The sequence below is a fragment of the Microtus pennsylvanicus genome, chromosome 4 (genome assembly GCF_037038515.1).
Source record: "Microtus pennsylvanicus isolate mMicPen1 chromosome 4, mMicPen1.hap1, whole genome shotgun sequence".
In the NCBI taxonomy this organism is placed as follows: Eukaryota; Metazoa; Chordata; class Mammalia; order Rodentia; family Cricetidae; genus Microtus; species Microtus pennsylvanicus.
In genome coordinates, this window is record NC_134582.1 from 73,687,646 (window position 1) to 73,759,734 (window position 72,089).

General features: G+C 46.0%; 1 pseudogene; it reads left to right on the forward strand.

The window, feature by feature from the left end:
• Positions 1-24,207: 24,207 nt before the first annotated feature.
• On the forward strand, positions 24,208-26,224 carry LOC142847995 (ornithine decarboxylase pseudogene; annotated as a pseudogene).
• The last annotated feature ends 45,865 nt before the right edge of the window (positions 26,225-72,089 follow it).

The following is a 72,089-nucleotide window of genomic DNA, read 5'->3' on the forward strand; positions in this document are numbered from 1 at the left end:
AAGATAACACCAGGGCCCTGAAATCACTGTGATCACTGAAATCTGGTGCTGTGGCAGAATTCAGGAGGCCAGGGCACTGATTGTCTCGCTCCTCCATTAGTGGAAATAATTCATGTTTAATAAAATACCATGATAAATAAACAAATATAGCAATTTAAAATTGAAAGCAAAAGGAAACATAAACAGCTACCAAAAAAGGGAAGGAAGGGGTTAGAGAGATGGCTCAGGGGTTAAGAGCACCGACTACTCTTGTAGAGGACCTGGGTTCAATTTCCAGGACCCTTATCACGTCTCACAACAATCTTTAACTCCAATTCCAAGGGATTTGATGCTGTCTTTTGATTTTCAAGAGCACCAGACAGAAACATGGTGTATACTCATACATGCAGGCAAAATACACACATAAAATAAATAAGTCTAAATAACAAAGAATCGCTGGTAGAGTGGTAAGAGCAAGGCATTCCTGTTGTGAGTGTGACCTGGTTTACCTACCAGATACCAACAAGTTACATGGATGTTAACCCCAAACAATGGGCTGGATTTGGAGTCGAAAGTTCTATTCAGTCATTAACAAGTGTGTACATGAGTTAGAAGCTCATGCAAGCCCTTAATTAGAGCCTGAAGCCTCTGAACTGAACCAGTCTTATGCTGTTCGACCTAGTCATTATACTTCTGAAAATCCACTGAGACAATCAGAAAGTCTGACTGAAAAAGCCAAGGGAGAGGCCGAGTACACCCTCCAACTTCCCCTGCTGTTAGCTGCTCAGAGTCACCAACTTCAAAGGTCCTACAGTCAAGCGTACACCCCTTTAGCTTTGCTGTGGGCAACACCTCCGTGTGGGTGATGAGGGCAATGGAAAGACACAAACCGGCAGAGGCCTTCACTTGTTAGGAGACCGCTTAGGAGCAGTCCAGAGGGCTGGTAAGCACATGCAGGCCACTATTGCATGCCTTACTCCTGGCTGTACCCTGCTTCTTTATCTCACAAGTGCCCCTGAGTCATCCTTGGGGCAGGTGGTTAGAAGCAGACCCTGGCTACCATAGTTGGCTGCTTGCAAGACAACTCGTCATCTCAGCATTAGGTGTGTTGAGGAAAATAGGCCTGGTGTCGTGGCATACACAAGGATGCTATGTTTTTATAAGGTTTGAAAATGTGTTAGCTAAGTGTGGTGGTGCAGGCCTGCAACCCCACACCAGAGAGACTAAAGCAAGAAAATGGGAACATCTGAGGAAAGCAGGGTTTTGTTGCATAAGAAAATAAGGCCATTCAAATGGTGTTGAATGGTGTGGTATGTACCTGTAATCCCAGCATTTGGTAGGTGGAGGTGAGATCGGGAGTTCAAGACTAACCTGGCACATGAGATCCAGACTCAAGCAAAAATGAAGACACAGTGAGAAACAAAATCAAACTGAAAATTTTTAGGATCCTGAAATTAATAATATATGGAAAAGGAGATTATCTCTGTTATGCCCCAGCTTTATAAAATAATGGTTATCATTAGTAACAGCACTCAGCATGTGCAAAAATAAAAAAATATGTAGCAAGCTATTAAGTGTTAAATATTCAGGTGGCAATTCCAGAGATTTTAATTTTCTTCCCGGCATTTCTCCCAGTTTTCTGCTGCGATCATGAACTGCTTCTACAAGGGAAAGCCGTGATTTTACATAAAGCTTGTCCACAATGGGGTGTTCATTTCCGCAGCTGCTAGGATTCCAGCCTGGGTAGAACATCAGCCTCTCATCTCTAAAATCGCGCGATATGAGAAGGAGGCATGGGACGGTGGCTCCATCAAGTGCTTACACAGGAGAACCTGAGTTCAGTCTCTGAAACCCGTCTAATATCTGGACCAGATAATTCCAGCCCTGAGGAGGATGCCAGCTGGCTAAGTTGCATGATGAGCTCTTGATTCAGGGATGGATCCTGCATCAGAAAATTAGGTGCAGGGAGATTCAAGAAAACAACTGACGTTGGCATCTGACCTCCACATTCAGGTGCACACATCTGTGCACACAAAATACTTAAAATATTCCAGAAATACAGATTTAGATTCCCAAAGTATTTAAACTCTGGTTGGGATCATTTGAAGGAAGGCTAAGACAGTAAGAATGGAGTCCAGTTCACAGATCCCGGAATTTTAGAATCAGTGCGGTGCTCTGGGAAAACACAGGTGGGATTCCCTAGGTCTGACGGGGCTGAGTGCCGTGGATGATGCTCATTGTTAACAATGATTGGCCAGAAGCAGGGCAGAACGAGATTGGGCAAGGCAGCCTGACTCAGGGAGAATGCTGGGAGAGAAGGGCGGAGTCAGGGCAGTCGCGGGAGACGCCAGTCAGTTGCCCAGGAAACAAGGCATGCCAGGGGACAGGTAAAGCCATGAGCCACGAGGCAATACATAGCTTAGTAGAAATGGGTTCATTTAAATGTCAGGGCTAGGGATGAGCCTCAGCTATTGGCAGAGCATTTATAATTTATATTAGCCTCCGAGTGTTTATTGGGACTGGGAGGTCAGGACGGGCAAACTCCGCTTACAGCTGAGGCTTTGCAGTTCTGACGAGCTCCCTGGGGCTTCAGGTGCTGTGTGCAGCCCGTGGACCACACTAGGAGTGGCAGTCAAGCGTTACTCTCTGAGCACCCGGAGAGGCACCCTCCTTTACAAGACCAGAGACTGAAAGCCAGTGGGGCTAGATATACCAGGCCTGTGTGTGGTGTCTGGAATCGCTGGGAGAACACGCTGGGGTGACAGAGTCACTAGGAGGTTAAGTGACGTCATGCAGCACTCACACAAATATGGGTATAAAATATCTATGCTTTTTAAAATGTGTGTATTTTTGATAAACTTTTTTTTTCTTTTTAGAGTTTCACGTTTCTCAGGTTAGTCTTGAACTCTCTACACAGCTGAGGGTGTCCTTGAACTCCTGGCTCTCTTGGCTCTATTTCCTTATTGCTGTGACTACAGGCGTGCACCAGCACACCTAGTCTGTGTGGTCCCAGGGTGAAACCAGGGCTCTGGGGGAGCCAGTCAAGCACTCTGCCAGCGAGGCTGCCTCTCCACTCGGCTGGTGAGTGGCGTCCCGGAAGGTCTTATGCATCATGTGGCCTCTTTCCTGACGGGGTCATATCAGCGACTGAAAAAACAAGCCCCAATTCTTTCTCTTCTTTTTCCTTCTCCCGTTTCACAGAATCTCTGGGCTCTGTGTGCTCAATAATAAGAGAAGCCAGAGCCCCTGTAGGTCCCAGGAAATGCTTTATCGAATCTAAAATTAGACAAGTGCCCATTGTCTCATGCAAAAGCAAATCCCATGCACTAATCCAGCAGAAAGCCTCTAGCTCTTAACAAGATAACAAGGTTCCTTCATTTTTTTTTTAATCCTAGTGCATGGCAGTTTTCATCCTATCCTGTGACAGATAGACTGAATTAAGCAAGAACCAAAAGAGCTTTTTTTCTGTAAGGGTACATAAATCTTGAGATGGGCACTTGTGGATTGCAGGTCGCCTCAAGGACTTTGAAGGACACACATATTTAGCGGGGAGATAGTGGCAGTTTTTATGGACACAGATGTGCCCTGCCCAGCAGGGGTATGCTCTATGTGCTTGGCATTCCTCTCAAAATCCGAGAAGGAGGTCTGTAGAGGCAGAAGTTTCTGTCCCGACCTGCTTAGTAAGTAACCACTCAGAGGCTTAGTATTAATTATAAATGCCCAGCCAATAGCTCAGGCTTGATAATACCTAACTTTTACCTTTAAATTAACCCATATTTCTTATCTATGCTTTGCCACATGACTTGGTATCTTTTCTCAGCGTGGCATGCTCCTCTTGCTTGCTTCTCTCTGCTTCTGTTTGGGACTCCTCAGACTTTGCCCTTCTTCCTCCCGGCATTCTCAGCGTGGTTGTCCCACCTATACTTCCTTTCTGACTGCCAGCCAGTCACTTCTTTATCAATCATGAGAGTAACACACACACCACACACACACACACACACACACACAAGGTACAGAAGTATTTTTCCACAGCAGATCTATGAGGTGGCTCAACAGGTAGAGATGCATTGCAGGCCCTGCGGACCTAGGCTGGATGGATTTCAATGACCCATATAAAGATGAAGGGAAAATGGACTTTGCACGGCTGTGTTCTGACCACATGTGTGCCATGGCATGTACACCTGCCCCTATATCATGTGTACTTTCACACACAATAATGATAAGTAATACTAAAACTGAACAAATGAAAACCAAGAACCATTGTCAGGGGCTGCATGCGACTGTGGGGAATGACTGCTGTTACCTTAGGTTTCCAGAAAGACATGACCTGAAGTTAGAAAGTGGCCATAACTGCCTCGTCTAGGCAGTACACTAAAAGGCTCTGATGGGTACTGTTTAAAGTGGAACACAACGGCCCCCACCTTAGAGACGTCTGCAGTGTCAGCCACTTCCACGGTGCGCATGCTGTCAGTATGGCTGACTGCTGGGACGATAAGAGGAAAATCTACAGAAACAAAATCACAGGAACCTTCAAACCATCAGCCAGCCATCTTTCAGAGAGCAGGGCTTACGTATAACACCAGCTGCTTCCCGGAATATGAACTTTGGTCAACTCTAACCTTTGACTTGAAGACTCTGGAATCATCCAAGAGTGGCTCCAGGCCTGCAGTCATAGGGTGGATGGCTGGATTAGGGGACACTTCTTCTGTTCCTCTTCTCCATGCTGCTCTTTCTTTTTACCCATGATGCCCTGCTCCCTTTCTATTTTCAACAGTTGATACTGATGCCCACTTCTGCCTTTCTTGGAGCACAGAAGCTCCCAGAACCCGCTTCCCAAACTGCCACTCCTCTAGTTTAGAGTTTGAATTGATCGGAATGTCTATGCCCTGGTTCTCGTTATTGCCATGGAGACTGGAAAATCAGAGCAGTGCTAAGGCCTCGCTGTGTGTTAGTCTGGGATGTGCTTTGGGGGTTTCGTTTCACGAAGAGATTATGATCAGTAGAAACATCCAAGAGAAGGACCAGGAGTTCAGCACTTATCTTTGACAACACGGTTAGCATCTTTAAAAAGAAAAGATTTATTTTTATTTATGTATATGTGTGTAAAGAAATTAGGGACTGGAGAAATGGCTGAGTGGGTAAGAGTGCGGACTGCCCTCACAGGTGACTGGAGTCTGGTTCCCATTCAAGGTGGGTCACTTCCCAATCACTCTAGACCTTCTGGGACTGCCACAGGCACCTCCCACACACATGGCATCCACACACACACACACACACACACACACACACGTAAATAGAAATAAATCTTTTTTAAAAAGTCCCTGAACACAAACCAGTGCATCATTGCAGACACTTCATCCAGGCTGCTAATGAACCTGTGTTCTCGCCCCAGCCTCTTACCATCTTCCTCCTCAGCAACACTCTTACCCAGCCTCAGTGCTGGCGCTGTTTTGAGTCAACATGCCTTCCTTGCTGTGATGATTGCTTCCATAGAAGTAGTGTGTCCTTTGTGCAGGGACACCTCCCACAAGAATGAGCAAGTAGCAATGAACCAGGCTTGCTCTAAGTGTGACCTTCAAGTATGGCCTTTGTCTGCTCTCAACTTAAAACCTGTACTTTTCTGCGAATCTCACAAACAAGACGAAATTATTTGATAACAGCAAAAGCATGTCGTAACCCTCTCATGATCTGTGGGTGCAGCCTATGATCTCATTTACCATTCCATCCCAATTTTCTCAGCACCCCACAATCTGACTTCAACAGCACCAGAAATCACACACAAAGCTATTGGAAACGCAAACTTGGCTCTTTCTCGAGAAGTGCACAAACATACCTGAGTTGTTCTCTTAAAAAACGTTTACACATTTTGATTGTGTGTGTTCATGTTTGGTGTGTGTGAGTTCAGGTTTCTACATGCCATGACAAGCACGTGGCAATAAGAGGACAAATGGAGTCAGTGTTCTCCTTCTGCCACGTGGGCACCAATTGAGCCCAGGTGCTTTGTCTTAGCATCAAGTGCCTTTACCTGCTAGGCCATCTTGCTGCCTTTTCTTCCTTTTCCTTTTCTTCTTTCTCTTCCTCTTTCCCTTCCTCCCCTTTTTGAGACACAGTCTCACGTAGCCCAGGCTGATCTTGCTATGTAGCTGTGGATGACCTTGGATGCCCGCTCCTTCCGTCTACCTCTTTCTCTGCAGTCCTGGGATTTGGGGCAGTTTCCACTATGCTTACTGTTACGTTCTGTAAAGGTGCACTATAAAAGGACCAGGAAACTTCCCAGTCTTTGTGGACAGTGTTTGTGAGTTAAAAGTCTTATCTTGATATTAAAAGAGTGTCAATTCAGAAGTTGTTTTTTTAAGGCTAAACTTAACAGGGATAAAGCCATAAAATCCTAATCTTGTATGACGTACAAGTTAATAGTCAGCCATTTCATAAAGGGTCAAAGTTTTGCTACGTTCAGATTTAGCTTCTCATATACGTTTTCAAAAATAAGTCTAAAACAAGTGACTAGAAACAAGCAATGGTCCTCAAACGCTTCAGAGATATGAGAACATAACATTTAAAACCCCTTCCTATAAAAACCCCTTCTTCCGGTCACTCGGGGTCGAACTCCTCCCCTGCGTGGGTTATGAGTCTTGGCCCCAGTGCACTGGTTTCCGTCTTGTTGATTAAACCTCGTGTGATTGCAGCAAGGACAGTCTCTCATGAGTTACTAGGGGGGTCGTGTTATCCAGAGACTTGAGTGAGCGTCTCCCCCACCAGGGGTCTTTCAAAACAGGGCAGGAACCTGGAGGCAGCAGCTGTTGCAGCCATGGACGGGAGCTTCTTACTGACTTGCTCCTCATGGCTTGTTTAGCCTGCTTTCTTTTTTCTTTTTTTTTTTTTTTATTGAGAAAAGGAAGAAAAAAAAAACAAGTTTCCACCTCCTCCCAGCTTCCCATTTCCCTCCCCCTCCTCCCACCCTTCTCCCCTTCCTCCCACTCCTTTCCCCCTCCCTCTCCAGTCCAAAGAGCAATCAGGGTTCCCTGCCCTGTGGTAAGTCCTAGGTCCTCCCCCCTCCGTCCATATCAAGGAAGGTGAACATCCAAACTGGCTAGGCTCCCACAAAGCCAGCACATTGCGTAGGATCAAAACCCCTTGCCATTGTCCTTGGCTTCTCATCAGCCCTCATTGTTCGCCATGTTCAGAGAGTCCAGTTTTATCCCATGCTTTTTCAGTCACAGTCCAGCTGGCCTTGGTGAGCTCCCAATAGATCAGCCCCACTGTCTCAGTGGGTGGGTGCACCCCTCGTAGTCCCGACTTCTTTGCTCATGTTCTCCCTCCTTCTGCTCCTCATTGGGACCTTGGGAGCTCAGTCCAGTGCTCCAGTGTGGGTCTCTGTCTCTGCAATTGGTAATCCTAAAGAAGCTAAGTAAGAAGGTGAACCCAAGGAAAAACATATAGTTGTCCTCTTGGCTATGGGAAGTAGACAAAATTGCCGGGGAGAAAATTGGGATCTTGGGGGTGGGGTGGGATGGGGGTAAGGGGAGATGGGGAGAGGAAAGGGAGAAGGGGAGGATGGGGGGAACTTGGGGAAAAAAGGAGGATTGGGATAAAGGAAGGTTGGATAGGGGAGCACGGAAGCACAATTCTTAGTTAGGGGAGCCACCTTAGGGTTGGCAAGAGACTTGAACCTAGAGTGGCTCCCAGGAGCCCAAGCCGAGGTCCCCAGTTAGTTCCTTGGGCAGCTGAGGATAGGGAACCTGAAATGACCCTAGCCTATAGCAATACTGACGAATATCTTGCATATCATCATAGAACCTTCATCTGGTGATGGATGGAGATAGAGCCTGCTTTCTTATAGGACCCAGGGCCGCCAGCCCAAGGGTGACCCCACCCACAATGGGCTGGGCCCTCCACCGTCAATCATCAATCAGGAAATGTGCTATGGGCTTGCCTACAGCCCAATTTTATTTTAGTTTGTGAATGAAAGTGATGTGCTGAAAGGGTAGAAAATTTAAAAGGAATACAATAAGACTTTATTTTACTGAGGTGACTCAAGATCATGAAGATATGAGAAACCAGGTTTTAATCACCTGTACCTCCAAAGAAACTTTAAGAAAAACTAAAATTCAATTTTTTTTCCCAAATAAACTTTGCTCAGTATCCAGGGTACTCCATCCTTTAGTTTAAAGGATGAAATCTAATGTTTCATCGGAGTGACGCATGCCAATCCCACAGAGACACACCAGGGTCATCTCACAGCTAAGTCTTTTCCTCTCTCCTTTTTATCATAATATTTTTATTAATTGTTTGGGAATTTCACATCAAGCACTCCAATCACACTCACTTCCTTGTCTTTCCAGGTCTGCCTCCCTTACCATTGTGACCCCCTGTCAAAAAAGAACAAATTTGTGTTTCCCATATACCCACTAGAGCACTGTCAAACTCCCAGTGGTCAGTCCCTTAAAGAAAGCTGACTCCTTCCTCACCCACACCCCTGCCGGAAGTCCTCAGTTGTGGAGAACTACATTTCTGTATCCCTGTCACAATTTTTAAAAGTTCCCTTAGATGGCTTTCTGTCTAGGCTGTTATTTCTACTTTTTGAGGGGGTGTGGCATTCATCTGATTGTCACAGAAGCCTTTTATGTCCCTCTTTCTCAACCGTGAGTCTGCAGTCTTAGATACAATGTGAAAATCGCTTCCTTGTTCTTCATAGTCATCAAGAGCATGGTCTTTCACACAGTTTCTGGCAATAGCACAGACCACAGACATCCACATGGTCTCTGCCATGGCCCTCAACATGGTTTCCAGGGCCAGCACAGACAATGGTCATCAACACAGCCCTCTACTGCAGTATGGACCATGAACATCAATAGGGGCCCTGGTGGCAGCCTGGCCCACGGGCATCATTATGGCTTCAGGCAGCCGCACAGATCACAGCTATACAAACAGTCCTTCATGGTAACATGGGCCACCAGCACCAAAACAACCCCATCTGCAGAAAGACCACAGATCCAGACAAGGCCCTTAGTAGCAGTATGGATCACAGGCATCAACATGAACTCAGGTGGCTGCATTGGCCACCCACATCAGCATGGACCCTGATTGCGGTAAGACTCATGGATATCAAAATGGCTTCAGGTAGCAGCATAAACCATTGACATCTGCATGACCTTCGGTGGGAACAAAGGTCATGGAAATCACATAGTCCCAGCTACAACCTGATCTTCTCAATTGAGGTTCTCTTCTCTCAGATGACTTTAGCCTGTGTTGAGTTGACATAAACTAGCCTTGACGATTTGCATATAGAGTTAGGTATTGTTGGAATACATGGCTGGTTGGTAGAGGTTGGTACCTCCCCATGGCCTGGCAGCTTAACTCATTAGCTCAGTGACGTGGAGCTTCCTCCTTCCAGCAAGGCTTCCTGCTTTCTACCTAACCCTGCTGGAGAATGTCCTTATCTGAAAGCTGTCTCTAAACCAGACGCCAGATTCATCTTTAGTTTGACCCTTGACACAGATTCCTGCTAAGAAGTCTTGTGCTAGGAGCTCTGCTATTGGACCCTACTGTCAGATACTAAGCCTTGTGACAGGAGCGTGACACTTAATGCTAATTAGGGTTTGACCCCAGGCTCCCAAATCCTACATATTCCTTATACTCTGCAGTTAAGTTGAGCTGATTCACCAAAATCCGTCTCCCAGAGTGCTGTCTCCATTCTTGCTCATGGGCCATACACAAAGCTTTCTGTTGCCCATTCTGCTTCTTTCCTCTCTCGACCTGGTGACCAACAGGCTGAGAGGGAAAGAGGACAGTGGTCGAGAACTTGTGTGCAATCCCCATCTCCAGCAAGCCAAACGAAAAACAGAAAGAAAATCTTGCATATGTGTACAAACACGAATGTACCCATTTGTTGGTGCCAGCCAAGGTCTATGCACTGCAGTATCAAGTTGTCCTCTTTGTATCTTAAGACCAAGTCTCCTCAACTTGACCTTGAACCCCTGATCTTCCTGCTCAGTTTCTGGAGTGTCTGGGATTCCAGGTCTGCTCCACCTCAGCCAGGTAGCATTAAATGCATTTTAAAAAGAACTAGAATAATTGTCTACTGGGGTTGCCGGCATGCACCACCATGCCACCAAGTGGGTTTCCGTGCTGCTGGGGATGAGACCAGAGCACACAGGAAGCAGGCCTGAAGTTCAGGGTCATACATGACAATGGGAGTTTGAGGCTGGTGGACTACATGAGACCCTCTCTGTTGGTGGGGAAGAAGCTCCTTCACAGGAACCTGAGTTTGTATCCATATGGATACAGTGGAAAGCAACACTATAATAATCATTCTACATATTACCCGAATCATATATTTGATGCCTGTCCCAAGGAGATCAGCAACCACACAACGTGTGGTTTACTTGTTCAGTGTGTGCTTGCTTCCCACATCCTAAGGGAAGAGTATTTTACAGCCATGGGTCAGACACGAGCTTTCTAGTGTAATTCTGACCTTCTACTTTGGAGGGGTAAATGCCCTTTAAGCCATGGTCTCTGGGTTGACCAGCCCATTAATTTTAGGGCTGCAAGGTCACTGCAAAAAAAAACATGTGGTGAATTGCATTTTAATTTGAGCAAATTAGCAAGTTTCAAGGCACCTTTGTGGGGGGAGGGTGGTTTTTTTCTTTTAAGAGTTAATGAATAGAAATTCTGATCTTTGTTTCTAATTAATTTTCTCCACTTTCATTTGCATTTTATTTGTTAAAGTCCCGGCTAGGCTTTGTCTGGGTGAAACAAGAACTCCTCAGGGAAGGGGCCGGTCTCCAGTTTGACAATATACTTGTGATGAAAAGCTTCTTGGGAGCCGGGGCTGGGGTTAATGTGCTGTGTATCTTGCATCCTGTGTCTCAATCAGCTCCTCCAGTGAAAAGCTGTTCTGAATCATTTCTGGTGGCTGACGAGCTGGGAAGCACGGAGTCACTCGGCAGCTTCGGCTACCGTCTACTATCTTCATCTTGTTTCTTTGTTGGCGGCCCAGCTTTGGAATCCTTTCGATAAGTCTGCCATGTTTTCAAAGCTGGGGCAAGAGCAGCCTCTGAGATCAACAGCCCCAGCCTAGGCGATTCCTGGCCTTGCAGCGAAGGACTGTCATTCCCTACCAGTTCCTGAGGCTCTGGCAACAAAAAGGCCTGGGCTCTTCACGTGCCCAGCACTGCTAGAGTCTGGCCTCAGGCTCATCCAGTCACTGGTGCCCACGTTTGTACATTATGTCTTTTCTAGAAAGTTACCATTTATGGCCAGTTTGCTTGGCTGCTTCTTGTGCTTTGAGGTGGATATGAGTTTAAAGGGCTAGCTCTGTCCTTCCCCACCCACACACCAGTTCCCACCCCCCAGTGTTTTCTCTTCACGGTCAGTACAGCACTCCCTTCTTTCAGCTTCTGTTCAGCCCAGACCTCCTCTGCCACCTAAACACATAGATCTGACCTTCCTTCACCTGCCAGCGTTCACAGTGATGGTCTGAGCAAGGCAGCTGCAGCGCCATCACCTGCTCAGGCCCTGGAGGCTGTCCATTGGTCGCTCACTGTGAAACTCAGGTGTGGCAAGTCTGTGTCTTCTTTCAACTACAACTTCTCCTGCCAACAGTCTGTCTCCTCTCTTGTTTGGACACCAGGCAGCTGTGGATCTTTCAGAGGACCACAGGGGTCAAACTGGGTTCACATTAAATTAAGACTTAGGACAGTGTTCAGTCATGCTGACCGTCCTTATGAAGAAAGGCTTCTAGGACCTCTTCCCCATCTCCACTCTCCGCCAGTGATGCTTCCTGGGTCCGTAGATATGAAGGGGCAAACGGGTGTCACTGTGAAGTGAGTGGGCATATTTCTGGTAGCTGCTACCTTAACTCTGAGACGTACCATAGTAAAAAAAAAAAAAAGAATAAAAACAAACAAACAAACAATAAAAAACCAGAGAAGAGTCCAAGAGAAGGCATAAGAAACAGACCCACTCATTCACACACTCATGAGTCCCATAAAAACATGAAACTTAAAACCATTATATAAATGCAAAGGGCAGTCTTCTGATGGTTCCCTGAGCCCTGAGGGGAGGGACTTGATAGAGACGACCAATTTAGGGCTGAGTGTTCCTAGGTCTCTCACTGTCAGCCTAAGTCTAGCTGGGAGTCTCTGTATTTGCTCCCATCTGCTGTAGAAGGAAACTTTTCTGATGATAGCTGAGCAAGGAACTGATCTATACTATTAGCAGAGGGTCATTAGAAGTCACCTATCTGTTTGTCTGTCTGTCTATCTATCATCTATCTATCTATCTATCTATCTATCTATCTATCTATCTATCTATCTATCTATCTATCATCTCCTATTATCTATCTATCTATCTATCTATCTATCTATCTATCTATCTATCTATCTATCTATCTATCTATCATCTATCTATCTATCTATCTATCTATCTATCTATCTATCTATCATATATCTATTATCTATCTATCTACCTACCTATCTATCTATTAGAACTGTAGTATTTGGTTTTACCCTAGGTCCTTGGACTATTTAGTCTCAGGTTCTTGATCACCATGGCAGTGTCAGGTCTGTGTTCCATTCATAGAGTGAGGCTTTCAGTTGAATCAGAGATTGGTTGGTGACTCCCACAAGCTTTGTGCCACTGTCACAGTAGGTTATCCTGCAGGAGGACATCATGGTAGATCAACGGGTTTGTGTCTGGGTTGGTGCTCATGCTTCTCCTGTGGTTGTGACTGTCTTAGTTAGGGTATCTATTGCTGTGAAGAGACACTATGATGATCATGGCAACTCTTTTTTTTTTCTTTTGAGACAGGGTTTCTCTGTGTTGCTCCGACTGTCCTGGAACTCATTCTGTAGACCGGCTGTCCTTGAACTCATAAAGACCCGTCTGTCTCTGCCTCCCAAGTGCTGGGATTAAAGGAGTGCACCACCACTGCCCGGTTCACATAAAGGAGATCATTTAATGAAGGCTCACTTACGGTCAGCGATTTAGTCCATTATCATCATGGCAGGAAGCAAGGCAGCATGCAGGCAGACATAGTGGGAGAGACATGCAGGAGAAGAAGCTGAGAGGTTTACCTGTCAACAGGAGGGAGTTTGAGTGTCATATTGAGTGTAGCTTGAGCAGAGGAGACCTCAAAGCCCGCCTCCACAGTGACACACTTCCTTCAACAAGGCCCTACTTACTCCTTCAAAGCCACACCTCCCAAGAGTGCCACTCCCTATAAGCTTATGGGGGCCATTACACTAAGTACCACAAGTGCCTTCCTATACCCAAACCACTAGACTATAGGAGTGAAGCCTCTATGTAGGCACCAGCTCAACTTGTGTATGTTCAACCTCAAGCCAGGGTACTGGAACCTTAAAGCTGTAAAACTCATGGGAGGGAATTTTCCTACATGTGATCACCATCCAAAACAATTTTTATGGCATTGTACATAAAGGGTGAGAGGCTGACAGAATCTTCTACACAGTCAATTTAAAAATTCCATCAGCCGGGCTAAAGGAAAGGCGTCTGATGGTGTTTTTCTCTACTTCGCACGGCTGACGCTATGGAAGGAAACACTGCTGCCAATTCTCAGACATCAATGCACATCTGTAGTTCATTTGTTTCTACGTTAGTCTCCGTGAAGCTTAGGGTGCTATTAATATTTCTCAGTGTTCGAAGGTTTCTATTTCACTGTGTTTTTATTTCTCTTGTATCTGTACTCAAGTCTTCATCTTTTAAAAAAGATTAATAAAGTGGGATTCTGAGATCATTTAAAGCCTAGATGTTCAGTCGATAGATTTGTCTCTGGTTCTGAGCAACAGGCAACTTGAGGCTACTGTGATGCTTCTGAAAAAAAAAATTTGATTAGCGAAGCTTCTCAATAACGGAGTTTGGTACAGAAGTTAAATGTTCCCCACCAGGCTGTAGAGATGGTTTAGTGGTTAAGAGCACTGGCTGCTCTTTCAGAGGTCTTGAATTCAATTCTCAGCAACTACGTGGTGGCTTCCAAACATCTATAATTGAATCTAACGTCCTCTTCCAGCATGTAGAAATATATACAGATAGAGCATTGATATACCTAAAATATGTAAATAAAAATTAAAAAGAAGTATTTTTTTTAAAAAGTTCTCTCTCAAAGTACCACCCTGTCTCTAAGCCTACGGAGTTTCAGAGCACTGGCTTCTTTTACACAGCAAACTCCTTCCTTCCTTCCTTCCTTCCTTCCTTCCTTCCTTCCTTCCTTCCTTCCTTCTTTTCTGCTTTCCTTCCTACCTTCTTTCCTTCCTTCCTTTCTCCCCACTCTCTTTTTTTGAAACAGGGCCTTATTATGCAGCCCTGGCTGTCCTAGAACTCGCTATGAAGACCATACTGGCTTCAGACTCAAAGATATCTCCCTACCTCTGCCTCCCAAGTGCTGGGACTAAAGAAATATATCACCATGCCTGACTTACATAGCAAATTCAAAACAAGTGCTGGAAATCACCCATTTAAGTTTGAGAAAAGTCCATAAGCACTAGAACTTCTATCATGACTCTGAGTTTAGTTTCTGGTTTCTATAGACTAAGATTCCAAGGGAGGACATGCATTTTCCACCCAGTAGACCAATTACATGAAAATCTCTGAAAAGAAAAAGCAGGCTTCAGTAGGAAGCTGTGCCATAGGGATAATTTGGCTGGTTCATGGGAACAGTTAGTTACTAGGCACAGCCAAAACTGGTGTTTGTCTTCTAACAGATCTCAATACCAGGTGGCACAGAGGGGAGAGGAAAGGAGCCACAGGCAGTGTGTCTCAGAGAGGGCTGCTGTGCTATGCAAAGGCATGGATCTCAGAGCAGGGCTTGTGCCTTCCCTACTGTTCAACTGGGGCTTATCTGGCGCTCGGGAGCAGTAGCTGGGGGGAGTAACAGATTGGTAGAGTCTACTTGTAGGGAAAGAACTTCTGATGCCACTTATGAACACATTCCAAAAGATAAAAATGCCGGTGGGACTCAGAGAAATTCAGACCTGGTCACGTTGTTGAGGGTCTCCAACTGTATCTCTGAAGCCACACTAAAATTGCCCATCAAGGTTCTGGACAGGAACTCCAGGATTTCTGACCCAGCAACTCTGGACTAGAACTTGAGCCTTTTCGTCCAGTAACCTCCCTGGTGATGCTGTTTCCGCCACCCGGGAGCACCAGGCAGCATCTGCTCTTCTCTCTTCACATCTTGCAACAAGGGAGTTGGCCACCATCGCTTGCATTTTGGCAGAGGCAAAAAGGCAGACAGAGAAATCGAAATACAATAAATAGAAAGAAAGAGTTTGCTTCTGGTGTGGTCTTCGCAGCGGCTCCTGCAGGGGGAAATGGGAGGTGGACTGGCCGACATCCTGTCTGAGAGATTTGTGGCACACACTTGGATTTCCTGGGTTTTCAGTTGGAACTGGGAACGAAAACAGAGAAACTGTCAGGTATTATTTGAGTCTGGATATTTGGGGCTAATTATCATGGGGCTGTGAGAGCGTGATCTGCACCCTGTAAATTGATCAACATTTGTTTTTCAGCTTTACTTTGGAGGCAGTAGACCGTTCTGCTGTTGTGAAGGATAGTCTTATGTATGGTTTATCTGCTGGTTCATTTGCACATGGAATTTCTCTAATCTCCCTTCAAGGAAGCTTCTTATCTATAAAAAGGAAAATCAGGTTGGAGAGATGACTCAGCACTGGCTGCTTATCCAGAGGACCTGGGTAGTGATTCACAGCACTCACATGGTGGATCACACTCTCTGGACTGCAATTCTAGGAGATCCAATGCCCCCTTCTGGCCTCCGAGGGCACCAGGCATGCAGGCATGCAGGCAGGCAAAATACTCATCCACATAAAATAAAATAATAAAAGAAACACAAACAACTGAGGAAAAAGCATATTGATAATGACAATGGCTCAAAACCAAGTCCCCTTTTGTTTACGTACTTTCAAACACTGACTCAGCATGTGTTCTATGGGACAAGCATGTGGGCGCTAGTGACATAACTTGAGACAAGGAAAGCTTAGTCCCTAAAGCTCTTTTGAGGCTCACAGACCATGCAGGACCAGGAGCTGTAGCCGAGACATTTTAATGGGATACAGTAAGTGAATACAGTGACATATGAACCCTGCTGTGAACAGGGAGGAATCCTGGAGAGATCCATGCAGAAATCTGAAGAGGAAATGGCAGCGAGGTGGGAGGTGGGCATGAGAAGGAAGGGAGTACAGTGTGGTAGACCTTGGGTCACTGAATACTATGTTGACATATTAAGCAAGCTGTCCCAGGCCTCAGGGATGAGAATAAAGTCCAAGATGGACAAGACAGCTTCTCTGCATAACTCCCTTACAAAAGGTGACTCTAGGACCCATGCAGTCTCAGTTTTGCACTCTGTGACACTTCACTTCTAAACAGAGGGACAGACTATGAAAGCCTCATACTCTGGTGGACCCATATGCCTGGGGCAGAGAAGCAGAGTGAACACAAGGTTAAATATATGAGTACTCTAATTCTCCCATACTTTTATTTTTTTAACTTAATTTTATTTATTTCTTTATTTGAGACAGGATCTCTCTTTGTGTCCCTGCTGTCCCTGAACTCCTTTATGTAACTCAGGTTGTGTTTACAGCAGTTTCTGTTCCACCCGGTTTGGTGGTTCAGTCCCAAAGAAACACACAGAGGCCTCCATTAATTATAAACTGGTTGGCCTGTTAGCTCAGACTTTCTTATTAACTAACTCTTACATCTTACATTAACCCTTGTTAATTCTTGTCTGTGTTAGCCATGTGACTTGGTACCTTTTATTAGTGAGGCGTTCTCATCTTGCTTCTTCTGTATCTGGGTGATGACTGCAGACTGAGCCTTTCCTCTTCTCAGAATTTTCCTGTTCTGGCAGCCTGCCTATACTTCCTGTCTGGCTACTGGCCAATCAGCATTTTCTTAAACCAAGACAACAAACCTTTACAGGGTACAAGACCATAGTTCCATAGCATGGTTGGACTCATAGAGCTCCTCCTGCCTCTGTCTCCTAGAGTGCTAGGATTAAAGCTGTGCTCCACTACCCCTGGCTTATAAAGTTATCTTTTCACATGGAAACAATGCATGGGAATTCTGATTGGGTGAAAAGGATAATTCCTCAGGAAGGATGATAAATGAGCCCAAAGTCTGGGGTTCAATGCAGGAAATCTCCCTGCTGGGAGAAATTCATGTGGAAATGTTGAACACAAACAGTAGGCGTGCCGAGGGCACAAGATGCCCTCTGAGTGGGACAGCAGTGTTCTCTCTGTTTCGAGGTGAATCACCTAGGGCCTGGGAACTTACAGGGCTGTGATGCTGGAAATGTGGCGCGACCCAGCCTAGATTTATTTGTTCTGCAGGCATAAAAAGTGGGAAGGGAGGGAGGGAGGGAAGAAGCAAAGGAAGGAGGGAGGAAGGGAGGGAAGGTCCTGGATGTCACTGGAAGTCAGTGCAACTTCGAAGACGCCATTGCTATAGGATCCAGGAAACATAATCAGATCTGAGCCTGAGAGTTTAAGGTGAAGAAGGCCTGGCTTGTCTGCCTGCCCCTCCCTCCACAGTCTTCGGGTACAGGATTTTGGATTATCCTTCCTGTTTAAGCACAGGGCATCTGGCTGCACCAAAGAGCCTGGTGTTTTGTGACACCCATGAGTTCTGATGGCTTCACCCGCTGTATCTCACTGCCTGTCCATGAGGTTGTTCCGTAGGAACTTGTCTGGGAAATGGTTAGAATGAAGACGGCCAGGAGAAACTGCTGCACCCTCCCTTGCAATCAGCTTTTTGCAGGATGCAAAAACAGAGCTCCCCAGAGTCTGTGTTTTGTCTTTTAAGTTAGGGCAGTCAGAGGAATCCAATCTGTGGAGAAATCAGGCTGAGTCCTGTCGCAGTTGCCTAAGCCATATCGATGCCAGATCTGAGAAGGATCAGATTTCTTCAAAATCCTTTTCCCACATTATTTTAAAGTTTTCACAAAACCCAAACCTACACAGGGATAGATTAGGTCTGGGACATAACTTAGGGGTGGGATACTTGCTTAGCTCACTCAGGGCCTTAGGTTCAATCCTCAGTGCAAGAACCAATAAAACAGACCAAACAGCATCAATGAAACCCTACAAACTCAAGGATCAAAGCTAAGAACAAATCAATAAATATATCAAAATTATTAAATAAATAAACATAAAAATTATTCTTTCTTAGTCCCAGGAGGCAGTTCTCTGAGGATCCTCAGATGGGAACAATGTCTGAGACTAAAGTCCCACAGAAGCAGAGCATAAAGCTGCTCTTCAAAAGCCTCAGAATAAGAGTAGCATAGGTCGCTCTCCATGAGAACAAAATGTAAACACGTAGTTCTGTCTGGAATTAGTTTTCAGACTGTTTCCCCGCAGATTCAGTACCGCCACATCCTTTGTGTCTTAATGTTATCTTCCAAGTATCCTGATACTGGCTCCATAGTATCCTGATTAAATTTCCATAACTTGCCAAACAATTTGTCTCCTGGTTGATGCTAAGGTTGTTCTGAGTTTTTTGCTTTTTTCTCAGTTACTTACAATACTGAAGTACATTTTTTATCTCTTTAATTTCCATAGATTTCATAGATTTTTATACAGTCCATAAAGTCTCAGGAAGAGCCAAAGTCAAAAGACATGAACATTTTCAAGGTCTCTTTTCTGTAATGTTGAGGTGAGAAAGAGCATTTCTTCTTTAAATTGTTGATATAATAAAGTTGAACTTATTTCAAAAATAATGACAGGAAGGGGAGGGGATGTAGCTCAGAGGTAGAGTGCTTGCTCAGTAAGTGTGAGACTCCTGGGCGTGCGTGCGCGCGCGCGCGCGCGCGCGCGCGCGCGCACACACACACACACACACTCATGAAGGAGAACTTGAGAGCTCTGCCACCTTGATTATGCAACATGGTCAGAAAATTAACTTAAGCTGGATACTGGTTAACTCTGTAGAAGACTCATGACTGCGTGGTGAGCATTAACAGTTCTTGCCACAGGCAATCATGGTTGAAGGGCCAGGGCAAAAAAAGATGTTGATCACACACAGCAGGAGGGTAAGGGCCACCCACCCCCGGGACCCCATTTCCAGCGCTGTTTTCCAGCTGGAGCTGTATTTCACCTCTACCTGGCTGCCTTCCTCATATTTTCACCCATGAGGATCAGACACCCTGCTTGATCTATTTTAGCTCCATTACCTCAGCTCAGTGGACTAGAAGCTTCAGGCCAGAAATTGCTAAATTGCTAAGAGGCATCCTAATTAACCTCCTAAGTGGGCCGATTGCTCCTTACCATCCCTGCAGTCCCAGCATCCGGGTGCTTCCCCTTATGTCACCAGTACACAGATCTCTGTTTATTAGGTCAAGTGTGTGATGAGCCCAGCATGCCCACGCGAGGTCTCAGCTTCTAACCGAACAGAACCAATGTCACAATCCTTGATAGAAGGATGCTTCCTGTGAGCACTAGGACCTCCAAAATATGCAATCCCAAGACTTGAGTGGGAAAACTGATTTCTCCCATCCATTATCTGGTGTAAAGTTGAAAGGGTCCAGGTATGGAGGTGCTTTCCTATAGACTCAGTGCTTAGGAAGTTGAGGCGGAAGGATAGTGAGTTTGAGACCAGACTGGCTATATCATAAGACTCTGCCTAAGAGAGAGAGAGAGAGAGAGAGAGAGAGAGAGAGAGAGAGAGAGAGGTCATTGGTGTTCCCACTCCTAGTTTCTGAAACTATGAGAGAGAGACATTCATCACTAGTTGGTATGGGATGGAAGAAAAACCAAAATTAAGAGACTGTTCTATTGTCCCTAACCTCATAATTCTTTGGTTTTATTTTGACTCTTTAAAACTTTTCTTTAAAATATAAAAAATATCCCAAAATTTATATGATTAATATCTATATATCTATATATAGAGAGATGTGCTTTTTGCTGTGATAGTAATGGTCATATATAGTACTGACTAATTCTAGAAATGGGCTTTTTCTAGCTTCCTGTACATAATTTTGTGCTTGAGTCTGAATCAGGTAACTACGTAGCATGGTTGTATACCCCAGATGTATTTAATAGATTGTCATCCTTTAACCTCTCTGAGATCTGCTGCTTATGACATGTAAAATGTTTAAGTTTTCGCCAGTGAACCATGACCATTTTAAACAGTGACCCTTGAAGTCTCTAAAAGGATGATGAGGCCCCACAACAATGACTCCATCTAGATTGTGATCAACGCTACCCAAACATCAGCTTTGAATGGCAAACTGCTCAGTTCAGTTTCAAAGTGGTTAGCTGAGATGGTGCAGTCTCACAGACTCCTCCAGCCAGGATTTCAGATAAACCCTGCACTTTCCCCTTCACAGGGAGACTGGACCATTATCTCAGATTTTCTCAGGATCCCCTAAAGATGCCATCACCCCAGACAACAGGAAGTAATTTAAAGAACACAATGCCCACATTCCCAAGCGGTGGAGTGGGTGGTTTTTGTTGTTCGGAGGATTATCGATGTTTGTCATTGTTTAGGAGATTGATTGCAATCATAGCCAGGGAGGGGACTAAGTAAAGGAGATTAGAGTTAGGGATTTCATTCTGAAAAGGAAAGGAGGATATAGGAATGATAGGATAAAAGCAAAGATTATTAAATTTACTTTTTGACAGGCCTCTGTAGCCTTATTACCCAGGGAAAGGTGAGTGCACTATCCACCCATTCTACAGGACAATCAGCCCTACGATGAAGCGATAGGGAGTCAAGTCAAAGCTGGAACTCCGTTTATTACTGTGAGCATCAACTTATATAGGTTAAGTGACATCGTGTGATGTGGGTGTACCTCCAGCCAATGAGAGACAGCCAAGCCCTCTCTCTGGCTGGAGGAGCGGCTACCTAGATTTTGCTGTTTCATCCTCAGTAGCTTTGAGACTATCTATCCCTCAGACTCAAGCTGGGCTTTTCTCTGTCCTACAGGCCTCAAGGTACAGGCCCTGAGATAATATTGACCCAAGACTTTTAACTAAAAAAGCACCTACTAGTCTTAAATATTTTACATTGGTATAGATTATTGTATATTGATATAAATTTAAGTTTTTTTTTACACTGAATATATGTGTCTACTCTTATTTAAGATATTTTTGTATATAACTAAAAATTTAAGGTTATTTTTGTTTCAACATTCTGTATATATGTTTCTATTTTTGTTTAAGATATTGTACCTATGCAGGGCATTTAAAAATGCGATGTAAAGTTCTAGTCCTTAAAGGCTATTATTACAGACTCTTTAAGACAGTTCAGAAATGTGGGTTAGTTAGTCATCTATAACAATCAAATGTGGGTTAGTCATCTATAACAATCAAATGTGGGTTAGTTAGTCATCTATAACAATCAAATTTGTGGCCATGACACAAAGGTTAAATAGATACATTTGAGATAGACAGATGATCTTCAGATACTTCAGAGACCTACAGAATATGGCATTGAAGATGTTTTAATAACACAAGGTTTTTCATGACAAGGAGACACATCTTCTCCTAGCAGCACCAGTTTACTTCAAAAAAGGATGATGGGCATCGAAGAACCTCTAGATGGATTTTGCTTCTATGTGACAATGCTGGCCACTTGTCACTTCACTGCTGCTTCTGTGATCATTCAGGGTCTTACCCTGATATCTGACTCCCAATTTTTTTTTTATTGATGAAAGAATAATTAGATAAATGGTACAACTCACTATCTGGGTGTAGTGACACATACTGTAACCAACACTCAGGGGAAGAGGCTGGAGGACTGAAAAATCAGCCACCTACCTAGGCTACAGACCAAGACTTTGACTCAACTAACTGATAATACACACACACACACACACACACACACACACACACACACACACACACAGAGACAGACAGACTGACAGACAGACAGACACACACACATCTTTGCCTGGTCAGCTTTCAGAAACTATCTTAGAAATGTTTTTTTCTTGTTTGTATAGCTATCAAACATTGAACTAAATGATTTTTTCTGAATGACAACCTTCTGTGTTGATAGTAAATTAATAATTTAAAAAACAGCATAAGCTGCTGTTCTCTGAGTGTGTAACTTAACTTCTTAACTTCATTCTGTGTAACAACTTACAGGTAACGCATTGGGTGGACAGAACTTCTCAGGTAGCTCACACTTGAGTCAGAGACCCCAGAACCCCATCTCTTTGCAGATGGCTGAGCCAGAGCAAGGGTGGCAGGTGTCAATCATCACCTGCCCATTAAGTGTTTCCAGGGGCTCAGGTCTGTCTGGGAGACCGGAACACCTGCATCCTCCGATGACAGCCAGTGTTAAGGACAGGATTAAGGTGTTTGAAAGGATAGCAGTCTTTGGTGCAGGTCATTTAAAAAGCTTCACAGAAGTAGCTTAGGAAGCCTTCAGTATGGAATAAAGATGCTGCTGCTTCAGAAAAAAAAATCATTTAGCTACAAGATGGGGCTTCTGAGGCCTGGGAATTTGCTGCACTTGAAAAAACAATGTATAAAATATAGAAGTACATAAATAAACTGGACCAAGAGGGAGAGGCTTCCTTGTATCATTTAAAGATGTGCTTAGAAGAAAATGTGTTCAGGGCTGGAGGGATGGCTCAGTGGTGAAGAGAACTGGTTGCTCTTCTAGGAGATTTATTTCCCAGCTGTTTCAGGGGACCCTATGGCCTCTTCTGACTTCTGCAAGCACTGAATTCATGCAATAAACATATATACTATACTTAGCCACACCTACATACACATAAAATAAATCTTTAAAACAGAAAACCATTTTCACAGCAATCATTCTTTGATCAAATGCACTTACGGAAGTCTTCACAGTCAGGCCAGTGGCTTGCCTGACTTCCCGCGGAGAAGGTCTTTGCCCCTAAGGTGCCAGAGGTGAACCCAGAGAGACTTTAGATTGCTAAGCATGTGCTATACTGACCCACTCCAGAGGTCAACTCATGTAGGGGTCAGAGGCACATTTGTATCTCTCTCTCTCTCTCTTTGGTTTTTCAAGACAGAGTTTCTATATGTAACATCCCTAGCTGTCCTGGAACTAGCTGTGTAGACCAAACTGGCCTCGAACTCACAGAGACCACCTTCCTCTGACTCCCCAGTGTTGGGATTAAAGGTGTGTGCCACCACTGCCTGGCTGATGTTGTTTTCTTGAGAAGATAAGAAAACCTTTTTTCAGTTACTAGGAGCATAATTAAGGTCTTGCAGTAGGCTAAGTCTTGACGAGAAATTTGTAAAGCTTTGGCCTGCAAGAAAGAGCTTAGAATGGGGCAGCGGTGGGGCCGGCTAAAGTGGCTTTCATTTTGAGTTCCCCCTTTATGCTAGAAATATCCTGCTTTTACATGCCTGCCTCTCTGTGCCTCCTCCCCTCTCTGTGCCCCTGCCCCCTCTCCCCGCCTTTACATCCCTGCCCCTTCACACCCCTGCCTCCCTTCGCACCTCTGCCTCCGCACCCCTACCTCCACATCCCTGCCTCCACACCCTCACTGTCTATAGGCCCCTACTCCAATGGTGCTATCTCAGAGAACTTTCTGGTCCTCCTATGCAGAACAATCCCCTTTCCTCCCCCAAGTCCAGCCTCTCTCCTTCCCCTGCTTGGTTTCTCTTCACAGCTCACCTTAGCCCACACATGAACCATTTGTCTCCTCTCTCTAGGACATAAGCTCGCCAAGACTTGGCTTTGTTGGCTTCTGTCTCCCTGGCATCTGAGTAGCGAGTGTCTGAGCACAACAGGTTTTCAGTGGATATTTGCTGAGGGAATAAAGGAGGGCTGTGTGGCTGAGATTTCAAAGGTGCTGCTCCTGCTGGTACCTCCATGCGTGAGTACTCATGCAGTCAAAGAAACCCAACAACCAGCCCCCTCTAAACCGAATCCATGAGTGCATTCCCTTTAGATTGTTGAGCCCGTCATTCCTCTAGGGATTGTCAGCTGGGGTCCCTTTTCCATTCAGCATTCTCTTAGCTTGTCCAACGGGTACAGGAAGCCCCTCACAGAGTGTCCGCCCCTCCTCCTTTCAGACTTCCCGGAGGTAACCCACGTGCACAGCTAACACAACTATTTTCCTTCGTACCCAGTTGGCTGTTTGTCTAGGAATTGAAGTTTGAAGGAGCTGGCTGGATCGGGTGAAGTTCTGTGTGAAACCGTCTCCCACAGGCTTTCAATATTTAGATGTGAGAGACCAAACATGGAGGTCAAAAAATAGAGATGATAGTCAGTCCCTGCAGCGGCCGCCGCCGTCCGCCCGCCCTCAGCCAGCAGCTCGGCGCCACCTCGGGCCGGCGTCTGCGGCGGGCTCGAAGAGGCGGCTGACGGGGCGGCGGCGAGCGGCCGGACGCTCCTCGGAGTTCGGCAGCAGCGGCAGCGCCGCTCCATGGGGCTGGCCGTGGGCGTCGGTGCGCTGTGAGACTGCTTCCACCACTCTAAGGAGACAGCGCTCAGAGTTCCTGGATAGCTCGCCTGGTGAGGAGCTGGCAATAGTTTAATTCCATCTCTAGTTTTTTTGTGTAGGCACATCGAGAACCATGGACAACTTTAAGAAGGAAGAGTTTGACTGTCACATCCTTGATGAAGGATTTACAGCTAAGGACATTCTGGGCCAAAAAAATTAATGAAGTTTCTTCCTCTGATGACAAGGATGCATTCTATGTTGCGGACCTGGGAGACATCCTGAAGAAACATCTAAGATGGCTAAAAGCTCTTCCCCGCGTCACTCCCTTTTATGCAGTCAAAAGTAATGACAGCAGAGCCATAGTGAACACCCTAGCTGCAGTCGGGACAGGTTTTGACTGTGCAAGCAAGACTGAAATCCAGTTGGTGCAGGGGCTTGGGGTGACTCCAGAGAGGATTATCTATGCAAATCCTTGTAAACAAGTGTCTCAGATCAAGTATGCTGCCAGCAGTGGAGTCCAGATGAGGACATTCGACAGCGAGATTGAGCTGATGAAGGTCGCCAGAGCACATCCAAAGGCAAAGTTGGTTTTGCGGATTGCCACCGATGATTCCAAAGCAGTTTGTCGCCTCAGTGTTAAGTTTGGTGCCACACTCTAAACCAGCAGACTTCTCTTGGAACGGGCAAAAGAACTAAATATTGATGTCATTGGTGTCAGCTTCCATGTGGGGAGTGGATGTACTGATCCTGAGACCTTCGTGCAAGCCCTGTCAGATGCCCGCTGTGTCTTTGATATGGGAACAGAAGTTGGTTTCAGCATGTATCTGCTTGATATTGGTGGTGGCTTTCCTGGATCTGAGGATACGAAGCTTAAATTTGAAGAGATCACCAGTGTGATCAACCCAGCTCTGGACAAGTACTTCCCCCCAGACGCTGGGGTGAGAGTCATAGCCGAGCCAGGCAGATACTATGTTGCATCAGCTTTCACACTGGCAGTCAATATCATTGCCAAAAAAATGATATGGAAGGAACAGACTGGCTCTGACGATGAAGATGAGTCAAACGAGCAAACCTTCATGTATTATGTGAATGACGGCGTGTATGGATCATTTAACTGCATTCTGTATGATCATGCACATGTGAAGGCCCTGCTGCCGAAGAGACCCAAGCCAGATGAGAAGTATTACCCTTCCAGCATTTGGGGACCAACGTGTGATGGCCTTGATCGGATCGTCGAGCGCTGTAACCTGCCTGAAATGCATGTGGGTGATTGGATGCTCTTTGAGAACATGGGTGCATACACTGTTGCTGCTGCGTCTACTTTCAATGGGTTCCAGAGGCCTTCTATCTACTATGTAATGTTGAGGCCAATGTGGCAACTCATGAAGCAGATCCAGAGCCATGGCTTCCCACCAGAAGTGGAGGAGCAGGATGTTGGCACTCTGCCCACGTCTTGTGCCCAGGAGAGCGGGATGGACCGTCACCCAGCAGCCTGTGCTTCCACTAGTATCAATGTGTAGATGCCATTCTTGTAGCTCTTACCTGCAAGTTTAGCTTGAATTAAGGGATCTGGGGGGACCATTTAACTTAATTACCGCTAGTTTTGGAATGTCTTTGTAAGATTAGGATTGGCACGGATGCAGTGTGGAATGCTACGAGATGGGTCACACTTACCTGTGTTCCTATGGAAACTTTGAATATTTGTTTTATATGGATTTTTATCACTTTTTAGACATGATACTAATGTGTGCCCCTCAGCTGCTAAGTAAGCATTTGTAGCTTGTACATTTGGCAGAATGTGCCAAAAGCTAATGTTGTGACCCATTTTGGAAATAAACTGTCTTGAAATAAAAAAAAAATAGAGACAATATCGTGTCCACGCATGCGCCGCTGGCCGAGCTGATCAACTGAGGGAATTCATGAGAAATTCTGTAGGATTTCCTAGACATACACATGCCACCCACTGGTTTATTACTGATAGACTCACACCAGACAAGTCTATTCTGTGGCTGTGTGTGAGTGTCTTCAGCCCGAGGCTGTGTACCTCCTTGGTCTTCGTGGGGACTTGCGGGAGTCCCTGCTGCGTGTGGACCAAAGCCACAGCTTCAGCTATAAGACACTTCGTGCTGTTGGCGGAATTCGGGATGAGAACCCTCACCTTTGTAAGCTCCAGTATGTACTCAGGTGGGGCCTCTAGGGTCTTCACATAGTGTGTTCTCTTCGGATGACTGTGGGATCTGAAAAGAGGGTTCCTTGCATGGACCTCTTTGTCATCACCATCTTCCAAGAGAGACAATCTTCTTGCTTATCATTTCCCAGGATAGACCACCATCTTCTAGGGTGCCACTGGGGCCCACTTAGGGACAAAGTACAGACTGGTGCCACTCAAGACGGCAGTATAGTTCAGCAACAGGGGGTTTCCCTGGCGTGCACAGGCTGGGTTTGCTTCTAGCATTGCATGCAGAGGGAACAGTGGTGTGTAGCATAAAGATCAAATGGCAAGACTGTCCTTAGCTAAACAAAGAGTTCAAAACCCTATGTGGGACCTCGTGCTAAAATAAAACAGAAACCGGAGAGAATGATCATCGTCTCGATGCTCTGACGGCCATATTGAAGACCATATCTAAAGGTTTATAGCTCTGGAACTCGGGCCCCTCTTTCTAAAATAGGAAAACCGAAGAGGGTTGGCAGGTGCATGGCGCACAGATGAGCTGAAGTGTGGCTGTCGGAGGGTGGAAACAGCTGAGAAGAACCTCAGAACACAGCGGAGGATGAAAGCGGGGAGGGACCCAGCTTCTCCGGAGCAGGAGAGCATGAACATGGTAGACTCCATAACCAGCAACGTCAGTAAAGCTCCCTTAGTAAATGCCACATTCCGGGTAGAACCGAGAAGCCACAGGACGCCAAACCCGCATGGGCAGTGGTGAGGTGGACAGCCATGTAGGAGGTGGAAACCCAGAAAAGGGCTGCGAGCTCCAGCTTCAAATTAAGATCTACAAAGTATGAAGTGCTCTTGTGGTTTGTGTCGGATGCGGGGGGTGAGTGATTGACAGGATGGGAGGAATCTCAGAAGAGACACGAAGCTGACCAGCTACCGTGTGGCCGTCAGGTGCAAGCCCTGAAATACCCCTCGAAGCAGGAGTGTAGTCTAGTTCATTTCTCTTGCTCTTTCACAGTAAGTAAAAGATGGCACCAGTGTCGCTGTGAGACCAAAGAGACTGGCCCTCACAGGCAGCACAGGGTGCTGTGGACTGTCGGAATCCAGCTGCCCTGATGAAAGCAAGCTCAGGGCACACAGGGAGCCATGTGTAGGTGTCCTGCTCAGCCCAGCTGAGCACCTAGAACACACAGGCCCTAGTCTCCAGCAATAGCAGGAGAATGAGTGGGAGCGGCTCCTCCTCCCATCGGCCTCCCTCCTTCCCCTCCCTCTCCTTCCTCCTGGAGAAAACTCTCTGCAGTTTTATGCTATTGCATTTGGGCTTCCCCAGTAGCAGATACAGTCACAGATAAATGAAACAGCAACTGATGGCAGAGTTTTAAAAGATTGGGAAAAGCCTTTCAATTGCCTCATAATGTTCTATTATTTTCTCTTTTGATTTTTCTGGTTTTTGTAGGAAAATACACCAATGCATGAGTGAGATTTGACCATCACAGTTGAGACAGCCTAGGAGCACACTTTATCAACTGCATTTAAGGCCAGGCTAGGGAGCTGTCACTTAAAAAGGCCCCCACATCACCCCTCATTCTCCTAAGGCATCTCTCTGCTAAGGGTGAGGTCTCAGCCAACACGTAGGAGGTTGGCTTCACTTCTTAAACTCATTCTGACTTGTGTGTTCTCGGTGCAGTTCTCCTCATAATCGCTGGACTCTGGGTCAGGTTGTGGGTATCACTTGGCAGTGTGCAAACACGCGGGGGCGGTTTGTGTGTGCTAGAAGAACACTTTAGACAGCAAGGGCAAGAGAAAAAAGCAAGGCCAAGGATGGGAGGAGAAAGGATAATTATCCCCCATTGTGCCTACAGTCATGATATTATTCTAACATAATCTATATTTTACCTTGTGAGTCAGAATCAGAGATTTTTCAAAACTGCTTTTCTTACTTTAAATAGTGCATTTTATGTATCATTAAGTCCATTCTTGTATAAAATCTGAGCTATTTAAAAAAAATTTTTCTACCTGAGTTTTGAGGAAAAGAGAACCAAACACCAGCAACATCTTCTAGAAGAACTAAGACTTGAGGGAGGTATTAGCAGGGTTCCCTTTCTCCAGGGGAATCCTGGGAAATTAGAGAAGAACCCGGAAAACAGGTTTGGAGGGGTCAAACTGTTGGTAGACTGCAGTCAGCTTGGGATCAGGCAAAGAAGGTTTTAACTGACTATATGTATTAGAGAGAGAGAGAGAGAGAGAGAGAGAGAGAGAGAGAGAGAGAGAGAGAGAGAGAGAGAGAGAGAGAGGAGTCTTTACATGTGGGGTTCCGCAGCTTCAGGTGTCAGCCGTTCCTTCTCTTCTGAGACGTGTCTCTTGTGGACAGCTGTGTACAAAGGTCAGCTGATCTGCACACTTCTGAGGGTTCGCCCACGTCTGCCCGCCTCCTCACCATGGGAACCCTGGGATTACAGACCCTGCTGTCTTGTCTGCCTTTACATAATTCTGAGGATTCCTGACTGAGTTGGTGCCCCCTGCCAACAGCTGGCATTTGCTGAATCAGTAAGGAGACCTTCCTTGGTTTCCAGCCTTGGAAAGCCCTCAGCATGCTCCACGAGTTTCAGACAGTGATTGCATTTTATTTATTGTGATTCTACAACACACACACACAGACACACAGACAGATGCACACACACACACAGCTAGTTCCATGTGTGTGCTCAGTATATAAGTGTGGAACTGAAGGGACAGGTGTGTTAGCACAAACCTTTAATCCCAGCACTTGGGAAGCAAAGGCAGGCCAGTATCTGTGAGTTCAAAGCCAGCCTGCCCTACTTGATGAGTTGGAGGCTACCCAGGACTACACAGCACATAGTCAGACCTGTATCAAGAGAGAGGGACAGGGATGGGGCTGAGATGGGCACCAGATAAGCACCGCATCCTTTGTGGTCCCCAGACTTGGACAAAACACAGCATGACTGAGAAGAGCAGTCTAGAGGCTGCAGAGAAGACGCAGCTGTTAGGAACACTCACTGTTCTTGGGAGGACACAGGTTTAGTTCCCAGCATCCACATGGGAGCTCACAACAGCCTGTAGCTTTAGTTGGAGGAGAGCTACTGTCATCTTCTGATTTTCCCAGGCATGGCAGTACACATAAAACACACATATGACTACATCTTTTTTTTTTTTTAAGAAACAGTAAGCTGGGCAGTGGTGGCACACCCCTTTAATCCTAGCACTTGGGAGGCAGAGGCAGATAGAGTTTTGTGAGTTCAAGGCCAGTCTGGTCTACAGAGCTAGTTCCACGGCAGCCAGAGAAACCCTGTCTCAAAAAAAAAAAACAAAAACAAAAACAAAACCAACCTCCCGCCCCAAAAAGTACACAAGAAGAACAGACTAGATTCTCTTTTCTCAAACCCTTTGCCATCATACCTGTGAGTTTCCTCACTGACAAATTCTCCCAGGCAAGGATGGCTGCTTGCATGTAGCCCTGTGATGGCCGCATCGACTTTCCTTCTCACTCTTCCCTCAGTAGTATATTTACCGAGTTTACATTGCATTCGGTATTGTAGTAACCTAGAGAGTGCACTGAAAGATGTCGGGGCTGGGAGGTGGGGCATGTGCAAATTCTTCACCATCTTAGGAAGCACGTATGATAAATTTCAAATTTTGGTGTCTGTGGGGAGGCTTGGAACACACACACACACACACACACACACACACACACACACACACACCCCAAGCTAGCAACTGGAGAGATGTCTGGAAGGCTAAGAGTCCCGGCTGCTCTTGCAGAGGATACAGGTTTAGGTTCCAGCACCCACATGGCAACTCACAACTGATTGCAACTTCAGTTCCGGGGGATCTGATGCCCTCTCCTTGCCTGCACGTATGTGACACACATACATATGCACATGCATATGAGACATGTTTTGAAAACAATTCCAATAGCTTGCTGTTGGACACCATTCTGTGGCCAGCTGTGTTTCCCTTTCTTGTTTCTACACTTAGACCCTCCAAGGCGATCTCCACCACTTCATAGGAGAGATGCATCCATGGAATTAAACAGAAAGTCTGCCTTAAATATCATTTGCCAAGAACTTTAATCGATATATTCTGATTTAGTTCTTGTAAAAACCCTGCAAGGGAAGTTTTTAAAATGACTCTTGCTTTGGAGATGTGATCAGTGAAGCACAGAGAGGTTCAGGAACTGCTGAAGGGCACACAGCTGGCAGGAGGTGGAGCTGAGATTTGGATCTGGCTTTGGAGCTTGTGTTTTGCACATTGCACTTAGACTGAACGCCACTATCTTTTCCTAGTCAATTATTTCTGTATGCTTGCCTATTATTGTGGTATCTCTTCTAATTATGAGATTTTATTGCTGGAGTGATGACCTTACAGAGCAATGATCCCTTCTGATTTGAAACTAAGTGTACGTGAAGTCCTCACCCCATCAAAAGCCTGGCATCTCCTGAGGACCTGCATTCTAGGCAGTCACCAAGGCAGCTGAACAGAAAGCTGGTTATGGCCTTATGCTACTAGGCAGAGCCTGCACCCCATCAGAGACAGAACAAGGAGGGCGGTTTGGATTTGGGGTGAGCATTGTTTTCTGTCAAGGATTTGATCCAGCTATGTCAGGATTTGATTTGGCTTGGGGTTGTCTTATTGGTCACCAGTTGCAATCAATTTAGCTTCAGCTCTTTCCATGAAAAGCCTATGGAGCCTGACCCTAACTGGATGCTCTACAGGAAAGAAAAAAAAATAATAAAAGAACAGCAAAAACCCCCAAACAATTAAAAGTACAAGATAGAAAGCAAGAATTTCCAAGTGTTCTCCCTGGATTAGGTTGACAATCAAATATCCGATCCCCCCATGCCCACCACCACAAATTAGTAGGTATTTACTGTGGCATGTAATATTTTTACAATTTTCTTCAAATCTCTCTTTGAGACTTAGGTTTAGACTGGTTTCCAAGGACTTGCCTAACGTCTGCTGTTTGTGTATGATTATGTAATACTGTGCATGATTGTGAAATAACATGAAATATTAACCAGATTTTTTTCTTTTGAAGAACTTCCCCTTGAGTAAGTGCTCTCAAGTTTTTAAGCTTACCCCGAATTAGAACCATCTGGGGAGATTTACAGACTCACCTTATCTGGCCTCACCCCCAGATGGAATCCGTCAGTTTCTGGGACTTGGCTGGCCATCTTGTTTGGGTGGGTCAATTCTTGGGTGAGGGGAAAGAAAGCCAGAGAGTAAAAGGAAATGTGTTCTTGGAGTTTGAATTTGAACAGACTAGCAGAGGGAAAGACACAGACAGGAGATCTGGCTGTGTGTGTGTGTGTGGGGGGGGGCAGAGAGGCTTCCTGCTTCCAGAAACGGAAATGTTTCCCAGGACAGTGAGGGAACTCAGAAGGAGGAAGAGAAAGGTGGCAGGATGATGAGGCTTATGTTTTGGCTCCTGGAGAGCCTCCCAGACTCAATGTAAACTGCATGCATCTGGAAGTAGTGGCCAGGTAGAACACTGGACATCTTGGCAGGTGTTTTTATGATCTGATATAGAATGTCTGCTACCATATCCTTCCTGTGCCGAAATTTTTTGACACCTCACTCAATTCCCCAGAACGTAGATGATATTCTTAGCAAGGGGGAGTACTGAATTTTGGTGGAGGGAAGGAATGTTCAGAACAGACACATCCTCGGTGGGTGTTGATGCATGTCAGTATCAGGATCATTTTTAAATATTTACTTTTATTTAATGTGCAAGAGTGTTTACCTGTATGTATGTGCACCATGTGCATGCAGTGCCAGTGGTTGCCAGAAGAGGCAGCATAACCCTGAAACTAGAATTACAGATGGTTGTGAACCACCATGGTGGTGCTGAGAACTGAACCCTGGTTCTCTACAAGAGCAGCAAGTGCTGTTAAACACTGAGCCATCTCTCCAGCTGTAGGATTTAAAAAATAAAACTCATCTTTATTGGTACTTTTAAAGGTTCCTCATTCTTTAAGCATTTGCAAGCCTTTTGAAACTGGGCAGTGGTGGTACACTCCTTTAGTCCCAGCATTTAGCGAAGCAGAGACAGGAGGATCTCTGTGAGTTAGAGGATAGCCTGGTCTACAGAGTGAGTTCCAGGACAACTGAAGCTACACAGAGAAATACTGTCTCAAAAAACCAAAAAGAGCACTTTTCCATCTTCCTCTCGGAGAGGCAGCTTCACTTCTGCCTCTCTCCCCACTTCTCTGCTTCCCCCCTTCTCTGTCTCTTTCTCCTCTTCTCTCTCTCTCTCTCCCTCTCTCTCTGTCCCCCACTTTACCCTTCCTCCTCCATAACCCCCTGAATAAACATTCAACCTCACCCTGCATGTCTCGTCTATCCATGTTTCTGTCTTCTGCCCGCCCGCCATGTGTCTTCCTGCCTGGAACAAAAAAAAAAAAAAAAGAACAAAAAAAAAAAAACCAAAAAGAAAGGAAGAAAAAGAAAGAAAGGAAAAAAAAGAGAAAGCTTTTGAAGACCTACAAGCTTGAGTTTTGACTCCTCATTCTCTTGATCTACCTGTGACAATGAAAGAAATATGAGTCTCCATTGCTATAATTTTGTGACATTTCAGCTCATTTAAAATGGGTTTTTAATTTTACCCATTAAAAGATATTTCATCATTCATAAACCATTATACTTTGACTGTTAACAGGTTCTGTGAGTCTTGCCTTTATGACTTTTATGATCCCATACATCTTTTATGTTTCCCATGCATTTTTTGCTGGTCCTGAACGCCATTAACTTCAGGGCAACTGGTGGTCTCCTTCGGTGCAGCATCCTGCTGCTCAGTCACATCAGAGCAACAGAAATAAGGACTTAGAAGCAACAGTAACCAGTAAGTCAGTTTCCACGTAAAAATCTTTTCTTTGACTGAATCACTGGCACTGGGTACTTAAGAATGTGCCCCAAAATGACAAGCCATCTTGTGAGAAAGACAGACAATTTCATTACTCAACAGTCTCCCCTGGTGTTGGCTGAGAGTGGGTGTCACTCTGGAACACACAGCCTTGACTCGGACCATGTGGCTGAGTCTGAGGATCCACACTGTCTATGGGGAATGGTAGAGTCGCAGAAGCTTAGCATAGAAATGGACCTGCAGGCGGCAGGACCCACGTGTTGCTGATGTTTCAACTGGTGTGTATTCTTTATATATAATAATGGATTTTGTAAAAACATTTTATTTCTAAAATAATATTTTTTTTTATTCTTTGAGAATTTCCTAGGGTTATACGATGCATTTGGATCAGATCCTGAAGCCGGCACAATTTTACTCTTCTTTGTGGCTGAGTAGACACACGGTGCACCTGTCTCACATCCTTTAGCCATTCCTCCTGGTGCACATCGGAGGGGATTCTGAAACTCAGTTGTTGAGAACAGTACCGAGATGCATTGACATTTTCTCTTGCTTTAACCAAAAGACCACACATTGGCTCCTTTCCCAACACCGGACTAAACTAAAGGCAAATGAATGACAGACCAGAGAGACCAACAGTATCCCAGTGGTGTCTGCTTCTTTAGTCCTGATTCTCAACCTGTGGGTCAATAAACACTATAAATTAACTTGGTCTCATTTGGCTGCCTGCAACTGAAGAACCATAAAAAGGAAGAGAGGGTATTTCCCAACAGTGAGTTATAGATCCCTGGATAATAGCTGTACCAGGAATCTTTCTTTTGTAAAGATTTTCTACTCAGTTAAGATGAATTACCTAGCTGGGCAGATGGCTTGGTGGGTTACCATGCTTGTCTCCAAGTCTGGCCACCTGAGTGCCATCTCCAGGACCCACACAGCAGCGGGAGAGAGCCAACCCCTGAAAGCTGTCTTCTGGCTTCTCCATTTTGCACAATGGTGCACAGCTTCCCAGCCTCGATAAATAATAAAATACATAGGTAGGCAGGTGTAATGGGAGGCTGCTTATTCCTTTTCCCAGCTTCCCAGACCCCAAATAATCACAGAAATTATATTAATCCCAATACTGTTGGATCAATAGCTTAGGAATGTTTCTAGCTGGCTCTTACGTCTTAAATTTCTAATATTTTATATTTTAGCACAAGGCTTGTGGTTTATTGGTAAGGTTTCAGTGGGCAGGTGTCTTTCTCCTTTGGCAGCTACATGGCCTCTCCCTGACTCCGCCTTCTTTTCTCCTCTATCTCTGCTTAGAGTTCCTGCCTTGCTCTATTCTGGGCTGCCATAGGCCAAAAGCAGCTTCTTTATTAACCAATGGTAATAAAACATATTCACAGCATACAGAGGGGAATCCCACATCAGGTAGGTAGGTAGGTAGGTAGATAGATAGATAGATAGATAGATAGATAGATAGATATTGGAAGATTAATTATGGATCTTACACAGCAAAGTGAGATGGAAAAAGTCATATTAATGAACAGCTTGAAATTGCTGGGCTCACATAAATATTGTGACAGGTCCATCCTTTCTGGAATTTATACAGTCCTTGGAATGAGCTACCCAAGCTGTCAGCGATAGTGCAGTGCTAGGGCTAAGAGAAGGGCTGTCTGGACTCCAGCAGATCCCATAGAGAGAGAAGTGCCCCCCAGTCCCATGTGGCTTTGCTGAGCTCTCAGCCATTTGTGCTGCCAGAGAGTATTTCTGGGTTCTCTCCTAGACATTGGAAATCATTGTCAAAGTCTTTGTCCCTCATCTTTAACAAGATCCACAGATGGGCCCAGTTGGTTTGCAGAGACACTATAAATGTTTGCTTGCAACTTTAATCCCAGAAAAGACAATGTTTTTTGAAATAAGCGAGAAGGCTCAGCTACTACTTCCTGTCTCCCAAGCTCCTGCTAACTCTTCCAGCATGACGGAAATCACATAATGCTCTTCTGCCAGAGCACCTCTGCAGACCTGGGCAGTCTCACCGGTGGCAGGTTAATTGGCCTTGAACTACACTGGTTTACAATTTGCGTTTACAAACCTTGTTTTCCCTCTTTGCTCCTTAGCTTGTAGGGGGAAGTCTTGAACCCTTGCCTCTTCCATTGGGGTGGGTGGGAAGGAATAATGTTTGCATCCTCATCCCCAAACTGGATTCAACAAAGGCTGCTGAATTCCATTGATAATTGGATGACCTGCTCAGGTGGTATGAATGAGAGTTGCCTATGTAGTCTCATGTTTTTAATATTTGGTCCCCAACTGGTGCAGCTGTTTGGGAAGGATTAGGAGGTGTGGCCTGTTGGAGGAGGCGTGCCATTGGGAGTGAGCTTTGCGGTTTCAAAAGCCTCTAGTGTTACTAGCTAGCTCTCTCCTTGCCTCCACTTCTGGATGAGAATGTGAGCTCTTGCCTACTGTTCCAGAACCATACGTGCCTGCTTGCTGACATGCTATCCTCCATGATGGCGACGGACTCACTGTCTGAACTGTAAGCCCCCACTCTCTCTTTTATAAGTTGCTTTGATCATAAAGTTTTGTCATAAAACTCGTGAGGAAGCAATGATCTAAGGGCCTAGCAGAGCCCGGAAGTCCCAGGCTTTGACCCCCAGAGGACTGCAGTCTGTACGCGTGTCTCAGAATATATTATTAAAATAACTAGAATTTGAAGACTTTTACCACATCCCTGCCGGCCATACCCGTCCCTATTTTTTACTGCTCTTGTCTTGTCTGTATTTTTATGTTCCTTGACAGGCTCTGAAGATGCCCGAGTCTGAGCCTGAGTTATGTTTTAACCTTGTTGCTATACCTCCAAATACTTGGTCTGTTTGCTCGCAGCTCTCCACTTTTCTCTAGTGTGTATCATAAAACCCTTTGGAAAGAGTGATGCTGACCTGCACACCACCACAGAGCCAGGCCTTCCCTAGCCATTGTCGGCGGCTGATAGCAAACTTGAGACTGCCACGAGAGCAGAGCGTGTTGCAGTCCAGCTTAAGGTCACACTCTGTCTCAGGATGGGCTCCCTTTGCTGCACCCCACTAAAAGTCAGCACCTCTGAGCATGTGCTTATTTCCAGGCAAAAGACAAAGAGCATTTGCCAAGGTGTTTGTGGAACTGAATTCCACAGAGATGGGTCAGTGTGTGGAGGAGGAGACGGGTCAGTGTATGGATGAAGGAGAAGGGTCAGTGTGTGGATGGAGGAGATGGGTCAGTGTACAGCTGGAGAGATGACTCACTGTTTAGAAGCTCTAGTCCAGCAATCCTGAAGATGTGATTCTGATCCCCAGAACCCAACCAGGAAGCTAGATGTGGCAGCCCACATTTATAATCCCTGCACTCACACAGAAACAATCAGAGAGCTAGCCTAGAGTACACAGCACAGTAGCAGAAATAAGAGAGACCTTATCTTAACAATGTGAGGGAGAAAACCAACTACCCAAAGTTATCCTCTTGAAATGAACCCAATAGTTATTGACAACCATGCTAATTAATCAAATTAAAAGTTTTGAGTCCTTTTCATTGGTGGCCAGACAAGAAAGCGCTTGAGTCTCTGCAAAGTCTCTTGGTGCCCAAGCTCAGGAATACAAAGGGCAAACCCACAAAGACCATGTCAACATAAAAGTTAGATGAAGGTCAGAGTAACCTTGAAATGTTCATTTCTAAAAGAACATAGTAATTCATTTAGATATAGCAGGCCAATTTTTTTTTTCTTACATTTTTCTGGTTATTTTAATTTTAATTACTTTGGTTAATACATCTGGACTTAGATCAAGGCTGTCTTCAATTTCTGATTATTATGAATAGAGCAGCAAGGAACACAGATGAGCAGGAATATCCGCAGTAGGATGCAGAGTCCACTGGAGACAGGCCCAAGCGTGGTACAGCTGGATCCATTCCCAGCTTCCTGATCGCCCTTCTGATCTGTAAAGTCAAATACTGTGTTAAAAATGTGCTGGTTCATTTTTTGTCAGCTTGACACAAAGTGGAGTCACCCAGGGCAGAGAGAACCCCAGTTGAAGAATTACCATCCTCAGAGTGGTTTGTGAGGTATTTTCTTATTTGCTATTAGATGCAGGAGGACCCAACGCCCTGTGAGTAGTGCCACAGGTTCTAGGTTCTATAAGAAAGCAGGCTGAGCAATCCATGGTGTACAAGCCAGTAGGCAGCACTCCTCCATGGTCTCGGCATTAGCTCCTGCCTCCAGGTTCCTGCCCTGACTCCTGTCTATGAGGGACTGTAACTTGTTAAGCTGAAACAAACCCTTTCCTCCTCCCTAAGTTGTTTTGGTCCCTGCTCTCACACCAACAGAAAGCAAATGAGGACACTTGGATCTTTTAATGTTTACATTTCATTGTGTTTTTCCCCACTTAGTCGCCTCTTGAGGATGGTGTGGGAAAAGATGGATTTGTAACTCCTGTGTTATTTAGCAAGAGGAGATGGACTTGAGGCTCTCTCCTTTATAGAACGTTGCAGCTCAAACTGAAGCGTCCCACATCCCTTCCAGAGCTTCATCACTCTGATATCATTTCCAGCCACTGCCCAGGGGAGGCTAGCGACTCAAGGCAGGCTCATCCGCGTTTGGTTTCAGATCTTCTTATTTTCGGTTATGGGGCCCAAGGTTGGATGCTGAACACTTGCCTGGGCCTGTCTCTGAGGAATGCACTCAGTGGCCTGGATGCCAGACCGATCTGGGGCTGTGACTTCTTTTCACTCTCCCAGACTTCATTCAGGGAGCCTCAGGCTAGTGTGTGCTGTTTGGAAGTCGCCAGAGTTACTCTTTATCCAGCATTGCCTTCCTCTTCGGCAGTGTTATAGATTAACCACTCCTGTCTTTGCCTGCATCCCAGGTGGGCACTGGGTAAAGATGTAAAATTTCTTAGAACATTAGAGTGTGGTTGGTCAGGTTCTTTCTTGGTGGAAGGTGGGTGTGGGAGGAAAAGGGCAGGAGTCTGTGCTCTCCTCGCCTGGTGTTAGTTTACCGTCGTCGACACGTTCACAGAAACTTGCACCAAGCACACTCGGTCTGCACGTTTGGTCTGGCCCGCTGCAGTAACTTTATTAATCACCCACATTTCTGTCACTTGTGGATGACATTCTGCAGGCCGCCTGACCGGGCAAGCTGGTTTTCTTTCTGTGGATGCCTATAATTTTGCTCCCGTTCCCTAAGATTAAGAACAGATGAGGGGGCGGCAGGATGGTTCAGCAGATACGTGCGCTTATGACGAGGCATGACTTGGATTTTATCCTAGAAGCCCACAGGGGACAGAAAGAACCAATTCCCCAAAGCTGTCCTCTGGCCTCCCCTTACTCCTGCACACTGAATAAATAAAAACGATCAAACAAATAAAAGTAAAAGCAACAACAATAATAAAAAACATATCACTGCATACCACACCCAGCTTATAGACGCTCTGATTTCACAGTAACAACCCTGAAGGCAGGGTCAAGCTGCTTCTGCCTGTGGCCTGTGCCCCCAGTCAAGCACAGAGGGCCTGGCAAGAACTGGCTAAGCAAACTATGACCCAGCCTGATCCCTTGTCCCCATTCCTGCTTTTGGAACCAGTCACTTTCTTGCATCTGGTTTGCCCAAAGTGACTCCAAGACCATTCCCCTGCGTCACGTGGGCCAAGCCTGGCTTTCCCTGCTCCTCCGCAGCTGCCTACACTGGACCTGGTCACCGGGTAAATTTCAAACACCGAGGATGGACACAGTGTACATCTTGGGCTTTTTGTGTGCCGTGCCCAGACAGAAACAAGTTCTGAGCCCAACCATTCTCCCACGCTCTGGTGAGTGGCTGGCTTACAGGTTTCCTTTCTCCTTCAGGGGAAATGCCCTTGACATTGTTTAAGTACTTTTCTTCCCAGGTGAGCCAGCAGAAGCAAAAAAAGAGACTGCCCCCAATCCACTCATAGCTACATTGTTCTCCTAGTTGTTTACATCTGTGTATCAAGAGCACAGGCTCCTGGTGTGGTTCTGGCCGATTCCAACTCTTTGACCCCAGTGTTTCCCTGATGCTATATTCGAGGCAGCACTGATTAAAATCATGCCTTGTTCAAATTGCATTCTTATCAATTTCTGTAGACGGCCACAAAAGGGGAACTTGTTTGTAGTTGCTGTTTCTTGAGCGCCAGGCATAGGAGCGGTACAGAGCGGTCGAGCAGGTAGAGGCAAGTACTGAACCTAAAGTCAAAAACTCAAGCGGTAAAGATTAGATTCCTTGTTCCCCGTTGGATCCGCTCATGGCTTGGTTCTGAGAGAATGGGAGGCATTTCTAATGAAACATTCTAAGTGTTAAAATAAGAGATAATTGAAACTATCCCTAGCTCTGGCAAGCGCTGGTTTGTGTGTTATGAATTCAAGTTAAATGCAACTTCTAGTCTTTGCAGTTGGTACTGAAATATAAAAGCTAGGAAATTGAAGAGTCACTGTGAAGCATTGCTGTTTAACTCCATTATTGCTTACTCCTTATGGAGAGAATGGACTGAGCATGAGGACCAAACGATGCCCCCGAATTACGATCAGTTAATTCATAAAGTTAAAGGAGACAGAATACTAAGAGCACATTTGCCAGCATGTCTTAGACTTCACATTTATCGGTTATTTACAGTTTATATCTTGAATTGTGGGCGTTAAGAGCACTTTTCGTTTGTGTGGAAGGAGATTGAGGTGCGTGTCTCCTGATTAAGATGGGTGGACGACAAGGGTGGGCATCTCTTCCCAATGGAAATGTCATGACCATTACAAAAAAACACTTAGTCTTCTAAAGCTACCAATAATATGGGGCAATAAGTCATGAAAGGCAGTGAGTGTAGAGATGGGAAACCAGTACCAGAAGCCTGAGGTAACCCAGTCATGAGAACACATGAAAGATTAAATTTCATGGGAGAAAGCGCTGAGAAATGAAGAATTAGGGAAGTCTCCATCGTACCTCACAGGAACCAGCAAACTTTAATACAAACAAGGGAGAAAGAAAAGAAGAAACAGCTCAACCAGCTATAAAAACAACCAATAAAGTTTTGGGGCTCTACAAATCTCTCTAAATGACCCCAACTGTAAAAGGCCCTAAATCTCAAATTAAAAGCCTGGAATTACAGTGATAGAGTTATAAGACAGACCTTTCTATGCATTGTCTCCAGGAAGCACACCTCCCTGACAGAGACATTCACACCCATCAAGTGAAATGATGAATTCAATTGTCAAGTAAACAGACGCTAAAGCAAACCAGTGCACCTGTTTTGCTGTCTCACCACAGAAACTTTAAGCTAAAATTAGCCAGAGGAGGTAAGAAAAGCTGGCACTTATTAAGAAAAAGAACACTCAATTTGCTACAATCTTTTGTTACAAGAAGAAAATGCAACAATTGTAGGGGCCAGAGAGACTCTCAACAGTGAAGAGCATTCGCTGCTCTTGCGGAATACCTGGGCTTAGTTCCCAGGAAGCATCTGTAATTCCAGATCCAGGGAACAGGCTGCCCTCCCTCTTCTGGGCTTTGCATATATGTGCACAGATGTACGTGCAGGCAAAATACTCATACCTGTACACATAAAGTAAAAATAAGCAAGTATTTAAAAATATGGCTATTATATACCAATGAAATCTAGAGAATCATTAAGGATTACTTTAAAAATTTATCTTCCAAAATAGAAAAACCAATCTAGAAGAAATGAGTAAATCATTAGACATATATTATTTATCAAAATTAAATCAAAAATGAAATAAACAACTTTTTGATTATTTGTTTTTACTTCTCTACTGCAGTTTCCCCTCCTTTCTCTCCTCCCAATCCCTTCCCCATCTCCCCTCTCTGTCCTTGCCCCTATCCACTCCTCTGTTTCTCTTCAGAAAAGGGCAGTAGGCCTCCCATGGATGTCAACCAGTCATGGTATATCAAGTTACAGTGAGACTAAGCACCTTCTCTTTTATTAAGGCTGGATGAGGCAACCCGGTATGAGGAAAGGGTCACAGAAGCAGGCAACAGAGTCAGAGATGGCCCCTGGTCCCCCTGTTAGGAGTCCCATAAGAAGACCAAGCTACACAACTGTAACTTATGCGCAGAGGGCCTAGGTCAGGCCCATGCAGGCTTCTTGGGAAATACACATCTTAACAAGCAGTGTGACTGGAGCAGGAAAAGAGGGTCCCAAGAAAGAAGAGCTGAGGATCAGTCCGGTCTACTTCCAAATTCTACCAGACATAAGAGAGGAGCCCCAGCCATCTTCCTGTCTCTCCCCATCTCAGTGCTGGGGTTACAAGGTGCAAGGTCAAAGCCAGGGTTGAGTGCTGGGGATTTGAACCCAGATCCTCTTGCTTGTATCACAAACGCTCCTACCCAGCGAGCCATCCTGCCAGTCCTCAGCGAGCATTTTAAAGGAGTTGGTATATTCGATGGCTGTGAAACTGTCCCAGATACTTCCATGTCATCTCCTACACAAAGAACGCACGCTTCTGAAGTACCGAGGTCTCTTGGCTTCCTCCTGGACAGGCTCTCCTGCCATGCCTGGGCTGTCTGTTACCCTGATGGTTTGTCTGGTAAGCTGACAGGTGTCAGACATTGTTAGAGAAGAGCTCTGGAACTTGAGACACAAAGTGACAGAAGTCTTGCTTACTTAGCGCTAGTGATGTTTCCTGTAGAGACAGGGAAAAAATACTCCTTGCTATAATGGTTTTTGACTTTCTTGCAAATTCTTGGAGAAAATGGGTGTGCATCTCTTCCCTGACCATGCACAGGGGAAGTGGTTCAGCCCATCATTCTGCAGTTTCTGCCTCGAGGAAATCAGAATAATGTATATGACTGTCCAGTAGTTTTGTGGATCCAGCAGATTGGTGGGGATGGAGAAATGACAGTTGGTTTGGCTTTTTTTTCAACTCCAACTTTTCACAAAACCCAAACCATTCATTTTTTTCCTTTTAATTCTTAGTTATTTAAATAAACCAACACTGAGAACTGACTGAAGTGTCTGTCAACAGTAGCAGATGCCCTGAAGCCCCAATGAATTTGTAAAAGTAAAGAAATTTTTTTCCTCCAATTCCACAAGAGAGAAAGTACCCTTAAGCCTTCACCAATCAAATAATAATCCATTCTGAAAGTGCAAATAGCATTGTCTCTTAAAGTTGAGCCCATTTGAATCTCACAAATGAAGCCCAGGCTTGTGTTCCTGGGCTTGAGGTCATGGAACCCTCAGATGGTGATGTGGGATTCCCCCCGTATGCTATGAATATGTTTTATTACCATTGGCTAATAAAGAAACTGCTTTGGCCTATGGCAGGTCAGAATATAGGCAGGCTGGAAGAGATATAGAGAGATAGTAGATGGAGTCAGGGAGAGGCCATGTAGCTGCCAAAGGAGAAAGATGTCAGAACGTCACCAGTAGGCCACAGCCTCATAGTGATACATAGATAAATTGAAATGGGTTAATGTAAGATGTAAGAGCTAGATAGAAATATGTTTGAGCTATTGGCCAAACAGTGTTATAATTAATATAGTTTCTTTGTGATTATTTGGGCCTGGGCGGCTGAAAAATAAATGAGCAGTCTCCATTTACAGATGGGAAGAAAATCACGTAGGTGGCTTACCACCACCCTGGTAGTGGGTAGAGATTTTCTGTGTTACTGTCTATAGGTCATATTCAGCCCAGGCAATGGTAACAAACATCATCAAACCCACATGACAGCTCACAATTGTCTATAACTCCAGCCCCAGGATACCTGACACAGAAAATGTGTGCTGAGCCACTCACGCCTGTGATAGCAACAATAAAGAAGCCCTTTGAAGTGGTTTAGAGAAAGAATTTGGAAATGTTTGGGGGAATTGTGGCTGTGGGGATAGCTCAGCCACTAGTGTGCTTGTTCTGCAGGCTTAAGGATCTGAGTTCAGTTCTTACAACATGTTTAAAAATGCCTGCAGTGGTGGCGAGTGTTTATAATCTCAGTGCTGGGATGATGGAGACGGGTGTCCACTGGTGAGTTGTGCTCAAACAAGAGGAATCCGTGATTCGGCCTGGAGACAGGGGATGCCCCAGTCTCCATTCTCCCAGAGATGCAGCAATGCTGATATTCCAAAGAGGTTGCAGAACAGATATTCCTTTTGACCCTCACACTACGAAGACAGCGTCTTCTCAGAATGTGGTTCCCCTGTATTTGTGACCATCCCCTTCTTCCCCTTCCTTTCCCTTTCTTCTCGTGGCATTTTCTGTTTTTAAAGAGTACAAGCTCAGCTTCTCAGTCTGGCCACTGGCAGCTGCTCTCGCTGTCAACCGTGCTCAATGCCCTCACCCTCTGGTAGAGACGGTGCACTGTGACCTGTGGCTCACCCAGTGCAGTCATGGTTGGCATGCACACTGTGCAACAGATCCTGTGTAGGGGAGAGGGATACAAAGGTGAATGAGAAGCTATGCCTGGCCAAATACCAGGAGGAAATCTGGTAACTGTAACTAGGCAATGCTGTAATGGAGAGTTAGAGGGACCTTATGGTGTAGATAAAGATGGCTTTCCAGCTGGGCCTGGTGACTCCCAGCACTCAGGAGGCAGAGGCAGACAGATCTCTGTGAGTTCAAGGCTAGCCTGGTCTACAAAGTGTGTTCCAAAACACCTAGCACTACATAGAGAAACCCTGTCTCTATCTTCCCTCCCCCTGAAAAAAGATGACTTTCAATGCTGACATTTGCAGGCATGTTTGCCCATGCAGCCAGAACCTCTGTGTGACTGCATTGTCAATGTGCAGCAGGATGAGAGGGAACCCTGGAGCGAAGTCCATACCTACATCCTCCCAGAGAACCAGGTTTTAGGCCTGTTCAGGTGATCACTTGTTCAAGTAATTTAAGTTCCCTAGATTGTTCTGGGCAATTAGCACTCACAAAGGAAGTTCCCTAGATTGTTCTGGGCAATTAGCTCTCACAAAGGACTGTATTCTTGCTCCCAGTGTATCAAAGGCTACAATTTAGGGAAAATGGGAACCATCTCAAACAAAGACCTGGGCAGAGGCAGGGGCTGGCCTGGGAGAGCAGGAAAGGGAGAGGCAATACAACCAATACAGCCGAGAGAAGCTGCCTTGTGCAGTCTGTGAGGTGTGGGAGGGGGAAGAAAGCCTGTAATTGCTTTTTCTTTTCTTTATTATTATTTTTTTAAGTTCGGAAAAGGAACCAGGCACCATTTCTCGGCTCAGGAGTGCTGGTACGGTTCGAGCTTGCCCTCAGAAGGTTGATGGTGTGGGTGGATGGCATTGTTCCATTTAAAGTAGGGCAGCAGTTGGTGAGTGGTTAATTTAAGAGTCATTGGTCTGACGGAACAACCCATGCGTCCTCTCCCATCTGTGTGGGAGAGCAAGCCAGTGCTGCACTTACTGCTTGGGCTGAGTCCAAGGAGCAGATCTTAGCCGCCCTATGTGGAGGGGACGAGATGGAGTCAGAGCGACTGAGCCAGGGTAAAAGCAGGGTCAAACTCTGGGTTTGAGTTTAGCTTAGGCTGTGCACTTGCCAACAAGAATGGGTTTGGTGTTCTGCATAATCACAGCTTTTAATACAAGGAGAAGAGATTCAGCAGGGTCTCGCTGAGGAGAGCGAGAGCCTGGTGCACCATTGTTGATATAAGTGGGAATCTGAGACCCAGGGAGCTCACAGTGATTCCAGGTTCCTGTGTTCCAGAACAAAAATGAAAAGAGAAACACATGAATAGTGGTAGGAAGGACAGCTTATTAAGTGTGTTGTGTGGGGAGGGGCACTTCCAAGGGGGAAGTGGGCCAGAGCTGTGAGGAATACCAGAGGATCAATGGCACACACTATGCACGTGATTGAGGCTTTTCTATCCCAGCTCCCCCAGCTTTTGGCTCATTTGCATAGTGCATACTAGTTTTAGGACATGCTCTGGTATATGTTAGCCTTGGTGGGGAGAGGTTTCCCGTCTGGTTTCTTTTATAAATTGATTTTAATTCATTCTCTGTCATACTGTAGGGTCTCTGACGGAGACCACATATCACTGGTAACCTCCTTCATGGAGCAATTTCTTCATGACAGGACATCAGAGGTACCGTCCTCATCATCCCACACCTGATCCAGAAGACTCCATGGGAAAGTACCTTCAGGATGCTAGCCAGTTGGCATAGTGATCCTCTTAAAGGTTCTCCTTGGGCTGAGACTCTTAACTGGCCTGTGTTTTACTTTCCTCTGCTAGTGCTATGGTACAATATACTCTGACAGGATCAACGTAAGGGGAAGGGTTTACAATCCATAATGGTGGGAGTATCCACAATCAGGTACCACCAGATGGGGATGGAGAGTCCAGAATCCCAGCCAGGGAATGATGCTGCCCACAGTGGGCAAGCCTTTCTACCTCAATTAATGCAGTCAGGATAATGTCCCACAGACAGGCTAAGATGCTCAGTTCCCAATTGGTTGTTGATTCTGTTCAGTAGATAAGCAATATTAACCATCACACACTGGCATGCTCACTAACTTGGAACTCCTCAAGCAGGCTTATGAACTGTTTCAAGACATGTTTTCAAAGTCATGAGATGTGTTAGTCAAGCATTAACTGCAATCATCTCCAGTGGTCTCTGTTACCATGGGCCTCTTCTCTTCCGCTACCTGTGCTGAGAACCATTCAGAGAAGCCTCCAGTCACCCCCACAGGGGAAAGTGAGCTAGCACCAGGAGGGAAACAAGAGGGTTTCCCCTTTAACTTTCAAGTTTGGGGGAATATAACAAATGACGTAAAAATCCCTCTCGTATACTGTATGCAATCAAGATTTGTCATAACACAAATGACAGGAGAACAAAGCTTTCACTCCACTTCCCCTTCTAGAAAAAACATCCTGTTTGCCTCTGGTGTGCAAGGAAATAGGTGAGAGAACAGAGCCATAGAATACTCCAAGCATGTCTGCGTTTCCATGCCCGCCGCCTTTAATGACTTGCGTATAGGTAGGTGGTAAGAAGCACGTGCCAGTCACCAGTGCCACTGAAGAACTCATGAGTGCCCCATGTGACAGTAGCATGAGAAAGGTGGCAGAGGCACATGCCTGGGACGCTGAGGCAGGCTGCTCCTGGGGCTCAGTGGCCAGCCAGAAAGCCAAACTGGTGAGTTACAGATAAGGCTCAGGACTCAGCAGTTAGAGCACTGGCTGCTCTCACAGATGGTATGGGACCACCTTCTTTATGCTGTGAATATGTTTTATTACCATTGGTTAATAAAGAAGCTGTTTTGGCCAGTGGCTTAGCAGAGTAAAGCCAGGCAGGAAATCAGAACAGAGATAGAACGAGAAAGTAGGTGGAGTCAAAGTGACGCCACATAGATGCTGAAGGAAAAGGACACGTTGACAAACCTTACCAGTAGGTCTCAGCCTCGTGGTGATCCATAGATGGATAGAAATGGGTTGATTTAAGATGTAGGAGCTAGCTAGAAGTATGCCTGAGACATTGGTGAAACAGTGTTATAATTAACATAATTTCTGTGTGATTATTCAGGCCTGGGCAGCCGGGAAATGAAGGAACAGTCTTCGGTTACTCACAGAGGATCCAGGTTCAGTTCTCAGCTTCAAAATGCAGCTCACACCCTGCTATAACTCCAGCTCCAGAGGATCGAATACTCTCTTCTGGACTCTTCAGGCATTGCAGTCATGTCACCTAGTGCTGCCCCTTCTCATAATTAAAAAAATAAATCTTAAATATATATATGTATACACATAGACACATAGATGGTGAAGAATGACTGGGGACTGGTGTTGGCTTACAGTTTTCACACACAGGTGAACACACACATACATACTCATACACATGAAGGAGCACACACTTGCACACTTACATACACGCACACACATTCACACATGTACATGCACACACATGCACTCAGAGCTCATTAATTCTTACTCCTAGTTTTCATGCACCTGTCTCAGCACGAAGCTTCCATAGCAGTTTTTTAAGGAGCCTCATCTCCCTGTCTGTCAGAAGCAGTGGACACCATGCTGCCAAGACATGGGTTCTTGCTGTTTTTACAGGACCCACAGAACTCTCTTTGAAAGCTAGCTTCCTGGCACCAGCACAGCGGTGTCTTATGTGTTTAAAATTCCATCTGTGCAAGTCCAGACATGACCCGAGAGCTTGTCAGGTCTAGTTCATCTCATCCCTCCCAGGGCTCAGCTTGCATGAGGGAAGGCTTCCTCAGTCTCAAACACCCATCCTGCTGAGCCAGCAGCTCCCTCTGTTCCAGCTCAGACAGCCTGTGATTGTTGACAAACTTGGGCAGTTTCATTCACTCTGCCCAGTGCATACTGTGAGCCTGCCAGGAGTCCTGCTGGCTTCTAGATAAAGACAAGATTCCAGGAAAGGCTGAGCTGTGCTTGCCAAACCTGGCCTAAGTTATAGGCCAAACACACAACCCAAGAAAGACAGCCAGGCTGGTGTCTTTCTAGAACTTCTGGAACCCAGGGCCTCTGGAAGATTAGCAAGCTTCTCTCATTACAAGCTGAGATACCAAGATTCCAAGCCCCTAGGTAATCACTGGAGCAAATGCACAATGTCCTCCTACACCCCATTCTGAGAGAGCTGCACGTGGTGCAGGGACTGAGTCAGCAGACACTGCTCAGTTCTCTGTTTTCTCTGGGCTGGCCTAGGCTGCAGAGAGCACACCAGGCACAGCACAGGGAAGTCTGTAGGTACCTTTCTGTCATTATCATGAAATACTGCTAATATTCAAAGAGAAAACATCCATTTACCTTCAGTTGAGAGGACAGAATTTTGTGTTTGCCCTTGGACTGCCTTGCCTCCCGTAGATAGGCATTGTGGCTACAGCCAACAAGTGATTACGTTTTAGAACAGAAAAGAGCTTGGTGGGGTGGGACCAAACTCAAGTTTTTAAAGCAGTCCATGCTCAAGAATTACTTCCTGAGGACATGACCCTAGGGGCCTGAGGAACTTCCCTCAGCCACCCTTCAAAGGTTTCCGAGATTTCTGAATAGCAACACCCTGCACAATAACCTTTCAATCCCAACAAAGCCCACTGATTAAACCAGGTGGATACGGACGGCAGCAGCCCAGGCCACTGACAGGCATGCCCCTCTGATCCAATGACTGCTTTGAATGCTACTAAGAAGCCCCAGATGAAGAAAACCCCCGAGAGCCACATTCCTCTAAAAGCAGCCCATAAATTGATGACAACGGCCCCTTCTGTCCACTGCGAGGGGCAGGTGTCAGTTAGACAGCACCAGCCCTGTGTCTGCCCATACGCAGCTCCATGTGGTCTGCATGGACAGCAGAGGCTGCTCCAGCTTTGACTCAGGGACAGAGGTAAGGAGAAGGCATTCTGGGTGGGATTCTGGGAACTGCCAGCTGTGAGAAATCTAGCAGGGGCTGTGGAGTAAGCAGAGGATGAAAGATGTTAGGCCAGGCAGTGATGGTGAGAAGCTGAGAACCTGAGTCAGTGGCTCAAAGCTCAGAGGCTGGATGTAGCCAGCCACACCCTCGGAATAGTCTTCACAACCTTGGACTGGTTTCTGTTACCGCCCTCACAATGGTTCTCAAACACAGCTGGGCTCCTTCACCCTGAGTTCTGCACCCAGTCAAGCATGGGTGTGAAAACCACAGGTATCTGTGCTCTGAACATGTACATATTTTTGCCCCCTCCAGGGATCATGTGTGTGACTTGTGTGTGTGCACATGTGTGGACATGAGTGTGGAGGCCCAGAGTAGATGTGGGATGTCCTCCTCCCTCATTCTCCACCTTCCTTTTGGAGACAGGATCTCTTCCTGAACCTGGAGCTGGCTGATTGGTCCATGTTGGGTGGCCACTGAGCTTCAGGCAGGACCTTTCCTGCCTGCTGTTCCACACAAGCACTGCAGCTTGCTTGGGGTCTTCTCAGAGTGCTAGCTGTAGTCGCTCTCCCGAGGAGTTTGGAAGCACCCCAAGTCCCAGCTTCCCGGTTCATCTGCATTTGTGCTTTCATTTGCACCTTGGTTGCCTTGAGAGCACACTTGCTCCTCTGCCACCACACAGAAGTATCTTTCATTGCATGAGCTTTGACTGTGGCTGCTTCTCAGACCGGAAGCCTTGGGTAATCTTTGAGTCTTCCCTTGTCTTTTTCTCTAATGTTTTCTTCTGGGAGAGCGGCAAGCACTCTTACCAGCTGAGGTATCTTCCTAGCTCCTTTAATTAGTTTCACTATTTTTTATTTTTGTTCCAGACATATAACCAGCCTTTCAGCAACCCCCAAGTTGGGTGTCAAAACCCACCAGGTCTCAAGTCACCCATCTCAAACCCAGTTCCATTCCACCCCCTCTCTGAGCCTCACGAAATTTATTCAGGGATCTGTGTTCCCTTTGCCTATCTATGGAACTGGTTTGTGTGACTGGGGAGTGAGAACCGGAACTCCCCATTAGGCAGGCCACCACCAGTGTCTAGTCCCCAGAACAGGCTGTGAGGCCCCGTGACAAACCCATCCTCGAAGCAAAGGTTTAACCCAGCACCTGCTGATGCTCGTGCAGATCTTTACCATGGTAGGGCAGCCTCCTGTGGCTACACCATTGGAAGCAGGTGGGCTTCAGTGTGCCAGGGCTCAGGAAGAAGCCGACGGGATTTCTCAGCGTCAAGTCCCTACACTGAGCTTCAGAGGAGGATAGGTAGGAGTTCCTAGGGGTTCCCTGGAAAGAGAAGGCTCTGTAGTGGCTGGTCAACAGGGCCCACACAAGAGTGTGTCTGTCCCCAAGGCTCCTGTTGTACAGGCCTTCACTCCTAGCATCAACTTTAAGGTTGAAATGCTTTTAGAGAAGAGGGCTAGGCATGGGTTCTTCTCCCGTAACTGCTGGGGACAAATTTAAGACAAGTATCCCTTTTAAGATTTCTCTGAAGGAAGATGAAAGGCAGACTTCTGCTTTGGAAGACCTACAAGACTAACAAGGAAGGCTTAAGGAATGTGGACCAGGTTTGACAACACACTAAGTATTCCCCTTCCCACACATCTACAGACACACTCACAGGCATGCCTGAAGACTAAATTATAGAATTAATTTCTCATTCATAGCTGACTGTTAGAAATAATGATGGTTGCAAACATTGACTCTGCCATGACCGTGTAACACGGGAAGTTCCATTTATGAGTGGAGGAAAGGAAGTTGCATAGAGAATACAAGGAACTACAGAAGTGACTTGATTGACTGCAGCTCTTGACAGTAGTAGATTACAAACTGATACAAATAAACTTCTGTTGTAGTTTGTCAGGTGTGGAGGAAATTTTAATCCCAACAAAATAAGCAGGAGGCAGCTTCGGATCAAAGTTCACCCAACTGAACTTGCACCAATCACTATCTTTCCACCTTGCAGGTGAAAACAATTCTTGGGTGTCCCGCCCAAGTAGGCCAGGAGGGGAACACAAATGTGGATACTATACATTGTGGATACATTCTGTAACTGAATTTTGCAGCTTCTTCCCAACAGAGAGCACTTGGGATAGTTACGGCTAGGGGGAGATTCTTTCAGTCTCCAATGAGATAAGCTAAATCGGGCACAGAAGTCCTTAGCAACATTGTAAAATCCTTGAAACAGGTTCTTCATGTAGCCCAGGCTGGCCTACATGTAGCTGGGGATGTTCTTAAAAGCTGGGCTACTTGTTTTCTCCTTCTCCTTTTTCATTTTTGTCAAATTAACCCAAACCTAGACATAATCAGGAAGGAGTGTCAGCTGAGCACTGCTGTCATCAAAACGACCTGTGGATATGTCGTGGGAAACTGTCTGGATTGTTGACTAATGTGGGAAAGCTCAGCCCACTGTAGGTGGAGCTATGCCTGGGCTGCCACACAGGTTGTATAATAAAGCCGGCCGAGCAACCAATAGAGGATAAGGCTGTAAGCAGCATCCCTTTATGGCCTCCGCGGCAGTTCTTGCCCTGATTTCTCTGGATGACAAACTGTAAGCAATAAGATGAAATATGTCCTTTCTCCCCCAAGGTGGTCAGTGTTTCATCACAGCAGCAGAGATGTGAACTGGGACAAACTTACTGTTTATTATTATTTAATTCTTCTCTGCTTAGATTATTTATGTGTATGAATGTTTTGCATTCACGTATATCTGTGCACCACACTATATGTGCCTGAGGAGGCTAGAAGAGGGAGGGTGTTAAAACAGCAGCAATGGACGGCTATGGCTGTGAATGGGCTTGTGGGAGACGGGACCTGAATCTGTGTTCTCTGTAAGAACAAGTGCCCTTAACCTCTCTCTCTCTCCAGTCCTGTTTTATTATTATTATTATTATTGTATAGTATAGGTGTTGGTGTTTTGTCTGCATGTATGTCTGGGTGAGGTTGTCAGATCCCCTGGAATTGGAGTTATAGATTGTTATGAGCTGCCACATAGGTACTGGGAATTGAAACTGGATCCTTTGGAAGAGAAGCCCTTGTTCTTAACCACTGAGTCATCGCTCTGGCCCCCAACTGTTTTATTATATATATATATATTACATATATATATATATATATATATATTGGTTTTTCGAGACAGGGTTTCTCTGTGGTTTTGGAGCCTGTCCTGGAACTAGCTCTTGTAGACCAGGCTGGTCTCGAACTCACAGATATCCGCCTGCCTCTGCCTCCCAAGTGCTGGGATTAAAGGCATGCGCCACCACCGCCCGGCTTTTATTATATTTTAAAAAAATTTTTAAATATAAAATTGACCTTGAACTATTTTTACAAATTAATTTTTTAAGCAAGTGTGTGTGTGTGTGTGTGTGTGTGTGTGTGTGTGTGTGCAGGTGAGTGTCAGAGGCCAGAGGCATTAAATCCCCTGGAGATACAATGATTGTGAGTCACCGGTGTGGGTGCTAAGGCAAACTTGAGTCCTCTGGAGGAGCAGCTGGAGCTCTTGGCCACTGAGCAGTCTCACTAGCTCCATGACTTTGGGCTCTTGGCCACTGAGCGGTCTCACTAGCTCCATGACTTTGGGCTCTTGGCCACTTAGTAGTCTCACTAGCTCCATGACTTTGGGCTCTTGGTCCTCCTGCTTTTGTCTCCTAACGGCACAGGTCTGTGTCACTAGGGCTAGCTTAAATTTGAATATCTTAATTTTAATTTTTGAAAGATAACCTATAAATATTAGTTTAAACAATGACTCCAGGACATTGTCTTAAGAAAAACGCTCTTTTTCCTGTGGCAAAGGAACATGGTTGCTGTGGAGGAGAAGGCTGCCACTGGGGGCTGCTGGGATGGCAGAGCTTTGCAGAATTGAGAGGATTGGGCCATTGCCTGCTGTGCACCAGCCATGCACATCTGCCGAGCCAAAATCCCCCCCCAGAAATCATTCAAAGCCTGCGTGAAGTCGCTGCTTTCAGATCCCGCCCATCTGTGGCCTCTGCTACCTTACTCCAGCCAGGGTGCTTCCTTTAGGTCTAATTTTGTTTCTGTGTTTGAGAAACACCTGGGAAGTGGTGGAGGAGGTGCTGTGAGCTGGGGGAAGGAAGTACCCTACAGTGACACTGTGCCTGCTACTTCACTGCTTTTCTTTCTTCTCTCTGAGACCCCAGGTAATGGGAACAGCATGGAAAGGTACAATTAAGAAAATTGAGGCATGTGCTTGCCTGATTTGGGTTGGCTTTACTCCTGGGCAAAAGTGTGCTGAGTAGGGTTGGAGGTGCAGGATGGCGCACCAGTCATGAAGAATAAGAACTGGGGGTAGCTGCAGCGATGGGGGTGTGTCTTAAAGAGAGTTGACTTCTGCCACGAAACAAAGGGAGCACTGACTGAATGACTGGAGTTTCATAAACTAGGTTGGAACACAGTGGCATGGTGACTCTCCTTGAGATTTGAAGGTCATTAACCTAAGTTTTCTTTTCTCCTGTTTATAATTTTTCCTCTTGGTTATCTAAGACTTTAATGAACTTATCAGCTCCCTAACTCACATCTGTTAATATTTTGAAATTACAGTTAGTCTCGGCCAGCTGGGCACTCAGCAATAGAGACCTTGCGAGCTCGGTGCGGTTACGCCTAATTCCAAATAGCTGCAGTCTGTAGCTCTCTGTTCCTTTCCGCTTTCACTCTCCATTCTGATCAAGTTATGTAAATCGAGCTGGAGAAGATTTAATTCAATCAACCCGTGGGTTTGCTTACACTTGTTTGAATATTAACTGCCATCTATATGTAAAAGACTAGTAAGGGACAGAAACTCGTCGCCAAGCACCGTGGCTAATAAGTGACTCTGCCTTTGCTTTGGCAGATCTCAAAGTCAGGTTCAAGGTCATGTTGACTGAGTACCCTTGCACTGTGTACCCCACCCCCCTCCTAATGCCTGAGGTGACTCCAGAGATCGCTGCTTTTTTAGACACTGTCAGGAAAGCTTCCATCTACCAACCATTTATAGGGAGGGGGAGATGGAGAGAAGTGGGGGGAGATAGTGTTTTCTTTCTAGACATTTCCACTTATGCCAGCTCAGCTGTTTGGCTTGCCTTCCAGTCCAGAAACCAGTCTGAGGAACCCATCCCTCTGGGTGGGGTGGAGGCTAGGACTTGACGGAATGCTTGGGGCTCTTAGCAATCTGAGACAAAAGAGAAACTTGTCTAAACTGTGTAACCTGACCTGGAGCACTGGCTGGGGAGAAGAGGGAGGTACTAAGAAAAGTGGCTTCTCTGACTGTGCCCATTGTGCCCAACCAAGACATTACCTCGTGAGGATGCCACACTCCTTGTGGCCGGCAGGAAAGGGGAAATGGGGGCTTGTAGGTTTGGAGTTGCACTCTGTAATTGCTTCTGGAGGGTGAAGACAAATTTCCAGGCATAGACGTTGTTTAGCGTTATAAAACCTCCACACCAAGACTGACCAGATCTAGAACTAGTTTTCACCCTACCCCTTCATCCCACCCCAGCCACGTGAGTCAGGAGGAGAGTTCTGCATCTTTGTTGCTGCTGTCACAGTGCCAGCTCAGAAGCACAGGGATTGGCTGAGAAGAACTTGACAATGAACATTAAATGCAGGCAGCTGGCTGCATTTTGATTAAAATCCACCATCTAGAGATCTGGCCGTCAGGAATTTTGCGAAGGCTGAAGCTTTATTCCCTCATAAATACCTCTGGCGGTTGTTCATCCTTTGGTGCCTTTTCCTTCACGTTCACTGTGGTTTAAAAAATTCACCTTCCAGGTGAAGCAACCTCTGTATCCACATCCACCCTTGAGAACTGTCAGTCACCTGTGGCTAGTGGAAACCCCAAAGACAGGACCCACATGAGCCATGTCCCACTCTATTGCCTGTTCATCCTTTTTTTTTCTTTTTTAGAAAACCAAGGGGATTTAAGCCCTAAATCAGTCTGGCTTCTCCAGTGGGGTGCTCCACTTGGTGGTTTTTGAGCCCCACCTGATGGACAACAGCTGTATTGGAAATCGGAGGCGGATGACAGGTTCTACTGGGTGGCCACCACTGAAGTCTGATTCCTTATTATAAATCAAAGTGTAGTGATAGCACAGAGTTGTCTATCACCCAGAAAATATCATAGAGTTCATGGAACTCTTGCTATGGTAAATATATGGGCTGAACGGCTGAGCATGGTAACTGGAGGACAGTGGAATATGTATGATGTATCCAATTATAGGGAGCATTCGGGGAGTCTTTCTGTGGTCGCCAGATGGCACAGGGGAAATAGAGCCCTTGGGGCTTTTAGTCTCCTTAATGAAAGAATCCAATCGGGGCAGGAGACATGGCTTGGTGGTTAAGAGCACTGGGCGCTCTTGCAGAGGATCCAGGTTTAACTCCCAGCCACACACATATGGTGGCTCACAATTGTCTGTCACTCCAAATCTCAGGGATCTGACACCCTCTTCTACTCCTGTGGGCACCAGATACAGAAGTGAGACATAGACATCGATCCAGGCAAAACACCCACATGCATAAAATAAAACAGTTTTAAAAAACTTTAAAAATCTAAGAGTGGAAGCCAGCTGAAGTTGAAGAGTTTTACTGGAGTTCAGGAGAATGTCCTCCTTTGAGCATGTAAGCTGTAGGTCAGCATTATCAGAGAAGAGAAGACTTGAGGAGAGAAAGAAAGAAATCATACTGGTTAGGGTGGAGGGTAGACATGTGGTGGACAAGCAGCCACTAGGCAGTGAGGGAGACATTAAAAAAGAAGTAAGAAAGCCCACTGGAGGCGGAGTTTTCCTGTCCTGGCCACCTATTCTCAAATATCTGACAGCTGTTTCCCAAATTACCACACAGAAGCTTATATTAATTATAAATGCTCGGCTGATAGCTCAGGCTTATTACTAACTAGCTCTTACACTTTAAGTTAACCCACATTCCTTATTTGTGCTCTGCCATGTGGCAGTACCTTTATTAGCACTGCAGGCACGTTCATCTCCTGCTCCCTCTGCTTCTGGCTGGAGACTCCTCTGACTCCGCCCTCTTTCTTCCCATCATCCTCAGTTTGGCTTTCCTGCCTAACTTCCTGCCCAGCTACTAGCCTGTCAACTATTTATTAGCCAATGAGGAGAATAATACATATTCACAGTGCACAGAAGGATTATTCCACAGCAGCCCACAGTGCTAAAGAAGCCGAAGTGCTGGGACAGCATCCTTAGGAATGAGCCAGAGAGGGGGAAGGGAGATCACACTTACAAAGCTGCATGGTAGCTGGAATGGCATTCTGGGAAGGACCCCACCCTTCTCTTTAGTGTGACTTAAGGTGAGCCTAGCTTCCTAGACAGGATGTCCCCTTCCTGAGGGGTGGTCCCTTGGCTAGGTGATTGACACAGACTAACTAGGAATGTCAGGTCTCCCCTGCCCCCTATAGAGATTTCCTCTGTGGGACTGGAAGGAACTTTTCTTTAACTATCTCCTTATCTGGCCAGCATGGCTTCTGTGTGCAGTTCTGGGGATCGAGTCTAGAGCTGGGACCCTGCTAAACAGATGCTCTGCTGTGGACCTGTACCCCAACCCTGCAATGTGTTCTTGGAAAATGCTCAGGAAGCGATGTTACATGTTCTTGCCACTAATATACAGTGACATAAGTATGGATGCTAATTATGTTAATGTATGCTAATTATGTTGATGTATGCAGATTAGCCAGGTTAGTTCCTCCACAACACACACACACACACACACACACACACACACACACTCCTTAAAACATTATGTTACAGATTGCAGGTACATACAATTCTATAAAACAAAGAGGATGACCTTATTTTTTCTTCTTAAGAGCCACAAGACTCAAACACAGAGCAAGCAAAGAAGAAAGGTCTGCCTTCGTCAGTTTCCACAGAGGAAGCAGAGAAGGAACTGTTGGATGGCTTGTGTCCTTAGTAGGTCGTTAGTAGGTCTGCCTTTGTCAGTTTCCTATAGTCCATCTCCACCCTGATATTTTCTTATCTCTTTCAAGAAAGTGAGGTCATATTCATGTAAGTCTCTTGAATGTGCAATATAGGGGTTCTATTTAATCTCTCTCTCTCTCTCTCTCTCTCTCTCTCTCTCTCTCTCTCTCTCTCTCTCGTGTGTGTGTGTGTGTGTGTGTGTGTGTGTGTGTGTGTGTGTAGAGGGAAGCCTGGCATAGAAGGGTTTGGCAGCACTCAGGGTTTCAGGCATACACCGGTAATCTCGGAACATCTGTCCCGTGAGTACATCCCCGGATGCACTCCTTGTCTGTCAGTTCCAGTCCTGCTGTGTTGGATGCACCAGGACCTAATGATCTGATTCCCCCAAACATGCCTTGAGGTGCTCTTCCCACAGCCTCTACAGCCAGCAAACAGCGGAGGGAAGCCATCTAAGACCCTGGCGATGGCTTCTCGAGTCTGTCTTCAGCATCTGCCTTAGTTTCATTCCGCAGCTGCGATAGGATATTCTGGGAGAACTAACTTACAGGAGAAAGGGAGGGTTTCTTTTCAGGCACAGAGCAGGTCACAGTCCATCACCGCGGAGAAATCAAGGCAGGGGCTTGAAGCAGGTAGACATATCCACAATCAAGAGCACAGGCATGCCTTCTGCTTAGCTTGATTTGCTGCTCTTACACAATTCAGGACACAAACCCAGGGACTCGTGACGCCCCTTTTAGACCTAGTTCTCATGTCGGTTCACACACACACACACACACACACACACACACACACACACACACACACAACCTCCCACAGGGAAACTCATGAGGAACAATCTAGACTACTTCTTATTGAGACTTTTCTCACATAGGCTGTGTCACATTGACAGTTAAAAACCACAGTCACATTTTCCTTCCCATGTCCCCTCACAGCCAGAAAAGGGTGTTTCTCCTTTGTGCACACCAGAGCCTTCTCCCCACCCTTCCACAAGCATCTCCCATTCTTTGTGTAACAGAAATGTAGACTCAGTCTTGCCAAGTCTGGCTTAGACGCTCACAGAAGTGTCAAAACCATCCTATTTCTAGGGAATCAAAAATGCAATTTTTCTGGTTAAAGCTGAAAATCAACTCTTTCTTTTCATGCTCTTCTGATGTAATTATTTAAATCCTCTTACAAGCAAATGGAGGCTTTTTATCAGAATGGAGGAGGGCATGTACTTTGAAATGCAAACAGAAAAGAACACCAACATTTTTCAATAAATTAGATATGGAAATAGAGTGATAATGGAGATAGCATCTTTATTCTATTATGCTATTATTGTTAGACTTAGGGACGCAGGCAACTCATTGCCTGGATATAAACCTGAGGAGCTCACTATGTGATCTCCTGGTGGCTTTCCCCGACTCCATGAAACTAATATTGACTGACGTTTGGCTTTGCATCAGCAATCTCCTCCAAAGTAAAAGTGGGTTTGGAGGTTGACTCAGTGCAGAAAGTGTTTTCTACACAAGCATGAGACCCAAGTCCAACTCCCCAGCACCGTGTGCTGGGGTTGGCAGTGTGTCTCTGTAACCTCAGTGATGGGAAGGCATCACTGAAGAGGGTCCGGAGAATTCCCGGCCTGCCAGTCCAGCCAATAGGGAAGCTCCAAGTCCACCGTGAGACCCTGCCTCATAGCAGAGGGATAAAAGAAACACAACATCAATGTCTGACCTCCATATGTGTCTACATAAACACACAAGTGTGTATTCATGAGTCCATGTTGCCAGTTCCACATTGAGGGCCATTTGTCAGAGTCCAGCCTTGACAGGTTTGTATGTTCCAGGGTAGGGGCATGTGCATTAGAAACGTTAGTCAGAAAAGACATCGATTCTAAAGAAAGACAGAGACACAGGATAGAGTCGGGAGGCAACCAGTGAGTACTAAATCTGTTCATGTTTATTTCTCAAGATCTTTAAATACCCAAATCCAAAAGGGGTGGGGATGGGAAAGAAGGCAAGACTTCTTTACTACGACACAAACAAGGAACAAACAAAGAAGTTACCATCTTAATACCCAAATACTAAGTAACCACACCTCGGTCCTGTTCGTAGCCACGTCTTAAGTCAAACCCCTTGTCAATAGCTTTGAAGGAGCCAGACAAGGCCTGAACTCTCTGACCTTTAGTCAAGGTGGAGCAAATTCACCTTCGTGGGATCCAACAGGCCCACCCATCACTCCCAAACATAAATAAAAAGCAAAATGGAAAAAAAAACCCTGGGGAAGCTGGTGTGTTTCAATAGGGCCTAGTTTCCTACAGCAAACTGCCAAACCTTTACATAGCCAGCCCTTCTTCCAATCAGCCCCTTGTAGGCCCAATCTCAGCATCCTTCCCTTTAAACTCCTTAATTTCATCCATCCCTCCTGGCTTAGCTTACTTGCTTCATTTTGTCCCCAAAATGTTCTTCAACCTAGCAACTTCTCTCTTGTGTGCATGGGGGGGGGGTTAGTTGTTAACATGGTTTGTGAGCCTCTAAGTCAAACAAGGATCAAACCAAAGCAACAGACATCCCTAGGTTTCAGCTCATCTAGGACAGGTAGAAAATTCTAATCTCCTGCTCCATGCATGCTTGTGTGCATGTGTGTGCGTGTATGTGTGTCTCTCTGTGTGTGATGTCTTTCCTGATAGGTAAGAACTTGAGAGAGGTGTTTGGATGTCACCTGGAGGATATGCCTTTCAGTAGACAGAGGAGATCATACATAGCTCCTCTCAGGCCCATGCTGGTGCTGATCCCTGAGGGATAATCCTCTTGTACACTGTAAGGATTTGTTCCTCAAATTGGTTTAGTATAATGCTGACTGACCAGTAGCCAGGTAGGAAGTATAGCCAGGGTGACCAAACTGAGGGAGATGGGAAAGAGAGGAGCAGAGTCAGAGGAGTCACCAGCCAGATGCAGAGGGAGCAAGAAATGAACACACCATGCTGCCATGTGGCAGAGCATAAATAGAAATATAGGTTATTTTAGGTGTAAGAGTTAACTGCTAATAAGCCTGAGCTATCAACCAAGCATTTGTAATTAATATGAGCCTCTGAGTGATTATTTGGGAACTGGCAGGCAGAAGAGACGCATCCAACTATAGTTCCCTCCACCTTAATCAGTATCTCATGGTTTGGAATGACGTTTCGGATTCCTTCAACACAGCAATCTTGTTTTTTTCATGGAGCATCCAAGTAAATGTAAGTTATTGACCAGTGTCAAGGTGCTTCTCTTGCTCTCTCAGAGTGGGGCAATTGTGGGCAAGTGAGGGCAGGAGCATTCTTACCATTGGATTTCGTATAGGCTGTCCCCTGATGGCCAAAGATTGAAACATCAAAATCCCACAAGAAAAACTCAGCACAAAGAAGTGGCCATGCCTTAACCATGTACTTACTGAGCTGAGCATGTATGATCTGACGTGGTGATGGAGGTTTGAAAGATCACACAGCTCTTGTATGATCTCTGTGGCCCAGGAGCTAAGACGGAAGGATGATGCAGATGACCAAATGAACAAGACCATGTCAGACAGCAACGGGCTCTTTAGAAGGGTGGGTGCAGAGGGCAAAACAGCAGGAACTGAAGAGGGAGAAGTGGGCTTGGTTGTGTCTGGGGCTCTACCTCTCTGAATGGTGACATCAGTGGAGGATGGGTCCAGGGATATGAAGAAGGGATGGTCTTCTCAGGGACCCACATAACAGGACTGTAGAATTTTCTGAGAGTGGACGTCAGGCTTGGGCAGAAACCCCTCAGCCATGGAGGTTGTGGGTAGGGAGGAACAGATATCAATGTCGGGACAGTGACAACAGGCAGCAGGCAAGGTGTTGAGCAAAGAAGACCGGGAGCTTTAGAACCACGTGGTTGCTCAGCATTCAAGCTCTCTCTGCGTATGGCCCGGAGGGCTTGCACACACACACGCGCACACACACACACACACACACACACACACACACACACACACACACATTCCTGAGGAAAATCAGTTGTGTGAGAAGCAAGGAAGTGGTACTCAGAATGTGAAGGTCTGTCCAACTCACCGGCCCTGGAGGCTGGCCTGCTTCTGCATTTCACTGTGAGAACAGTGACCTCTTGGTCTTCTGGTCTCAGTGCAGGAGAAGTGTCCTGACTGCAGGAAATGGCGACTCAACAAAGCTAACTCAATGTTTGTTAGTTTCTATTTGACCTTGGACTTTGTGTTTTCATTTTCTCTCCATCCACAGAAGCGTTAAAGACCAACATGTGATCAGATTGATGTGGGTAAATCAGTGGCTAATCAAATTAAGGTAGTTTCTTCCCTCTTATCCTCTGGAAGCATGGCTCGGATAATTTGCAATTATAACCTAGAGAGTATTAGACAATTAGTGCAAGTGAGCTTAAAATCATGCTCTTGAGATCAAATGCACACAGCTGCCTCACTGCTGGGGAGCTGCCCAGTGATGTATTTTAGTCAATTTTTATCATGTAATGTTAGCAACAAAGCTCAGAGGTACAAAAGAACAGCCCCTTTTCATCTTTCCCCGTTCTAGCAGAGGTTGGGAAGCCTCCACTGGGAGAAGTACCCACTCCCTATCACTTCGGCTAACCTGTGATCATGTGGAGGAGAATGCCCAGCATGGCTTTTCCTCAGTGCTGGCCCTTGTCATTTCTGGTGCTGGCTGCCAGCCGGGGCCCTGGCTAGAATGGTTACTTATGGGTGTGTTTTCCATGTGGTCCTCTTGTGTACAGGTTGGGCTTTCTCAAAAACGCATCTCCACCCTAACAGGAGCTGTTCGGAAAGAAGGATGAGCGAGTAGCCAGTCCTTCAAAGGCTAGACTCACCCTCATTGTGTCTTGTTAGTGTACATGTAGAACCAGCTGATTGGAGAAGAGAAGAAATGAATGCTAATCAGCCTGCCGGTGGCACGGGTACACCCAGACTTTGCTCTGGCCACCATCCTGCCCCTCTGATATAAAAAGTGTGACTATCCTTTTCTTAACTAAGTATTATGGTTTCGAATAGCAGTGAACAGGCCCGGCTGTGAGTGGATCCCTGGGTACTGCTTTATGGTGTGGTTCCTTGGGGGCCAAGCCCTGGAAACTGTAAAGGCAAGGTACGGGCTGCATTAGGTACTTGTTTCATTGTTGTGACAAGAAGCCTGGCCATAGCATCCTAAGGGAGCATCTGCTTTAGCTCACAGTTCCGGGGTATTGTCCGTCACGTTGCATCCATGCCCAGGCAAAGAAATGCATGCCTGTGCCCACGCCCAGGTGTGGTCACCTCAGCCTCCTCCCTCCTCTGAAGAGCTGGAAGCCTCGAGCTACCTTTTCCTTCTGGGCTTTTCTTACGTGGATTGTGACCCTGCTATGCCACATCAGCCCCATGCTTTACACGACTTCTCAGGCTTCCTGTCTACACACTGCACAGTCCTTTCCATGGGCAGAGGTTCCTGCGAGCCAGGAGTCAGTGACAGAGCACATGTCCCCTGAGATTCTCACGCTATGTCCGGGGCACTGTTCTCAGTCACCTTGAGGGCTCACGCTCAGTTACATTTGATCTTTTCTCTGAGACTGCGTTTGCCGTCTACAGCCCGAGTGTAGCATTTGCTATGAAGAAGGCTCTTCTTCCAAAAGCTTCTGTCGGGCTCTTTATAGCATGAACAAACTCCTATGGTCATTGTCCCTCTTGTCTCTCCTTGGCTCACACATAGCATCGCAGCAGAAATATTCCATTACAGGTTTTCTTGTAACCTGTGAGGGCTTTCTTTTCCAAGACACTTCAGGAGTGGAATCTCCAGGCTGCAGAGACTCAGAAACCTTATGCACAATTCATAGCTTCTTGGCCTGTCCTGCTTTTCCCTCAGTTGTCACGGCAACCAGGTGCAGCCAGTTCCCAGAACTTACCCTGGCTCCTCCAGTTTGTGACACTCATAACTTGGCCAGGGAGAGGCCTGGAGCACAGCAGACGGTGCTGGGTGTCTAGGGGAGCACCGTTAGGAAGGTCAGGGAGCAAGAACTCTCAGAGCAAGACCCTGGACTCCACAACCCTGGAGTCTTCTTGTTTTCCATGCTACCTTTTCCCTATTTGGGCCACAAGTTCATTAGGCATCTCTGCAGCTCACACAGCCCTCCCTCTGCTGGATGCTTCTGGTCCTGCCTCGCTGTTAGGCAGAGGCTGCAAGGCTCATTTTCCTGCTGCAAGGTTCACCACCTTCCTGCTCCAACAAGCAACTCTGAAGAGTCACATATATATGGGCAGAAGGGGTGTGGGAGAGCCTAGGGAATTTGCTCAACAAAGAGGCAGACAACCAGGTTAACAACACTAGCCACTAGCCTTCCTATTTATGAGCCAATGACAAACACATGGGAAAACAAGATCAAGGAAGCGATTCCGTTCTTAACAGGCACAAACACTATTACCACCCAGGGATAAACTTAACTAATGAAACAAAAAAATTGCCTACAATGAAAATTTTAAACTGCTTGATGAGAGCCTGGAGAGATGACTCAATGGTTAGAACACTGTTGATCTTACAGAAGACTTGGATTCAGTTCCCAGCACCCACGTGGTATCTCATAACCATGTGTAACTCCAGTTCCAGGAGATCCAATGGCTTCTTTTGTCCTCTTAGGGCACCAGTCACTCACATGGCACAGATACACATAACAGGTAGGCAAACACTCATACCTAAAAAAAATAATGATGAAGAAGTCAAAGAACACACTAGAAGATGGGAAGATGAAAAGACCCTCTGTGATCATGGATCAGAAGAATTAAACTGTGAAGATGGCAAATGCAGCAGAAACAATCCACAAATTCAATGCAATTTTGATAAAAAAAATCCAGGACCATTTTTCACAGACACACAAATAATAATAAATAATAATAATAATAGTAATTCTTCTTCTTCTTCTTCTTCTTCTTCTTCTTCTTCTTCTTCTTCTTCTTCTTCTTCTTCTTCTTCTTCTTCTTCTTTTCTTCTTCGAACATAAAAGACTTAGGATAGCCAAAGCATTCGGAACACAGAGAATACTGTGTTGGTGTATCACCATATCTGATTTCATATCTGTTTCTCTACAGAGACGCAAGAACAGAAAAAGCATGGTATCCTGATGTGATGGAACATGCCTTTAATCCCAGCACTCAGGAGACAAAGGCAGGGGTATCTCTGAGAGTTTCAAGTCAGCCTGGTCTACAGAGTGAGTTCCAACACAGGCAGAGCTGCAAAGTGAGACCTTATCTCAAAAGAAAGAAAAACAGAGGAGGAGGGAGGAAGGAAGAGAGAGCGAACAGTGGAACAGTGATGTAAAACTGGACAGGCGGATCAACGGAACAGAGCAGAGGGCCCATGTCCAAGTCCATGCAGCTCCAGCTACCTGAGTTTTGACAAAGACACCTGAAATATACATCGGAGAAAAGACAGCATGGTCAGCAAATGGTTTGGGGAAGACTGGATATCAACACGTAGAAGAGTGGAAAACTGTCACTGTTTCTTCACAACACTCAAATCCAAATGGATCAAGAACTTTAGCATCAACCCTAATATTTTGAAACTGCTTGAGGAAGAAGTCAGGAACACACTTCCACCTGTGGGTCAGGATAAGATCTGGTAGCACAGGAAACAAGAGCTGATAAGTGGATTGCATGAAACCCAAAAGCTTCTACACAGCAAAAACCCTGCAGCCAAAGGAAGTGCTTTGTGTAGGGTGAGAGGTAAGAATCTAATTTCAGAGGCACCGCTGATACAGTAGGGGCACAGCTCTTATGGGGGGACCAGTGGAGTTTAATACCGGATACGAGGTTCACTGTGTAGGAGGAAACTCATGACCAGTACTGTGGATCTGGTCAAGGAAACATGGATAGAGAAGCCATTGGCTCCGGGGATGAGACTACTATGCTTGTTTTCTTAAGCGGTCATATTCTCAAACTGAATCTTAAATATTAATGTTTGACCCATAGGGAGTGTTAGCCTCAGTTTTGATCACAGAAGCTTGTCTTTGCAGAGAAATTGGTAAATACAAAGACTCTAGACTGGTGACAATGTTGAGAACCAGAGACTCGACATGCCAAGCCTTACACAGGATACACATTATCTCCTCCAAGGCCTAGAGAACCTTGTGGAAGAGGAGAAGAAACACTGTCAGAGCTGACTGCCAGGGAGAAGGGACATGAGACGTGGTCATCTGGGCAGGACATGGCTGGGGCGCTCATGAGCACAAAATAGCTACAGTTGCCTGTACAAGGCTGAGCCCTGAGACATTCAGTCATAGATGGGGAGAGAATCATGGAAACCCCACCACCACCCAGAGAGGGGATGGCAGTGGAGGGTTGCCAGAGGAGAGGAAATCATTGTCTCCCATGGTGTAGCCACTCGTGAGTTATCCACAGTCCGGCAGATCCTTTATCCTCAAACCCAAACCAGTGGCCTTCATCAAACCTGGGGGATCCCAATGCAGAAACAGACACAAGAGTGGGGTGGGCTTGTTGGGCTCAGAAAGAGTCAAGGAATGAGCGTGACCAGAATGTATTACACACGTGCATGAAATGTCAAAGAAGAAATTAATAAAAATAATTTAAAAATTAAAGAGCAATTGAAAAAGGTACTGACATAGACCTCTGAGCTCTACGCCTAAATGCATTCTGAGTATATGTGAGCATGCACACACATGTGTACAACACACACACACACACACACACACACACACACACACACACACACTCACACGCACACACTTCAAGGTGGCAAATACACTTCAGTTTATTAGGGAGAGATCGGACTATGGCTTTTTTTCCTATAACTCTACATTAACTCTTCCCCGATAGGTAGACATCATACTGCTTATAGGAGATTATAGTGGAGTTTGGGCTGGTGGAGTAAATCTTAGTGCTAATAAATTTTTATCCAGATCAATTAATTTAATGCTATGAAATAATTAGCTGCTTGGGTCTGCCTGCCTAAAGCAGGACAGTTAGACTAGGAAGATGACATGTAATTCCTGAGTTCTGCCACTGAGTGGTGCCATTTCCAAAGCAAAGCTACAACAAAGGCAAACGGGATTACGTTCAGGGCGCAGAATCTGCCTAGCAACATGCTCTCCAGTCATCTGGCCACAGGTTCCGAAGGCCTACTGCAAGGATGAGGGACAGAGGGAGGAAGCAATGCAGGAAGACAGTGTAGCTAGGCAGGTTAGCTTGTGGATCCTGTGGTCTGAGAGAGATCAAAGTCAGGAAGGCGGCCTTCCCCCAAGTGGCACCAACATAGCTCAAATGTCCACAGAAAGAATATGAAGATGAATTGACTCTGAGTGTTTTTAACACAAGGGGGTGTTAAAAGGCAATGTCACAGCTGCCCTGTGGGATGGCTGCATCGGGGATGCAGAGGAAGTCTGGGCCAGCTGAGGTGGTACGTCGTTGAGATACTCCTCAGCAGGAAAAGCCTTTGCAGTTATACTTCAGAGCGTGTCTTGGGTTGTCTATTTTTTTCTTTTATTATTCTTTTTACAGCTGTTTTCTAGCCCTGAAGTTTTGCTATATTTTTATTCCATAAAACCATTTTTATTTTAGGTGTGTGGGTGTTTTGTCTGCATCCATGCTATGTACCACGGGCATGCAGTGTCTATGGAGGCCAGAAGAGGGCGCTGGACTCCCTGGAACTGGAGTTAGAGACAGCTGTGAGCACCTTATGGGTGCTGGGAGTCAGACTTGGGTCCTCCGGAGGAGCAGCCAATATTCCTTACCTCTAAGCTGCCTGCCACATATTTTTGGGTTTGATGGCATATCAAATCGGCTGAATCGAATGTCCCCTGCCTGAAAGGTTTCAGAGAGACTTCCACACGGCCGACTGGCTTATACCGTGTTTCTCACATAAAAAGATCTCATTTGGGGGCCCTGGAGAGATGGCTCAGCGGTTAAGAGCATTACCTGCTCTTCCAAAGGTCCTGAGTTCAATTCCCGGCAACCACATGGCGGCTCACAACCATCTGTAATGAGGTCTGGTGCCCTCTTCTGGCCTGCAGGCACACACATAGAAAGAATATTGTATACTAATTAAATAAATAAATAGATAGATAAATAGATCTCATTTGTCAGCCAACACAGAAACTACCAACGAAGAAGTCGTTTGTAACCCCAAGAGATATTCTCCCCAGTTCCAAGAAAGGGCATTGAAGGTGGAGCCCACAAGGCTGCTGCACAGCCCACGCAGCCCATGGAGAGAGAGGCTCATGACCTTTGCTCTTCACCTAATAGGGTGTTTATTTTTAATTATTTTCTTGGCTCAAAAACAGCATAGAAAGAGTGGCAACTTAGAAAAGCTGACTTACAGAGACAATCCTATGCCAAGGGAAGTGAGAGAGCCCGCCTTTATTACCCTGTGAGTCAGTTCTGCCTGTTACTGTAAAAAGATTGTTATGAAACTCATCAAATATTACTTCAGAGGTTCAGAAAACAAATGAATCACGGCACATCAGGCCCGGTCCCGGCTTCGCCAGCTACAAGGAAGACTCTTGTGGCTGAAGTGTGTTTCGGTTATCGGCTATTTACACAGCCACCTTCCAGAACCTTCTCCCACGCTTCCTTTCAGTTCAGAAAAACAGAGACCGTCTGGAGTTGGGGCCAAGACTGACCTAAGTTTGACTTAACTCAGAAGGGGACTGAGCAGCCAGGTGGAGGGACAGCCTGGACATAGAGGAGTCCCAGACGCTGCGGGCAGATGTGGATGGTGGGGTCTCCAGAAGGCAAAGGGTTGGTACATGGTGCCAAGAACCACAATGAAGAAACACGTTTGCCAGCGAGTTCCGGAGGCTTGGGGCCTCAGAGATGTAACAAAGCTGCCCAGAGTAGGATCTGCACACAGCAGACTGGCTGGGTCACTGTGGGTGGGGCTGTGGAGGTCGTGACCTTCACTAGGTCAGGGGGTGAACATGTAGGGCTGTCTGTAAGGACAATGAATAAGAGAACTTTTCAAGGCTTCAGTCTCTTTACATCTGTGCTGGGGAGATAGCCCAGCCTGTGAAGTGTTTGCCTTTAACCTGAGTTTTAGTCCTAGAACCCACAGGTTGGTGTAGGCTGGGGAGGTAGAGTCACCTGAATCCCTGGGCCTAATTGGCCAGAAAGCCCAGCATACACTGTGAGCTTCAGGCCAATGGGAGAACTGATTCAAAGCAAACAAACAAGCAAATAAATAAATAAAAATAACAAAGAAACAACAAGGCACATGGATGCTGAAGAATGATACTAGGGTTAAATTCTATTTGTCTATACACTAGCATGCACATCCAAACACGTGTGCCCGTGTGAACAGACAACCACACACACAACTCCAGAAAAACCAAACCAAAACCCCTCGCTCCATAAAGGGCATTTTAGCCAAGATACCCTCCTTGACACAGAGGTTCCCCTGAGGTCTAGGAAGAGGAGCGGGGACTGGGCAGAACTTTGGGGCTGTGCCATGAGATTCACCCTTGTCTTTCTCTTACCAAGGCCTCGGGTAGCTCTGAAGCTTCTCCTTCCTGTCCTTTCCCACCCTCTCCACCCTTATAGTGGACACTGAACCCATGTGTCCCAAAGCCCAGGCCTGGGTGAGGAGCTGTGGGGAGGGCTGAGAGAACCACACTGTGTCTCTGCTGCTGTGTTCTGGATGTATGAGCGTTCTTAGCGGTGTCTGGGGCTGAGTCTGAGACGCTAACATGTATATGGTAGACACCTGTCAAGTTCATATGACACGTTCTATGGGGAGAGCAGGTTAATCTTGTTGACTTAATAGCACTGAGATGCACCTAGACCATCAGGAGAGTGTGCCTCTGTGTGTTTATAGGGAGGATAAACTAAGGAAAGAGACTTGCCCTAAACGCTGGCAGTGCTACCCCCAGGCTGGGGTGGAACAAAGGGAAGAAGAGGACCCTGGAAAGTGAAGGCAGATCCTCCCTCCTCCCCTTCTCCCTGCCCCTCTTCTCCTTGCTTTCCTTCTACTTTTTCCACTCCTCCTCTCCCCCTCCTTTTCCCCTCCTCCTCCCCTTTCTCTGCTTTCTCTCCCTCTTTCATCTTCACACTCATACTGTGAACTGTTTTGCTCTGCCACACCCTCCCAAAGAGAGACCTCTGAGACTTGCACCAGAATAAACTCTGTCCCTAGATGGGTCGTTGGTGGGAGGCATTAATTACACTGGCAAGAAAAGCAACACACACACTACACGTGATAAACACGTGATTACTTATGGACAGTGGTCACACTGAAATACCTAGCCTGTAATTTGAGAGCAGAAAATATCCCCAGATGATTTTCCTTTGGAGGTTTGATACCTGGAGATATTGGGAAGCCCGTCACCAACCCATGCTCATTTGCTTCTCAGATGAAGTCTCAGGCAACTCAGGCTGGCCTTTGACTTGCTGTGTGGCTGAGGATAACCGTGGACTTCTGACCCTACTGCCTCTACCTCTTAAATGCTGGGTTTATAGACATGCGCTATCGCGCTTGATTGGCTGATGATCCTAGCTAGCACTTTTTGTTTCTCAGTAGAATTGACATTGAGTTAAGCGCTGCTACTGCCCTGTAGGGATACCCGTGTGAGACCACACAGCTGTTAGTTCAACTGTGCCATTCCACAGGGATTTACATCCCAAAACCACACGTGCAACCCCGTGTCAAACAGAAGCAATACAAGGATTGTGGCGCTTCCATTTTTAAGAAGGCTCATGCAGGTATCTTAGAAATGGGTCCAGCCTGGGCGGCAGGGTCCTCTCAGCTGTGCCCGAGAGGATGTGCTTTGTGCATGGCATCACAGTAGACACACACCGTGTGCTGTCCTTGGCTGTGCTCTCGTTTATTTCCTCTTCACAGAAGCCCTGCTGAGACCACAAGCTCATTTTATAGGTGAGACAGCCAGCAAGGACCAGATGCTGAATGCCACGCAGGCTCCCGGATTACACTAATCCTCCTGCTGATTTTAGTTTTAATTGTGTGTGTGTGTGTGTGTGCGTGTGTGTGTATGTATGTACATCTATGTGTGTGTGTGTGTATGTGTGTGTGTGCACATAAGTGCCTGTGAAGGGTGTTGGATCCCCTGGAGCTGGAGTTACAGGTGGTTGTGAGCTGCTTCATGTGGGAACCAATCTCTGGTCCTCTGGGAAAGAATTAGCTGCTGAGCCATTCTGACAAATTTTAGTAAAGCAAGGACTGACCCCAAGCCTGTCCTCTGCCAAGGAAGAAGAAATTCTGCCCACAGATGGCGTTGGGCTCCAGTTGCTCTCCCCTGGGCTTCTGGTGGCCTCTCCATCCATTTTGTTCTCAACGAGCATCTACCACGTGTGAGCGATTGTGGTCTATTGGTTGTTTCTCTGAAGAGCATGCAGTACAAATGCTACAACTCTCCTGAGCATTCTGTAAAACAACTCTTTTTAGATTTGTTCATCTTATTTCATGCATCAGTGTTTTGCCGGCATGGATGTGTGTGTCTTCTGTGACCTTGGCAAAGTTAGTCTCCCTTCCAGGCCATCAGTTTCATTATGGTAAAAGCTCTCAAAATTTTCAGTAATTTCAATATAATTATGAAGGCAAAAACAACAGACTCATTGTTACAACAGTGGGCAGTTAATCACAGCCCAGGTGGGGGAGGTCGTGCAGCAAGTACTTTCATATTTCATAAAGAACTGGAAAGGTAAGCGTGTTTTGTTCTCTCTGCAGCTAGATCACATGAATTGTACAGGGTGAAGTCTTGAAGGCGACCACACTTAGTCAGTTGTCTGGCAACATTAGTGGGTACTCCAGCCCATCTGCCTTTTATTAGCCGCTCTCGGAGCAAAGAAAACAACAGAGGGCCCTTTACAAAGCACTGGTTTCTTCTAATAATGCATTTTCTCCCAGGAGTGAGGAGTATGACCCACCGGGAAACTCAGGAAGATTCTATTGAAGGTGCCTGATCTTTATGAACGGCCTCACAGGGCCCATGCGTGCTATGGTTTGGGCTTGTTTTTGCTGGGGTAGTTGTCATCAGACTGTGTAGGAAGAATTCCGAGGAAACAGTGGTCTTCGGAACTCCCAGAACTATGCCATGTCTTTGAGTGCACGGTGACAGGGACTGGACCAGGTCCCTTGTATGAAAAAGCTCCTGTGGCTCAAGGCCTGTGAACAGGAAGTCTCCAGCACAACCCAGACACCAAGACGCGCCCTTCTGCGGGGCCTTCTGAGTCTAGGATGACCCCTTCCACCTGGTTGCGGGAGAGTCAAACTCTACAGACACGAGAAGGAGTCGCTGCTGCTGTCCTGGAGTCTGAAACCTCGGAGATTCTTGACTACTGTGCTGAGAACTTAAGGACAGTGGGCTTAGCGGTTTCTAAACCTCCGCAGCAGCAAGGCCTTTTGTTAAAAAGAACGCAGCATGCAGAGTAGAAGTGGGAGGGGCTGCCAAGGGGACAAGGGGACCAATACCTCTGGGAACATTCCTGGGGAAACTGGAGGCCAGCATGTGGAGGGGACAGGAGAGGAAGGACAGCCTCTGGTGTCCTTCCCTACCTCCTCTCTTCAGCCTCGATTTGCCACAGTGAAGTGTCTTGGTTTATCTTTCCTACTGTTAGCCGTGGTGAGTCACTTCTTGGCATCTTCTGGGGAAGCATTTTGTTGTCACTTATTCCTGGGGGTGTCTGGGTGGAGAGATACAGCCCAGGCCTTGGCTGCCCCTGTGTCTGGATGTTTCACAGTGTCAAGGAAGCTCATCTCTTCCACATCTAGCAACAGGAGACCTTTGTATGAGTCACAGTGGCTTTCTAATATGACTTCTGGAATAAAAGACCACATATTTGGCTTCAAATTTCAAAAGGAAATTTATTCTCTCGTGTTCTAGAGGACTGTTCTTTTCCCTGCTGAGCTGAGTTGCTGTCAGGGCCACCCTCCCTCTGGATGCTCCAGGACAGAGCCCTGTGCCTGCTTCTCAGAGCTGCTGTGGTCTTAGTGTGTGACTACACCCCCACCTCCGTCTCTGTGGTCACATTCCTTCCCCTTCTGTATGTGAAATGGTTCATCCACTTCCTCCCTCTTGTAAGAACTCTGTGATTGTATTTAGGGACCATCTCCCTAGCTTCAGATCCTTCGCTTCCATACACCTGTGAAGTCTTCGTAAGCTGATACAAAGGTAGTAGAGATGAAGGGGTCATGTATCTGGTGTCATTGTTTGTACCGCTACCCTCACAAGCCACCGATGCTCATTGGGTACTCCAAGGACATAGAATGTGTGAAAACATTGTCTGCCTTTTCAGGTACTTTTATTTTTTATTTTGTATGTATGAGTCTTTTTCCTGCAAGTATGCATGTATACCAAGTGCTTGCTTGGTGCCAATAGAGACCCAAAGAGGGTGCCAGACTCTCTGGAGCTGGAGTTATAGACAGTCGTAAGCTGCCCTGTCCTCTG